The 71,339-nt window shown below is 49.3% G+C and overlaps 1 protein-coding gene and 1 long non-coding RNA gene across 2 annotated transcripts; one reads left to right on the forward strand and one right to left on the reverse strand.

Annotated features, from left to right (window-relative positions):
- Positions 1-22,672: 22,672 nt before the first annotated feature.
- LOC122153059 (mucin-1-like) lies at positions 22,673-28,550 on the reverse strand. Its single transcript, XM_042789176.1, has 4 exons — positions 28,154-28,550; positions 27,118-27,822; positions 24,960-26,277; positions 22,673-22,705 (listed from the first exon to the last, which is right to left on the reverse strand). The coding sequence occupies exons 1-4, from the start codon at positions 28,511-28,513 to the stop codon at positions 22,686-22,688; spliced, it is 2,403 nt and encodes an 800-aa protein (XP_042645110.1). The 5' UTR covers positions 28,514-28,550; the 3' UTR covers positions 22,673-22,685.
- Positions 28,551-56,317: 27,767 nt separating this feature from the next.
- Positions 56,318-58,869, forward strand: LOC122153155. The gene is made up of 3 exons (XR_006164990.1): positions 56,318-56,377; positions 57,854-57,886; positions 58,635-58,869. It is a non-coding gene; the product is annotated as an uncharacterized LOC122153155 (long non-coding RNA).
- The last annotated feature ends 12,470 nt before the right edge of the window (positions 58,870-71,339 follow it).

Consider the following 71,339-nt stretch of genomic DNA (forward strand, 5'->3'; position numbering starts at 1 on the left):
CCCCTCTGGGTCCAGACCCACGGCTTTATCAGTATGAGACCCCCAAGAAGCCACAGTTCCTCCAGGAGGGGTATTGGCAGTGCCCTGCAACTCCTCGTACTGTTCTCTTGTGAGAGACGCCCCAGTCAAGATGAACCAGCTGCATGCAAGCATTAAAAGCAATATGTGGTGCAAGCCATGCAGGCGGGTTTGGAGCATTGGAACATCTGCCTGATAAGGGTGACTGAGAAACCTGTGAGGTGAAGTGCCCTGTGGGACTTCATCTTTACAAAGAAGAGCTGGCCAGGGATGTAACAGTCAGGGATGAGAAGGTAAAGTTGAGGCTCCTGGAAAAAGGGAACCCTTAGATTTTTCCTCTTGTTTCCTCTCCTGTTTTGCTTTTTAATTCTTATTTTTCCCTCTGACAGCGAGAATGTTTTATCAAAGTGGTTTTCAGCAACGAAGCTGTCACTGACTGAGGAGGAATCTGTTTATAATTTTTCTGTTCTACCTGGCAAAGGTCAACCGTGGATGGAAAGACAGTCTTAAAAAACAGAACACTTTTAAACAGCATGTTTTTCTTTTCTCTGTTGGGCTTTGGTTTTCCTTGAAAACCAAACCCTTCCAGGAAAAAACTTCCCTCTTCTCTAACTCTCCTGCTTGCCTTTACTTCCCACACACCTCTGCGTTTGTCACCATCTTCATGCCGCCTTCTCCCTGTTTCTGACCTAATCAAAAAGCTAAAGCCACTTCGCTGACGTGTTTTCCCTTTCACTACAATACATTTTTGATCAGCCTAAAATACATGTTTAAATAAACTACAGTAAAAACAAGTGAGAAATCCCTATTTTTTCTGCATTGACTGTGAAGTGACTCTTGGGGAAAGAGCTCAAATACAGGATCTTACATACAGTTTACAGTGGATTCCTACTCTAACCCCCATACTAAGTTTGCTCTTAGTGCATAAAATGATGCCTTCTTGCGCTAGGCTAATTCTCCTCTTTCTTTTGTTCTCCTTTCAATCTCTGTATGAATGTCTTATCCTTCTACACTCTTTTGCTCTGTCTCATCTTCTTTTAACCTCCTGAATCTGTTTCCCACAGTGACCATCTGCCCTCACTCATTGCAGCTCGGATGCTGAGATGTTGAACCATGCGACCATCACAGAGTTCCTTCTCTTTGGCTACTCCTCCCTCTACCATCAGGAACACCTAATGGCAATTACTCTCCTGGCTTTGTGCCTGGTGATCTTAGGGGGAAACTTGCTGATTGTTCCCCTCGTCCTCGCTGAAAGAGACCTCTACGGGCCCAGGTACCTTTTCCTCTGTAACCTCTCCTGTCTGAAGATCTTCATCACGACATCCATCGTATCCAAAGCCAGAGGAAACTTGCTGATGGGCAGCAAAGCCACTTCCTACTGAAACAGAAAAGGCCCAAACAATCGGCCTCAAACCAAAGTTGACTTCTGAGTGAATTCCCTGACCAGCAATCAGCATCTTATCAGCAGAATGAAGCAATCAGCATCTTATCAGCAGACTGAAGCAACCAACATCTTATCAGCATGAAAATGCAACCCTGGGAACAATCCCTGGGAACTATAAGTAAACAATAGGAAGTAACTATAAATCCCAAATGTAGAGAAAAACAGAAATTCCTCAGACATGCCCGGATCCTGGCCAGATCCGGACATGCCTGAGTGAGGCATGTCAATCTACCAGATATCTCCTGTGCGTTTTGTATAGACTTGTTTGTTAAACTGTATAAAACCCGGGCCCTCTCACAGCACAGACGCAGACCTCCCCTACGAGCGGACGCCCTGCGTGGGACTTCCCAGCTGCCGGGAAAGGCTCTGCGACCCTTCGCTGGGACGGGGCTCCCCAGCTGATGCACGGGTCGGGGTGATGGTAAAGTAGGAGGGCAATTGGTGATGGATCTTTCTTAATCACTATAGCTAGCTTTATGTAGTAATGACTAGGTGCATTACCTTGCTTATTCTTTCTGCTGCTTTAAACGAAAGTAAAATGGGCCTATTTCTTTAGCTTGGTGTCTGTGTCCTTTGTGTTAACCCCGTCAATTGGCAAAACAAATTTGGCGTCACGGACAGGATAAGAACAAAATGTAATTTTTTTAATCTAAATGTAATGAATCAGCTCCATCTGAAATTCCTGGATGGGATGACCTTCCCTATAGTTCACTGGCACTTGAGTGGGCTAAGGTCGGAGGACCATGTGAACAGTGGGAAAGTCGGCTAAAAGAAGCTGAACCACTGGACGTATTAAAATATATCCAAAAATTATCTATCGAAAAAGGAAAAGAAATTGTGTGTTCAGGAAGACGGGGATGGGTTTTGTTAACAGCATATCGGAAACAGCACCGACAGAAAGAAAAACTGCTGTTAGAGCGCTCCCACATGGAGCGACAGATGTGTGATTGGCAGAATCAAATTGTAATGGTACAGTGTCAAAACAAGGTGCTTGCCGGTAGTTGGATCCTTATCAGACTGTAGCTGAAAGAGCTGCAGTAAGGGTTGCACAATATAAGAAAAGAAGGGGATGAGTAAATCATAGGAACGTGCATGCTGTGATTGCAGAAGCAGGGGTACAGTGGGATCCTGACAGATGGGATGGAGATATTTGGGATTCTACGGTTTCTGATGAGGCTGGTTCCTCAGATGTACCTGTGGATGTAAAACCAGTGTGGAGATGGAAAATAGAATTGGATACTAATGGGCAACAAGTAAGGAAGGATGTGATTGAAGATTCTATTCAGCATGAAATAAATGATATAATTGAAAGATTTAAGCAGAGACTGGGGGAACCCCTGCTCTCTTGGATGGTGCCTTTGCATGATCAGGGAGCAGCAGGGGTAACCCTAGATCCAGGGGATTCTAGGAAGTTTTTAGTTTTGAGTTCTGACTCCTTTGTGCAAGAAGCATTCTGAAATAATGCTCAGGATACAAATTTGTTAACCTTGGCCGCCCGGGGATGTACTAATAAATACCCCACGGAGAATGATTGGCCAGGTGGGGAACTTCCCTGGTGTACTTTGCGAGATTGTATACAGCGGGTGGAGGAGGAAGGGATGAAATTGGCAATCTTTATAGGAGACCCTGACAGGATGGTGCAAGCTGCCTGGTCAGTCACTCATATGAATCGATTGTTTAAAACTGCCCCGCCAGCATATAAAAATGTAACAATGACTCTCTTAATTAATGAGACAGGAAATCCCATTGATGAGATAATTGAAAAAACACAGCAGCTAGGTGATCTTGGAGAATGGGGCCCCCGAGGAAGTGCAGGAAACCGAGATACTCGGGACAGCCCTAAAGGAAGTGAGAACAGAGTTTCTCGGAAGGAAATATTTACAGCTTTATTGAAGGATGGCCTATCTCGTGAAAAGATTGATGGTGTTCCAACTAACAAGCTGTGGTGAATATACAAACAAAGAGGGCTGAATAAGGAGATTCAAAGTTAGTCCCTTCAAAATGTCTATTCCGATTATGTATTCAGGAATGGGGACAATCATGACTGAATACAGTCATTTTGGGAGGCTTCCTATTTTCATTTCAATTTCAGTTTGTACAGCTTTACTTTGTTTCCCTCCCAGACCTGTAATAGTTACAGATTGTCCTTTAAATTTCTTTGGATTCCCATATATCAAGGAGCCTCCGCTCCTGTGTCAATTAAGGCTTTTACTGTTTGTGAGGACTGGTTTTTCCAAAATACTTGGAGCTCCGCATGGGGCCGTCGGTCCTTCCGTGCCCATTGCACTGGATCTTGGCCATAATTTCATTCCTGTTTACTACGCTGGACAATTTCCCTAGTCTCCTTCCATGGGTATAAATCAGAATACGGCTCCCAATCCCCCCTTTCCCCGGAACAACTGATCTGCCCGCGGAGGGCCCACTGTGCAGATGGGAAGTCCTGTTGAAGCTCAGGAGGAGGTGCTGTAGGCTGAGTTACCCCTGGATTCTTAGTTTCAGAACTCCACTCTCCTGCTAGGCTAAACTGTCCACCCAACCCTTCCAAAATGGGGGTTTGGAGGGGATCAGGGATCAGCCAAAATATAATTGGGGGTGGTTGGCAGGAAACACTGTAGCACCCCACAAATGGGGGCTTGTGGTTCAAAAAACACAAAACCCCCCTCAAATTATTTGGGGGGCAGTGTCAGGGGACCCTGTGGCCCCTCCCAAAATGAGGATTCAGGGGTCTCAGGGCCCCCCAGATTGCTCATCCATGTCAAAGAGCTTCCTCTCCTCTGCCACTGTGGGATCATTTTTGGAGGACAACGGCCACATTGGACAGGAGCAAGACTTTGGCTACATCACAAAAGGGACGTGAAAAGAGGAAGGAGAACTGAGAGAGCTCTACAGCTGGTGAATGATGAGAACATCTTGACCTTCATCAGCCAGAAGCCTTGGGAGTAATGAACAGGCATGTAGAAAAACAAGATAAGGATGCTGAGCTTTTTCTGAAGAAAACATGCCAGGCTATGTTTGATGGGAAACCTCTGGTCATTTCTTAAACAGTGGAAAGTTTTCTACCTTGCGCTAAAAGTGTATAGAACATTGTGTTTGTGCTTGTAAGATTAATTAACCAATAGGCTTTAGGATACCAGTAACTAACTTGTAACCAATGAATTGTCTGGTGTATAATGGACAGAGGGTAGTGACCAATCAAACGTTAGTCTTGGGCGTGTGAACAGTGTGTGAGGAATGCATGTAACCAATCCAGCCTTCTGTTTATGTGTGATCAGTTGCTAGGCAGACATATAAGCGCACATGTATCAGCAATAAACGATTTTGATTTCTGACTGTTATAGAGTTGCCGGAGTCTGTGATTCTCCTCATGCCACCATGCCTGGGAGGTGGGGTCATGAGTGACATCATAAGGCAGGGGAGCCACCCCCTCAGGGATGTCATAACCCACCAGTGACATCACAACCCAGGGTTGGGGAATCCCCATCAGAACTAAGTGAGACTCTGATACTACAATTCCATTGTGGATCCCCACCTCAACCCCATGAGCTCCCCTGTGATGTCATAAGACCACTCCCACCACACAGGGGTCCACTATGATGTCACAACACTGGTAGGGAGCCCCAAGAGCTTGCTATGACATCACAATCCTGATGCAGAACACAAAGGTCCTTTATGATGTCACAGCCCTGGTGGGGAACCCCAAGGGTCCTCTATGATGTCACAATTGTGGCTGGAAACACCAGAGGGTCCTCTGTGACATCACAAACATGGTAGGGGAACCCCAAAGGTACACTATGATATCAGAACTCCGGTGAGCAAACCCAATGAGTTTTCTGTGACATCACAACCATCAGAGAAAACCCCACCCCACGTGGCTGCCTGATGACATCACAACCCAGCAGGGCACCCCCACCCTACGTGGGTTTCCTGTGATGCCAGCACCCTGGTGGGGACAGCACCACACCCCACGTGGTCCTCAGTGATGTCACAGCCCCACAGGGAACCCCCATCTCACAGAGTTGCCCGTGATGTCACTGCCCAGGCAGGGACCCCCCCACTCCAGTGATGTCACAAACCAACGGGGAACCACTCCCACCTTGAAGGATTCGCTATGTGAGAAGTAACGGTAGAATTTTGCTTTCGCTAACAATAATGAAATAATTACTTTTATTGAGTTAGGCTAAAACTGTCATTAAATTAGTGTTGCTAAAAATTATACCAGTTGAGCACGCCTTTTTTGATCACAGGTCAGGCATAGGGTTGGGCATTGTGGGGAGTTGGGCAAGCAGGAGGATGGGGGGGTGTCTGTGGTTAGGTATCATGTAAAGAGGAATGGAAGCCAGCAGAAAAGGGTTAAGCGAAGAACTCCTGATGAAGAGGAACCTGGACTTCACCCCCTCCACCAACCCCCCCCACTCAGAGGACCACCGAGACCAACTGGAAATGCCAAAGAAGAGGCTGGGGGGGGTGGGAGGGTGGGAAGGAAAGCGAGTGGACTTGTTGCTTGGCTTGGTTGTATTGCATTGTTCTTTGTTTGATTTCATGTTTAAACTGAATGGTTACATATAACACTGTGGATGCCTCCCCCGCTCAGCAGCTGCCCGTTTTGTGATAAGAAGTACTGAAGCAGTGGAAAAGTACAGAGAGAGAGAGACAGCCTCGGAGAAACCAAGGAAAAGGAACTGCGCGGGTGCAAAAAGGAGGACTGGAACTATAAAAAGAAGCCCTGCTGGGGCAGGTTGCGCCATTGCGCCCAGCGCTGTGTTCTTTGCTCCACTGACTCTGTCCCCAATAAAACATATTTTGAAATATACGTAGGCTTGTTTCTCACAACTGGGGGCTCACCCGGGATACAGAATTCATCACCCCCAGCCTCTCTCACTGGCCACTTCCAGCACTGGCTTCTCACCCAGGTTTATGGGTGAATGTTGCTGCTAAACCATCTCCATCCTCCTGCAGTTCTCAGTGCCTGTATGGGGGGACCAGCCAGCCCTGCCCAGCCTCTCTCCTGGTGCAGACCCTGGCAGACTGAAGAGAAGGGCGGTCTGTGAATCCCCCACATAGGACACAGCTGGGGTATGGAAAGGGTTGGATAATGGGGAGTCTGCAAAATGTACGTTATGAGGTTATGTCCTGCCAGGGCTATGGGGGGGACGATGAACTGATTGATCTCACTGGCAACGTAATAGGGGGAACTTCAGAAACACCTGAATACACCAACAAGCCCATGACTCTTTCATTCCCTCTTCAAAAATATAGACTTATACATCCATTTCTAAAACACATTTCCTATTTATATTTTGAATGGAGAAATTGTTTCCAAGACATATTTCTATTAAGACATTTAATGTCTCCATTGCATCTAAACAGAGCTGAGAGCAATGGAGGTTGAAGAGGTTACATAGAGCCCACTAGTGTTTCCTTGCTATCAAACAAAGGAAGCATTTGTAGCATTTCCCTCATATGTCCCTGGGGTTTGAGCTGGCCAAATCTGTATGGGGTGGACAATGAGTTCAATGTACTCAGGGTTGTCAGGAAAGGCAGGCCTTGCCACAACAGTGGTCAAACTTTCCAGCAGTTCAGAAGTTGCAGCCTGATTTGAGAACTAGTTTAGCAATGCTTCCTCCCTGCAGTGCCTGGGGAGAGCTGAGCTGTGCCTGGATCCTTGAAGGAACTGTTGGTGCTATAATCTCCATGTCACAGTGCAGAGCAGGGAGAATTTTTTTTTTCTTTTTTCCTGCTGATGCATCACTGAATCAGCAAAGGGCAAGGGCAGAGCAGGGCATTAGATCTGAGTCAGGATTTGCAGAGAGATCACAGAAGGGAAGATGTGGTGGGGTAGAGGCAGAGAGTAACACCCCAGGTCTTTGTTCCCAGGCACCATCAGCACAGAGGTCAACCCTTCATGCTGAGCATTGCAGGTGGGTGCTGGATGTCCCGAGTCAGGGAACTGCTGATTTTGCTGTGGGTATTTGTGCAGCGAAAGTGTGTGAGTGAGAGCTGAGTCTCAGCCCTGTCTTGTGCTGCACATGTCCCCAGCCCAGCTCCCTCCTTCCCCAGATCCCCTGAGACCCAGTAACTTCCAGCAGAGATGCTGGGGAGGGGCTGGTGGTGCTGAGTTCCAGCTGGGCTGGGCTGTGTTGGAGCCAGCCCTGGCACTCACCCACCTCAGCTGGGATGGGGGAAAAGTCAGTGCAGGGTCTTTGGGTCGAGATCACCTGAGCCCTTCTCCTCCCACAAGGCTCTGTCCTTTCTCAGCTTTCTCCTTTTTCTCTCCCTTCCTCACCATTCCACAAGCTCAGACCCTCAGCTTTCTGACATGGACTCTCACTCATCCAGTGGGGAGGGCTGGGGGCTTTACTCATCCTCGTCAGCTCTGCTAAAGATGTTTGTCTCCTCTCTTCTAGAAGCCAAACATTCTCTGCTGGGAGTTGGGTTTGACAACACTGAGAGCACCATGTATTTCAAGGAGCACAGCTGGTGAGGCTGCTTCTCAGGCAGGCACTTTCCCTGGCTGTGCCCTCAGGCATGTCCCAGGCATCGCCCATGGCCCTGAGCCTGCTACTCTCCCACCTCAGCCCCAGGCACCCCCGGGACACCCCTCCCAGTGCCCAGCAGTGCTGAGCAGGGAGCCCTGCGAGCACAGCTGGCTGTGCCAGGTCCTGCTGCTGGGCTGGATGTGCAGGGGGGCAGCCCCAAAGCCCTGGGGACCCTGTGCCGAGGAGGTGAGCATGGGGAGTGAGTGGTCCTCACTGGCATTTTCCTTCCTCCTGCACAAAGTCTCTCATGAGACTTCTGGTTGATACACAGTTATAATTTTCTTTAATTTCCTTTTTTCTCTTTGTTTCTCACCTTTTCTTTTACTGTCTCACACACAGTGTGGGCTCAAGCATCCTCTGTCATGATCTCATTGAACACTCCCTTTGTCTGAGCTGGAAGCTCCTGGCCTTCTCCTGGTCAATGCAAGAAATTGGCCTGCTCAGGGCAGGAATGCTCTCCTCAGAAGGGCAGCATTTCTGAGAGCTGAGACCACTCACCCAGAGCTGTGTTCAGCCTTCTCCCAGTTGGAGAAAAGACATCTGCCTTGATCTTTTCACAGAAACAATTTATTTCAAAACATGGCACTGGTTTTCCTTGGAAGAGCACAGAGGATCTCAGTTCTAAACAGCTATTCTGGTCATGTTGAGAAACCCTTGAGCACAGGAAAGCAGGATGTCAAAATGTGAGCAAATGCACATGATGTTTGCAATCCATCGTGAGGAAGAGGCAGCTCCATGGGGCAAGTCAGCCCTGTGGTCAGAGGGAGTGCTCTTGGGACAAGTGGGTCTGTTGTCTTGAAGAACCCAGGTCCCTTAAATTAGTTTAAGGAGAGAGAAAAATAGACTATGAACAAAGGAAAATAGTTGAGATTTTTTTTTTTTTTTTTTTTTTTTTGGTAACCTTTTTAATCAGTAATGTCCATCACAGTTCTTCTACTTAGTGTGGAAATGCAGGTGTTTTGTCACAGGCCTCCTTCCTGGCAAGTGGGGGAAGAAAGAGAATCAAAGCTGTATGGAAAATGGGAAGAGGAGAATCAGATATCACCCACGAAGTTCCTGCTGAGGGCAATGGGGAATGTGCCCTCACTGCAGACTCCCTCTTCCTCTATCACCCATCATGACTTGATTGGGCACATCCTCATCGTTGTTTTGGTGCTGTCAGAGCAGCATGTGCACACCCCCACGTACTTCTTCTGGGGCAATCTGCCCTCTTGGAGACCTGCTACAGCTCCACCCTCCTGCCCCGGCTGCTGGCCAGCTTGCTGAATGGGGACGGGACCATTTCTGCTCACAGCTGTATGGCTCAGCTCCACTGCTCTGGCTGCTTTGCAACTGCCGAGTGTTACCTGCGGGCCATGATGGCCTATGATTGGGATCTGGGCACGTGCCAGCCCCTGCTCTATGCAGGCTTCATGACCTGGAAGGTCTGCCTTCAGCTGGTGGTTGCACCTTGGCTATGTTGGTGTGTGCAACAGTCCCAGTCTTCTTATCCCAGCTGAAGTTCTGTGGCCTCAGGGCAACTGGCCACTTGTTCTGTGACCTCTCTGCTGGAGATTGCCTGCAGTGGCACCAGCATGTTCACACTCACATCCTTCATCCTGTCTTTCCTGAGCGTTGTCTTCCCCTTCCTGTTTGCTTTTGTGACCCATGTGTGCATCATAGCTGCCATCCTGAGGATGCCATCCAGCATGGCCAGCAGAAGGCCTTCTCCTCCTGCTCCTCTCCCCTCATTGTCATCTCTCTTCTCTCCTGCACCCTCCTCACTGTCTACCTGCTGCCCAGAACAGCCCCGCTGAGGCAGCTCAACAAAGTGCTCTCCCTCTTCTGCCACTGTCCTCACGCCCCTGGTCAATCCCCTTGTCTACAGCCTGTGGAACAGGGAGGTCAGGGAGGACCTGAGGAAAGCTCTCAGGAAAGACAAGGCCTGCACCCAGGGTGCACAATAATGTTCCACCTGCAGGGATGAATGCTTTGTGCTTCTGTTTTATCTCAGTAGGGAGGCCTTGGGCAGGCCTATGGTGTCCAATGCCGCAAACATTGTTTTAGGAGGGCGTGATATTGAGCACGTCTGTGGGATGGGAAAGGTCGAGACATTTCCTTTTAGAGAGTTCATAGAATCAGAATCAGAATGGTTTGGGTTCGAGGGGACCTTTAGAAGTCACCTGGTCCAATCCCCTGCAATAAGCAGGGACATCGTCAGCTAGAGCTGGTTAATCAGAGCCCTGTCCAACCTGACCTCGAATTATTCCAGGCATGGGGCATCTATCATCATTCTGGACAATGTGTTCCAGGGTTTCACCAATCTCATTGTAAAAACTTTCTTCCTTATATCTAGTCTGAATCTACTCTCTTTTAGTTCAATACACCTACACACAGGGCTGTTCAGAGACACGAGTCCTTCCCTTGCACACGCAGAGGCAGTGCACTGCAGGAGCCATAGTGTCTCTCTGAACTCCTGCTGCCACCCCCAGAGGCTGGGAGGCACCTGAGCCCTGCGGTGCTCACCCTGCTCTGCACCCGTGGGAGATGCCCCGAGGCATGAGGAATGGACACAGGCACCATGGTTCAGGGAAGCACAACCCAGTCCTGCACTCAGGGGGTTCCCCAGGGGATGTGACTCTCTACATGAAGTGACCTCAAGACACAGTCAGTGTCACAGGCCTTCATGGCACCCCCAGGAATAGCTGATGGATTTTCTGCTCACTCAGATTTATTTCAACACACACACATGATGTGCAGGTTTATGGTTTGTAAAATGCAAAGTTGAACTTCTGACATAACCATTTGGTGTCACTCTGTAGAAGGATAAACAGCCTCTCTGTGCTGCAGTGAGAGGCCTGTGCTGTAAATGGTGGTTGTTATTGTATGGTCTGTGACAATTGCCATGGGGCAGCTTCCCGGGGTGCCCAGCGCACATGGGCACAGGTTAGTCCCCACTTTGCTGTTCCTTCAGGTCTCTCACAGGAGCCTGGCTGTACGAGGACACTGCTGTTTGCCCCCACCCTGCACACACAGACACACGCTTCCACTCCTCAGTGGTGGTTTCTCTCCTGGGATATTTCCTGGGCATGGTCTTGAAAGCAACTCTGGAAGAAGACCTAAGCCTTCATGCACTGCCCAGAGAAGATCCCCCTGTCTGACGGAAACACTGTCATAAAGGCCATCTCTGTCACAGAAGTGCTCAATGCTTGTCTCTACCTGCAGTTAAAGGACTGCCACACCGTGGGACGCTGACCACAGCACAAAACCACTCACATCTTAGACCAATACAAGGGATGATCTGGCAGGTCCAGAGAATGACTTGGAGGAAGGATCTCAAAGCATGTCTCTACAGTGTCCTTTATTTTGTTTAACCACAAAGAGAGCATGGATCCTCATTTACACAGACTCTGGGTCACACAAAAGATTGATAGATACTTAATGATAACAGGGAAAAATAATGACACACTTTTTAGCAGAGAACATAATGTAGAGTAAAACAAAGAAAACAAAAAAAATCAATCCCAAAAGACCCAACTAGAAACTACAGACTGAGATCCTGTATGCAATCAGTTACATTTAGAGTTATTTACAGAAGACACATATTTTATTGTTTCTGAAATTCATCCTGTTACCAGTTTCCTCAGGGCATCCTTGATTTCCTGGTTCCTCATGCTGTAGATGAGGGGGTTCATTGCTGGAGACACCACCGAGTACAGAAACGACACCACCAGGTCCAGGGATGGGGAAGAGATGGAGAGGGGCTTCAGGTAGGCAAAAAATGAAGTGCTGATAAAGAGGGAGAGCACGGCCAGGTGAGGAAGGCACGTGGAAAAGGCTTTGTGCCATCTCTGCTCAGAGGGGATCCTCAGCACGGCCCTGAAGATCTGCACATAGGAGAAAAGAATGAAAACAAAACACCCAAAAGCTAAACAGACACTAAGCACAATAGTCACAACTTCCCTGAGGTGGGAATCTGAGCAGGAGAGCTTGAGGATCTGGGGGATTTCACAGAAGAACTGGTCCACCACATTTCCATGGCAGAGTGGTAGGGAAAATGTGTTGGCAGTGTGCAGGAAAGAATAGAGCAGCCCAGTGCCCCAGGCAGCTGCTGCCATGTGGACACAAGCTCGGCTGCCCAGGAGGGTCCCGTAGTGCAGGGGTTGGCAGATGGCAACGTAGCGGTCATAAGCCATGATAGTGAGAAGATAAAACTCTGTTGTTATCAAGAAGACAAAGAAAAAGAGCTGTGCACCACATCCCAAGTAAGAGATGTCACTAGTGTCCCAGAGGTAATTGGCCATGGCTTTGGGGAGAGTGGTGGAGATGGAGCCCAGGTCAAGGAGGGAGAGGTTGAGGAGGAAGAAGTACATGGGGGTGTGGAGGTGGTGGTCGCAGGATGGCGGTGATGATGAGGCCGTTGCCCAGGAGGGCAGCCAGGTAGATGCCCAGGAAAGCCAGAAGTGCAGGAGCTGCAGTTCCCGTCTGTCTGCAAATGCCAGGAGGAGGAACTGGGTGATGGAGCTACTGTTGAAAAATTGCTTCCACTGGTCATTGGGCACTGTCCATGGAGGAAAAGACATTGAAATGTTAGTGTAGACTTGTCTGAGATAAAACCTACTTCATATCTCTCAGTGACTGCCTCTCTCTTTTAACCAAGTCCTCCGGCTCTGCTGTGAGCTCTGGACGAGTCAGTCCTGCCAGACAGCCATAGATAAATCAGAGCATGGGTGATCACAGATTAAATCCACTTATGTTCAGCATTTTTGCTCCCAATTCACCTTACTGCAAGACATAGCTGTGGGGATATTTGGTTTTTTAAACTGTTTTCGTTGCACCACAACACGAGGAGTGGTTTTAAGGCAGAAATTGATGACATTTCTGCTGAAGTCCTAGTGAAACATTGTGTTTCTTGAGAGACCAAGGGGCTGTCCTGAAATTCAGAGTGAGGAGAGTTGCTCTGTCCATCAGCCCTGGTCTCATCTGCCCTGTGCTGACACTGCTTTGAGCTGGATGATGGAAACAGGGCACTGCTGGGACTAGAGGAATCCAGTCTCCAAGCACAGCTCTCCAAAGCCCTCAGCCCCTCTCCACACCTGAGGAGGATCTCAGCTCTCCCTTCCCAGCCAGGGACACAGAGGGCTCATTGCAGCTGCCTGTGTGCAGACGCCCAGCAGCATTTCCATGGCCTTAACACTGAGGTGTTTCCTCCCTGGGGCTGCTGGATAACACAGAGATGTCCTGGGAAAGCTCTGCCCACCTGGAGAGAAACCTGCAGCCCAGCACGAGCCCCTCAGAGCAAGAGTTGAGTGTCCTAAAATGGAGGTGTCCTGAAGAGAGAATTGGGTCCTTTGTTTTGCCCTGAGCACACAGATTATGAGGAGACTTTATTCCCATGGACACATCTGCACAGCAGGACCCACAGGGTTGAGCACAAAACTGCTGCTTAACCCCACCACCCCCCATCCCAGCAAGTCCAGGGATGACAGTAAGGGGAGCAGATACAGGAGGGGGAAAATGGAGAAATACCACACTGCTCGTGTTCTTGGAGGCAGAAAGGGACAGGCAGTTGGGTATTGGGTAGTTTCCTCCTCTTCAAGGGTGAGGCCGCTGGGAAGGTGCCCCATGACCTTGAGGGCAGAGGCTGTGTTGGACAGCGGGGAGATCAGGGGGTTGCTCCATGGAAGGCATCTGCACTGCAGGGAATGGCAGGGAGGTGCCCGAATCCCCCCTCCCACAGCGTTCCTGGCAGCAACTCCCTCTCCCTTCATGTCCATAACTCTGGTGCCTGGAGCTGTCCCTGCCTGGAGTCGCTTCTCTGTCCCCTTATCTCCTCCCTGTCAGTGCTGCCAGCCCCCATCCCAGCCACCCTGTGCTCAGCTCTGCCCTGCAGACCCCTCCTGGTAGCAGGACACGGCCCAGGGACAGCTCTCTAGGTGAAGGGGCTCAGGAGCGACTGAGAGTGCTAAAGACAACTGAGATCTGAGTTATTCCACTAGAGTGGAGAAAAAAATTTAGCAATGCCCACCCGGACAACCAAGAAATCTCAAAGAAAAGTTCCTTCCATTTCAAGTAAAAGCAGCCTTGATATCCTTCTTCAGAAGGAACCTCTGCAAAAGACCTCAGAGTGAACTGGAGCTGTGAGCATCCCTGATCCAGGCAGCAGCCTCTGGAGAGCAGAAGGAGCCTGCCCTGGCGGGGGTCTCTCCTTCCCCCCAGCTTCTCCCCACATTGCCGTGGGGAGCTCCCCGGGCAGGCTGAGTGCTGACCCTGGCAGGCGGCAGAGTCCCTGCCCCAGCACACAGCCCCCTGGGGTGCAGGGACCCTGCTGGGAAGGACAGCCCTGGGCACCCCTGCCTGCACACCCGGCTGCACACCCCTGCAGCCGGCCCCGCCAGAAGGCAGCCCTCATGCCCTGGCCCTCGCAGGGGGCACCAGGGAAGCCCTGCTCGGGAGTCCCTCCTCCTCCTCCTCCTCCTCCTCTAGGCAGGAGGCAGATTCCTGGCGGCTCTGCCGCCTTCCCCAGATCCCTCCCCGAGCTGCAGCTGCATTGCCCTGCACCCCCAGACTTACTGTGGCCAGGGCCCTGACGCTTTCTCCTCCTCGGAGCTCTCAGCAGCCTCCCAGCCCAGGCTGCCTTGAAGCTGTGTGTGCCTCGCTGCTCTGCCCTGGGTGCCTGCAGGCAGTGCCCTCAGCCCTGCTGCGCTTTGCAGAGGAGCTGCTCCTGGGCAGAGCTGTCTCTCTGCAGCGCTGCCCACTTGCCAGGAGCTCCCTCCAACCCAGGAGCCCGCCCAGCTCAGCACCACAGCAACAGACCAAGGCACTTTAATGACCCCTCAGGAGGGTTTGGTGCCAACTCCATGAACATCAAACACAGAGAAGCTGAAGAAACCTCTGAAGAATTCAAAGTTTTATTCAAACTCTAAAGTTTCTTGTGGCTTTAATTGTATCCACTGAGGACACTATTGACAAAGCCTCCCCAGTGTCCTGTTAGAGCAGAAATCTGAAGGCAGTTATGAGAAGTCGGAAACAAAAAGGGAAAGTTGTCTCTGATGCTGAGTAATCCTCAATTTGTTGCATTAAGCCAAAGTTCCAAGTCCTAAGCCCATTAAACAAATGGCCAAGCCACGACCCCCAGCCCCTGGGAAGGGAGATCCTCTCCCTCCCACATTCCTCAGTGCTCTTCCTGGGGTAGGGGGTATGGAGATGTGCACCTCCCAGGCTCCTGAGGATCCACAAGGAGGCCATGAGGACCCTGTGCTGCAAGGGACTGTGCCTCCTCACAGGCATCAGTGTCAGGGACAGCATCCATAGCCAAAATCGTGATGGGGTTGACTTTACTGGAGGCTTTCAGCTTTCCCACAGCCCTCTGTCATCTCCACCACAGGCTGTCCTCTGGGGTTGCATCCCCTGCGCCTCTTTCCCTGCAGGCTGTCCTCATCCCCCCAGCTCTCTCACCTTGCTCCTCCCGAGCATCTTCATTTCTTTCCTGACATTTCACCATGCTCTCTGGCTCTTCCTGGAAAAACAAAGCCTTGTTCTGATCCATACTCCTCCTGGGTCATGTGTTGCACCACAGCATTTATCCTGTTGTCCAGTCTGGACTTCCCCAGCTGCACAGTATGACATTATTTCTTTCTCATGCTGTTTTCCACTATGAAGAAAAAGTCCACCGTCTCTCAAACCACCCTTCAAGGGTTCTTGGGCTACTCCTAGACTGTCCCAAGTCTCCACAACACTTAGCTCAGAATGTTTATATCTAAGCATATTGGACATGTGCTTGAGTCCTCTAAACCCTATCTTGGGGTGATGCCTGGGCACTCTCAAAGGTGTTTGGAGATGAAAACATAGTGGTTACAGGTCAAGAAAGATGGAGTGATACTTTTCACCAGGATCTGTATTAGAAGGATAAGCGGCAATGGTGTTAAAATGAAAGAGGGTAGATTTAGATTTGAAATAAGGAAGAAATTTTTTCCGATGAGGATACTGAGATATTGGAACAGGTTGCCTAGAGAAGTTCGAGGGAGAGGAAATTCACCACTTCTCTGGGCAACCTCTTCCAGTGTTTAACTACCCTCATAGTAAAGAATTTCCTCCTTTTATTTAATCTAAATCTACCCTCTTTCAGTTTAAACCCATTACCCTTTGTCCTATTCCTGCAATCCCTGATAAATAGTCCTTCCCCATCTTTCCTGTAGCCCTGTTTAAGTCCTGGAAGGCCACTAGAATTTCTCCCTTGGAGCCTTTTCTTCAGTCTGAACAAAACAAACTCTCTCAGCCTGTCCTCACAAGGGAGGTGCTCTCACCCCCCCATCATATTCACGGCCTCCTCTGGACCTGCTTGAGCATGTCCATGCCCTTTTTATGTTTGGATCATGAGAGCTGGAAACCAGACTACAGGGCCGGTCTCATGAGAGCAGAGCAGAATGGGAGAATCCCCCACCTTGACCTGCTGGCCACACTTCTCTTGATGCAGCCCAGGACACGGTTGGTTTTCTGGCCTGCGAGTGCACATTGCTGGATCACAATCAGTTTTCCATGAACTACCACCCCCAAGTCCTTCTCCACAGAGCTGCTCTCAATCCACTCCTTGCCCAGCATCTATTTGTATGTGAGGTTGTCCCAAGCCATGGGTAGGACCTTGAACTTGGCCTTGTTGAACTTCATGAGGTTTGTATGGGCCCACTTCTCCAGCCTGTCCAGGTTCCTCTGGATGGCATCCTTTCCCTCCAGCATGTCACCACACCACACAGTTTGGTGTCATCTGTGAACTTGCTGAGGATGCACTCGATCCTTCTGTCCATGACGGCAACAAAGATGTCAATCAATACCAGACCCAACTCCAACCCCTGAGGGATGACACTCATCTCTGTTCTCCAATTGGATGTTGAGCCTGTGACCTCAGCACTTTGAGTTCGACCCCCCAACCAATTCTTTATCCACCGAGTGGTCTATCTGCCAAATCACCGTCTCTCCAACTCTAGACGAGAATGTCATGCGGGACCGTGTCAAGTGCTTTGCACAAGTCCACGTAGATGACATCAGTTGCTCTTCCAACTGTTCTTTGGTGAGGCCGGCAACAGGCAAGACCAGTGTGTGTGCATGTCATGTTGGTGTGTGTGTCGTGGGTGTAACTCATGGTCTGAGCCTGTCGGCAGCCAAACACCACACAGCTCCCACCTGGGAATGGGGAAGGAAGCAGAGGGGCAAAGGGAGACTCACGGGTTGAGATAGAAACAGTTGAATAATGGTGATAAAATAATACGGTGGCAGTATGAACGGGTAATGTAAAATGCAATTTCTCACTAACCGCCGACTGACACCCAGCCGGCTCCTGGCCAGCGATCCTGAAACACAAGATGCCGCGACCACAATCCCAAAAGTGAGAGCGTGCCCCTTCCCGCCCACCCCTCCTTTATAAGGTGAGCGTAACTTCACATGACATGCAATATTGGCCAATCCAGGCCCGGTGCTCCAGCTGTGTTCCCTCTCTGCTTCTTGTGAGCCTGTGCACAGGCAGGACACGGGGAGCTGGAGAGTCCCTGAAATCTCCGTGTGCATCAGCATCCTACAGCTACCAAAAAGGAACAGGAACTCTATTCCAGTCTGAACCAGGACCGTGTCCACCCCTTATTCCATATCCTTTGCATTATCCTCAGGTTCCATATTTCCTAATACAGTCTAATAAATTACTGTCCTCTTCCTGGTCTTAGGCATGTGCACACAGATATAATTCCCTTAGCCCATGGGCCATCTTAAGCCCATACGTGGAATTACCTTTGCCCAAGGACCTGGGTGCACTTGGTCCTTGCAGTCTATATACTGCAGAATGTATTGTGAGTTCATTTGGTCCATAGCTTCAGGTTCCATCTGTCCTAACAGTCTCTTAAGGCAGGAGGAGGGATTCTCAGTTGGTAGGGCACAGGTGTCCTTGGGCCTGGCAGGAGGATGGCATGCAGTCTCTTGCAGCTGGAGCTGGTGGCTGATGCATCTGACGCTGTCTATATTCAGTCTGCAGCAGGCGCTGGGTATCAGTTGCTGAAACCAATCGTGACTTTATTGAAGCTCGTGTTTTTCTTCATGAATATGATGCCATTAGCATAATATGTGTCAACCATAGCAATGCATTTATAGGGTTGTTTGGTGATTAATGTAATACAGTTTATTGGCTATTTTCACCTAACATTAAGTCCCCTTGAGGCACACATCGGACATCCTCGTCCTTCTGCATTGCCCACCAAGTGCACCCAGGTCCTTGGGCAAAGGAAATCCCACATATGGGCTTACCTTTACCTGAAGTAGGAGAACCCAAATAGTCTTCCACAGCATGTGCTTAAGGTGCACTACTGGGACTCTATCTCCATCTGCAGTATGTAGAATTTTGACTGGCAGGGCCATCCTGGTTGGTAGATGCTCTAGTTTTGACTAACCAGGTGGGCTTTGCTAAATGTCTGTCCCAGTGTTTAAAAGTTCCTCTTCTCATTGCTCTCAGCGTGGTCTTTAGTAGCCCATTGTACCACTCAATTTTCCCAGAGGCTGGTGCATGGTAGGGGATGTGATATACCCCTCAATGCCATGTTCTTTTGTCCAGGTGTTTATGAGATTATTTAAAAAATGAGTGCCATTATCTGACTCAATTCTTTCTGGGGTATCATGTTGCCACAGGACTTGTTTTTCAAGGCCCAGAATAGTGTTCTGAGCAGTGGCATGGGGCACGGCCTATGTCTCCACCCACCCGCTAGTTGCTTCCACCATTGAGCACATAAAGTTTGCCATGTCAAGTATTGTGGAAGTGTGATGTAATCACTCTGCCAGGCCTCCCCATATCTATATTTTAACCATAGCCCTCGATACCAAAGAGGTTTTAACCTCGGCTTGCCTGATTGCAGCATGTGTATCACATTCACGGATAACCTGTGTGACAGTTGTCATGGTTTGGGCCTGGTCAGCAGATAAACGCCATGCAGCTGCTCACCACCCTCCCCCCCACTTGGGAATGGGGAGGGAATCGGAGGGGCAAAGGGAGACTCACGGGTTGAGATAAAAACAGTTTAATAACAGTAACAGAATAATATGGTGACATGATGAATGGGTAACGTACAATACAGCTGCTCACCTCATAACATACTATTTGCAGGCTCCCTCAGTATCCAACACTCTCCCAGCCCCAGCTGTGTCCCATGTGGGCATTCACAGACCTCCCTTCTCTTCAGTCTGCCAGGGTCTGCACAGGAGAGAGGCCGAGCAGGGCTGGCTGGTCCCCCCATACAGGCACTGAGACCAGCAGGAGGATGGAGATGGTTTAGCAGCAACGCTCACCCATAAACCTGGGTGAGCAGCCAGTGCTGTAAATGACCAGCTAGATAGGCTGGGGGTCATGAATGTCCTGGGCCACCTTTCCAGTCTGGCCATGCCACCAAGAGCACAAAGTGGCACCCTCTCTCCTCTGCCTTCATATCTTTGATCCCTGTCATGAGCCCTGGCTCCGCACCACAAATCCCCTGGTGTGAGTGCTCACCTGCATCTTCACACAGTATAAGATGTACACTGGTGTTTTTCTCTCCAAGGCACTTTCCACACCAGCCCAGCACCTCCCCAGCACTCCCCATGCCCACCACACTCTCCCCAGACCATCCCAGCCCAGTACAACATCCCAGTCTTGGCTGGCCCCAGGGCATTGCCCAGCGCAGGGTGCTGCAGAGCTCTGGGCACTCACCCCACAGCCCCAGCCCCTCGGAAGGTCACAGCAGCTCCTAGGGCACAGAGGGCTCAGCCTCCCCATCAGCCCCAGGGCTGGGGCCAGCCATGCCATGAGCAGACGCAGGCCAGCGTCTCCCTCTCTCTGCTACTCTTCTCTCCAAGAGATCCTGATTGCCCAGTGCTGGCAGCCCCTCTGTGCCCGTCCTCTCCCAGCACAAGACTCCTGCACTGGGGCTCCCCAGGCAGCTCCTGCTGTGCCAGCGAGAGAAAAGCTGCCCAAACTGGTGCCTCCAGAAATAGGTCTGCTCTTGTCGCGGGATGTCACCTCAGGCACGGCCCTGAGCTGGCGTTGCTGCTCTGCAGGGCAGTGGTGGCTGAAAGCCACAGGGAGATGGTCCAGGGAGATCCCCATGGATCAGCCATCATTGCCATTGCACTGGGCACCCCCACGTGAAGGGGCAGCACAGGCCTATTCCCTAACACATCCCCCCATGCCCTCCTGCCCTGAACCCCTGGAGAACCCCAGCACAGCAGCACGCTCAGAGGGGCAATTCCTTCAGCCTGTTCCTGACCTCAGCTTGGGAGGAAGAGACCAACCTCCAGATATTGGCAAGGCTTTTTTGGTCACAAGTTAGGCATGTGGTTGGGCACGGTGGGGAGTTGGGCAAGAGGAGGATGGGGAGTGGTCTGTGGTTAGGTGTCATGTAAAGGGGAACTTGGGTGGGGGGGCTGGGGAGGAATGGAAGCCAGCAGAAAAGGGTTAAGCGAAGAACTCCTGATGGAGAGAGACCTGGACTTCGCCCCCCCCCCCCCCCCCCGAGAGGGCAGTGGAAAAGTACTGAGAGAGACAGCCTGGGAGAAACAAAGAAAAAGGAGCTCTGCAGGTGTGAAGAGGTGAAAACCCGCCGTTTTCGCTCAACTAATGATATCTCCTGGTTGCTCTATGAAAATAATCCCCTGTTGGGGCAGGGGTGCCCCATTGCCCCCAGCGCTGTGTTCTTTGCTCCGCTGACTCTGTCCCCAAAAAACATTTTTGCTAGACGTGAGCTTGTTTCTCACAGGTAAACGTAGCAGACCGGCGGAGAGGTGGAGGCTTCTCGGAAAAGCCGGGACTATTCCTGCCTTGCAGGCACCCAGAGCCCGGGCTTCTGTCCCGGGGCATGCCCGCGGGGCGCAGGGACCCCCCCCCCGCGCTGGGGCACAGAGAATGCCTGCCTCTGGGGGCTCCCCTGGGCTCAGGGGGTTCATTCCCGGTTTGGGGGACAGCGGGAGGAGCCCGGCCCGGCTGCGCCCGGCAGCCAGCGAGGGCGGGCGAAGGCAAACGGCCCCGGCCCGCTCTGGCCAGGCCCGGCCCGACCCAGCGCTCCCCTGGGGCCCACGGGGAGCGGCTGGGGAGGGCGGCCCCGCCCCCGCGCTGCTCCTCAGGCCCCGCCCCCGGCCGGCCGGGACTGCCGGGCCGCCTCCGGCCCCGCCCATTGGCTCAGCCGTGGCCAATGGCGTGGCTGTTGCCGGGCAGGGCAGCCCGGGCCCCTCCTCCCAGCGCCGCCCCGCGCCCCCTCCCCAGCGCGCGGGGCCTGAGCGGGCCGGGCTCGGGGCGGTTTGTCCGTCCCTCAGAAAGGGAGCGGGAACAAACCCCGCCGGCAGCCGCTTCCCCAGCGCCGCTGTGCCCGGGCTCAGCCGCGCTCCTCCCTGCCCGGCTCCTCGGCCGCCTCTCCCCCTCGAGCGAGCGCCGCAGCGGGACGGGGCACGGGGCTGCGGGCGCCTCGTCTCTGCCGCCCCTTCCTCCTCAGGCCGTTTCCCTGCTCCCGCCTGGGCCCCGCAGGCCCCAGCTGCGGCCAGAGAACCTGCTGCTGCCTGGGCTCCTCTCCAGGGGCCGCAGCTCCTGCCAGGGTCCCGCTCGGGCCTGGGCTCTCCGCGGGCTGCAGCTTCCTGCTGGCGCTGGCCGCCCGAGGGGGACGGCGTTGGTGGCTGCGTCCTCTTCTCGGCAGCCATTTCCCAGCAGCGCAGGCTCCGTGAGGCTGGCCGGGAGAGCCCCCGGGGGGGGCACTCACCCGGGCCGAGCCCTGCTCCAGCCCGCCACCCGGCCCATGAATTAAGGAAGGTGGCAAAGAGTCCTGGGCCCAGCCCTGACCGCTGGATGCCACCGCTGGTTCCTGGCCTCCAACTACGCCCGGTGCCACTGAGCAGCACCCTCGGCCCGGCCGTCCAGCCTGTTGCAGTCCCGCTCGGTGCTGGCTCATGCAGCCCATTGCCGTTCCAGTGACTAGAACTCGAACTTTAAGAGAATGCAAGGTGGGCACATGCAAGCCCACAGCTTTCAAAACCCCATACCAAAAACTTGTAGTACTGGCTATTTCCACCAACTGCCTCAAATCCTACAGAGAAGGAAGGAAACACCCCGTAAATTACACATGCAAGGCAACAAGTTTTTTTAACTCTGGCTTTGGCTTTTCTGACTGCTCGTTCCCAATGAGTGCTGGTTTTGCAAGGTGATCCCAAAAGCGGAACACGGGTTAAAACTCTTTCTCGAGGGACCTTTGGGCAGGGGGGCCAGCCAGCAGAGCTGCCCGAGTCTCTGGAAAGTCTCTCTGAGCTCCTCCTGGGCAGAGGCAGCACTGGGAGGAAGCCCCAGGAGCTGTGGGAGGGAACAGCCAAGGGCCTCCCAAAGGCTCTCCTGGAGGGCTGCAAAGGCAGAAGGGCCAAAGGTGGAGAAAATGGACAGATCTAAGTGGGGTGCTTGGAGAGGGAGCGGTGCTGCAACTGCGAAGAAAGCTGCAGCTTGTGGGAGGGAAAAGAGATCCCAGAAATAAGTCCACTATCCATCTGGTGCCCTGGCCACCTCCCCGGAGCTGCCTTGGTCAGGCAAGGCAGACCCTGTGGTCCCACAGAACCCACCTGCTCGCTGCCGGCCGCCCACTGACTGAGGAAGGAACGGGCGTAGGACAGTGCCGGTGGGGAATAAGCCCTTTCTCCAGGCTGCAAATCCGAACACCTCCTCTGGGGTTCAGTCATTTTCTTGGAGCCGTTTCTACAACAGACAGAAGACATAACCAAGATGACAATGGGAAACTTGACTGGTGTCAAAACAAGACCTTGTCTTTATGCCCCTGACATCCTCCATTTCAGAGAAACATAGAATCATAAAATGGTTGGAAGGGAAATTAAAGACTGTCTAGTTCCAACCCCCTCCCATGGGCAGGGGCATCTTCCATCAGACCAGGTTGCTCAAGGCCCTGTCCAACCTGGCTTTGAACACTTCCAGGGAGGGGGCAGCCACAACTTCACTGGGCAACCTCTTCCAGTGAAGGGGTAAATGTTGGAGAATGGCTCAGAGACAAGGGTCCTGAGCCCACCGAGCAATTGTATGATCAGAGCCTGCTCTAGCTGCTGATGCTGGGCCTCACTAGGGTTTGCCTGCAGCTGCTCGCAGCTGCTGATACATGAGGAATGTCAAGGACGCTTCGGCCTTGTGTACCGTGGTGTGTCGAAAACAGGCTAAGGGGAATTGGGAATAGTGGTCTGAGAAACCTAGTGTTATGATAACGGTGGTCTGAGAAACATTGTGTTACGGTACTGTTGTGTATCGAAAACAAGTCAAGAGGAATTAGAAATAGTGGCATGAGAAACTTAGTGTTCTGAGAAGCTTGTGCTGTAAGCTAAATGCAAGTAGGTGGACCATGCGAATACGACCCTTAGAGCTTAAGCCAATCAGCTAGTGACTAGTAGGCATAATTAGTAGAAGAATTATAAAGGCTGTAACGAAAATCAATAAACTGAACCATGCTTTATCACTCATATTGAGTCGGCTGCGTTCTTCCTCCTTTAGCCTGGGTCCTCGGCATGTTGGGCTTGCCTTGCCTGACAAAGAGCCAGAATTGCCCTGAAGGAAGATGAATCTCTTTCCACAAAGAAATACTTTTGGCTGTTGCTAATGAATGTTTTTTATTTAAGAAGAATGTAACCAATATATTTCTATATAAATACATACTGCTTATGCTGTGTCCATTTTGTCATTTGATTAAAAATCCTTCAGTATGCTTTCCTGTTGCTATTTTGGTTCACAAAGTAGATTCATTCCCTTTACCTGTTAAAACTGTAATAAATCTGCCACTGGGCCACTTGATTTTTTTTTCCACTTGCAGTTAATTTTTAACAAATACTTGGAACAACAGCCTGGGTTTTGTGGTCTCCCAGAAAGCAGATTGAATCGATGAATAGTCTTGAGTTCAGGCATACCGCATCTGCCCAGCTGTGACCTGGAAGAGAATGACCCAGTGCATCTGGAACATCGACTTGAATTCATATGTTTTTCTTCCACGTGTCTGTGAGCCAGGTGCCTGGTTGCACTACAGCGTTCCTCATCAGGGAAGAAACTTTCTCCACACCGCCGCTGGTCTCATTGCTCTGTCTCCATCCAAAGCCCCTTGCCTTTCTCATGTCTATGTCTACCAGTTGGATGCAACGGACCATGGGCTGCAGGGGGCCAGCCCGCCCTCTCGCCGCAGGCTGCAGGGGAGTCTCTGCTCCGGCAGCCCCCTCCCCTGCTCCCCAAATCCCTGCCACACACACAAGCCCAACAGGCCAACCAATGCCAGGACAGCCCGAGGACAGAGATGGGCTGAAAACACGGGCACCGCGAAGCGAGGCCAGCTCAGGCCTCAGCTGGGCGGCAGCAGGAGCGCCGGAGGCCCGGGCAGAGGCCGAGGGCGCAGGCCCTGCCCAGCCTGGGGGGAGCACTGGGGCTCTCCAGCTCTGCCTGCCGGCATGGGCCTTGCCTGCACCCGCCCTTCTCCCGAGAGGGACCAGGCGCAGACGAGCACTGGGGGAAAATGATCATCTTTTATTGGCCTCAGAAAGCACCCACGGCCGAGCGGTGGCCGGCAGCACGATGTTCTCGGGGCAGCTGAATGCCTGGGGCGCCGTCCATGCACCCATCCCTCGCGTGCTGCTCCCTCTGGGGCCTGCGCAGGCTCAGGGCCCACGGCCATCTCCGGGGACCCGCCGGGCGCTGGCAGCGGGGCGCTACTGCTCCTGCTGTCCCGCGATGCAGGAGCAGCAGAACGCCCCGCGCAGAGCCCTGAGCGCCCTCCTGAGGAGGGAGGGCCGTCGGCGCTGAGCCGGGGCGTGCGAGAGAGCAGCGATGCCTGCGGGGGAAGGAGAGTTGTAGGTGAGGGGCTGGGCGGGTGACGGGCAAGCTCCTGCCTGCCCCCCGCCACCAAGGGCTGTCCCCAGGGAGTGGGGGCCGCGGCACGGCCAGCCCCCGTGCGCGCAGTGCTGCCCACCTGGCTCCAGAGGCAGGGGAGATGCTGCTGCGTCTCCTCTGTCATCTGCCGGGTGGGATGTGGCAGTGTCTGTCGGAGGGTTCTGAGGGAATGAAGAAGCCACTTCATCCTCGTGCACCGCCAGGGAGTCAAGGGCTGCGCTGGCCTCTCCTTGCTGGGCTCCAGACATGGGAGACAGGTTTGGATTGTCCTCCTCTTCCTCGGGCGCTCTGGCCAGGGCAGAAGCTGCCGGCTGAGGGTCCATGGGACCCGCTGGGGCAGGAGATGCGTCCTGCAGGTTGCCAGCTGCCTCTCCTGCTGCCTCTGGGCCCATGATGCTGGTCCTGCCAGGCCCCTCCTGGGGACAAGTTGGGAGGGGGACGAGCTCCAGGATAAAAGGGTTGATACAGATGCTGCGGATGGTAATGGAGGACGACTCTTGGTACATCTCTTCGTTGCCGAGATCTTCCTTCTTAGCCAAGGCCCCTTGCTTGTCCTCTGGCACTTGCAGAGTGGGTTTCCTGAGCTGAGCTAGGCTGTTCTCATTGCAGCCTGGGCCACTCCTCTCCAGCTCCTCCAGAGGGTCCGTCCTGACGGAAGGGATGGCCAGATAGACCGCAAAAACCCTGTCCTGCATGGGCAGCAACCTACTACTGATGTAGCACTTGATACGCGTCACCGGCATTGCCAGATCATGCTCTGATGCTTGACCCAGGCACCTTGGCACGACGTCCCTGCATGGAGAAGCTGGCACAAGGGATCTGTCAGATGCATCGGTGCCCCCACCTCCATGAGGACCAGGCGTGGGCTGAGCTGCGGGGTTCTTGACGCTGTTGGCTCCCTTGTCCTCAGCTGTTCTTGCTGCTGCTGCCTCCCCCATGACTTGTGCATGGTCCCGCTGTGCCACCGGCTGCTGGCTGGGTCCCTGGATCGCATAGAGAGCCTTGTTCAGGACCTCAGTTACAACACACCGTGCTGCTTCCATCAGAGCTGTGACATGGGCAGCGGGCCTGCTTGGGGCAAGCCCCCAGCTCTCCACGCTCCAGGCTGTTCCCTGATCATGGCAGATGCCCCAAGAAGATGGGACCAGCTGTTGGTGGCCACTGGCTGTGGTGCCACTGGTGGTTTCCCTGATGCTGGCAGAAGATGTGGAGGGTGCTGCTGGCAAAGGAGGCAGCGTGGGGCAGGTGCTGGCAGCTCCATCTGGATGAGCTGCAGTGGGCGCATGCCCAGGTGCCGCTGCCTTCCTGGAAACAGGCAGCAAGATTTCAAGATGGTCTGTCTGCTTCCTTGTTACCCTGCTGTGAGGCAGGGTCACCCTGAATGCCAGGCTGTCCATCTGCAAGAGAAGCCAAGGAGAGAGGCTGCGTGAGTGCGGCCCTTGCCCCTGTGCCCCCCATGTCCCCACTGGAAGAGCTCCTGCAGCTGGGCTCCCCTGCCAGCCCCCGGGCAGTGCTCGGAGAGTTCTCTCTGCTGGGAGACCCTGGAAGTAGGGCTGCTCCCTGCTTTGCTGGCACAAGTTTGTTAGCTTGGCAGCAGAGAGATGGAAGGAGAGGGAAAGAAAGACCGGGGCCAGCCCCATGAAGCCACACGCTGGCAATCTTTCACGGGAGCTCTGGCCAGGGCAGAAAAAGCTTTGTGCAGAGCCCCAGACACTGTCTGAGGAGGGATGGTCGTTGCTGGCCAGCTGGGGCATGTGAGAAGGCAGCAGGTGCCTATGGGACAAGTAGAGCTGGAGCCAAGGCACTGGGTGGGTGAAGCTGCCCAGCTCAGTGTCCGTGGGACCCTCTGGGGCAGGGGACATGCTCTGCAGGTCACCAGCTGCCTCTGTGCCTGTGCTGCTGCTGGGCCAGCATGGGGGTCCTGGAAGAGCTCTGGGACCAAGGGGTTGATGCAGGTTACCATGTCGTCCCCTTGGGACAAGCTCTTTGTTGCTGACATCTATCTCCCAGCTTGTCCTCCTCAGTGGCCCCCCAACCTTGGGCCTTGCTGCCCTTGGCTGCCCAGACTTCCATTGTTCTTGCTGCCCAGCTTGCCTCAACCATGCAAAATGGCCATGCCCTTGCTCAGCCGGCTGCTGGCCGGGTCCCTGCTTGGCAGTTGCAACCTTGCCCACAACCTCCCTCACGAGGTGCTGGACTGTGTCCTGCAGAGCCATGGCACAGACCTTGGCACTCACCTGCCTGGATCTGATACTGAGGAGCCATCCTGGTGCCGACTGGGGGAAACACCGCTCCTCGCCTTCCTGCTGCTGCTGGAGCTGCCCTGGCCTTGCGTTCCTGGCCAGGGAAGCTGGCGCAGGGGCCCTGCCTGCAGCACCAGTGTCCCCATGTGCAAGGGGACCAGGCACGGGCAAAGCTGAGGGGGCCTTGCCACCGCTGGCCGCCCAGACCTCGGCTGCTCTTGGTGGTGCCGCCTCAGTCGCGCTGTGTGCCCAGTTCCACTGGGCTGCCGGCTGCTGGCTGGGTCCCCGGCTCCCCAGGAAGACCTTGTCCAGGACCTCAGTCACAAGGCCCTGGGCTATCCCCTTCGCAGCTGCAGCACGGCCAGCGGAGCTGTGTGGGGCAGGCCTCCAGCTCTCCACACTTGCGGCTGTGCCCTGGCCATGGCGGATGCCCCAAGAAGATGGGATGAGCTGTCGCCGGCCACTGGCTGCGGTGCCGCTGGTGGTTTCCCTGCTGCTGACAGGAGATGTGGAGGGTGCTGCTGGCAGAGGAGGCAGCCTGGGGCAGGTGCTGACAGCTCCTGCTGGCTGAGCTGCGGTGGGTGCGTGCCCGGGTGCCGCTGCCTTCCTGGGGACAGGTGGCAAGCTTGGACAACGAGCTGTCTCCTCCTGCACCACCTTGTTGCGGGGCAGGGTCACCCTGTGTGCCAGAACATCCATCTGCAAGAGAAGCCGAGGAGAGAAGGCTGTGTGAGCACGGCCCTTGCCCCTGCGCCCCCACGTACTCCCACCACTGAAAAGCTCCTGCGGCTCTGCTTCCCTGCCAGCCCCTGGGCAGTGCTCAGCCCCGCAGGCGGCTGCCGCCCTGCTCCCAGAGCCGGCTGGGGTGAGGGCTGGTCCCCCCGCAGCCCATGGTGACTCCCGGGAGCAGCGCACAGGGCGCTCAGCTTGCTATGGGTCTGGGCCCACCGGTCCCCTCCTGCACACCCCACCTGCTCATCGGCAGCTCCTGGGGTCGGGAAGGCGTTCGGCCCCGTCTCCATCTCCCTACCTGTGCACGGTGCCTTGCGGTGTCCTGCGAGCTCTCTGGGCAGGAGAGCAGTGGCAGCCTGTCCCCATGGAGGGACAAGGCCTGGCTCTGGCTGCCCTGCGGCACTGCCTGTGGCTGCCTGAGGCCCACCTGTGACCAGGAGGAGGAGGAGGAGGAGGCATGGGATGGAGGCGGCTGCCTTGGCACAGCGGCCCCCACAGCGCCGGCAAGGCTGGCCCTGGCACCAAGGCAGCTCTGTGCGGCCCCGTCCCACCCCCGGCCTCTCCCTCCTGCCCCGTCCCTCACCTGGCGCCTCTCCTGCAGGCTCGGCAGCCCCTTGGCGGGCCGGGAGCGGGCGTTCGCCTCCTCACCCGTGGGCATCTTTGGCGACCTTAGCCAAAGACCTTACACGAGCACCCAGGGGAGACGCTACCTCCTGAGGGAGCTGCTCTCCTGGGGGAGGGCACCCCAGGGCTCTCGCTCCTTAAATACCCTCATGGTCACCCTGCGGGGGGGTGGGGGTGGCCCATGTCACAGTGGCCTCTGGGGGTGATGCGGCCCCCGCCTCACAAAGCCCTGGCGGTGCCCATGGAGACGCCCACGCCGGGGACCGGCTGGGACGGGCTGTGCCCGGCGCGGGGCAGCCCCGGCTCTCCCCTCACCGAGCCCCCGGCCGGCCTGGGCCAGCGCCTCCCACGTGCGCCCGGTGCCAGCGGGCTCTGCAGAGCTGGGTCCTGTGTGCAGTCGGCAGCTCTGGGCGCCAGCGCCCTGGGCCGCGTCCCCAGGCGCTGCTCCCACACAGGGCCCCCGGGCCTGGGGACGCTCCGGTGGGCGCCCGCGTAGAGAAAGGCAGGGGAGGCTCGCAGACCCGGTCGCGGGTGTGGACCTCCCCACAGCGACCTCCAGGGATTTGTGATGGGCTGGTGGCATCGTGCCCAGAGGCCATTGGGCATCCTCGGGGTGCTCCCGGGAGACGCCCTGGGTAAGAGCGCTGCCACCAGGCTCTTCTGAGGGAAAGCTAAAACTTTTTCTCTTGTTTGGAGCAAAGAGCTTGTTTATAGTAGCATCCTAGTTGGTCAGCATTTTCTACTCGTATTATTCTCTTCATTTCACTCACATAGTTTAGTCAACTGCTAGGCAGAATTAATAACAAGGTGTTTTGAAATATGCAACTTCTCCCTGAGAAAAAATTGAAGTAGACCTTGAGACGGTTCATTAAGCTTCCTGAGTACCCCTGATAACAAGGGCCCAAGACGACAGTGTCAAGATTAGCACTGGCAAATTAGTTAAAACTGACCATCTTGGAGCATCCCAGGGCCAAAGAACAGATGAGCTAACTCCACAATTGTATTTGGGCATAGGAAAACCAAAGTTCAATCACTGGACAGGGCAAGGAAGACCATGAACCACCACCAGAGGGGGAAAAGCCCCTAACCCTAATTTTATCACGTGTGCTCGGACAGTGTAGATAAATTCTAGGAAATCTTCTGTGTGTGCAGATTAGTTCCCAGAAATCCGCTGAATACGTATAACCTCACAGCGTAGGTTCTCTGTGATTGCACCTTTCCGTTGGAGCCCTTGTGGTGGAGCGAGCCCCAGTGCTGCCCAGCGCTGCAGATAAAGAATACCTGCTTAACAGTTTTACTGGATTCCAACTGTTGAGTGAATTTTTGTGTTTCAGTCTGGCGACCCAGGTGGGACCCTCTCCACCCGACTGCAGGACCTGTTGAGATTGGGACTCTCTTGGGTAACCCCGGTGATTTTTTTCCCGAGAGACTCCTGTCCTTGATCGGATCGCTGTGGGGATGGACAAGGACCATCTAAAATAAAGGCATTCTTTTTGGAACTGTGTTTGGGGACCGGTCCATTTGGGAGCTACCCGTAAGTCGTTTTGTGTAGTGCAGGGTGAGCATATATCGGGTTGCTAGCACCTTAAAGTTATATCTGGAATTCTGTGTGCCTGCAATTGCCTGCAAGGTTCTGGTTGTTTAGGAGTTTGGGGGACAGGCTTTTGCAAGAAACCCGTGAAGAATTTGCAAGCAAAAAACCCATGAATTTATGTGGCTCTGCCTGTAACTTTGGGCATATTACTGCAGTAGTTGTTGCAGTTCTTTCAGGCACTGTCTAGTAATTCTGGACGCCACAACGTTGTGCTTATAAACACAGCCTTGTTTTGGGGGTTAATTTAAATATGCATGCTTAGTGCTATCTTGACAGTGCATCCTCCTCCATTTCTGGTCGGATGGCAGCCTCTTCTGGTGGTGTAACGCTGCCCTAAAATGAGAGGATAGATGCTGCTAGCATCAAAGATCAAATCAATACCAGTATGTGGGTATAAAGAAAGAATGGCCCTGCTGTTCTACCATAGAAAATTAACCAGGCCAATTAGCATTCTGTTCCTTCAGGCTGGAAACATTGCAGAAAGAACTGGTAGAGTGGTGAATGTTTGGGAATGATGAATGTGTGCAGGGATGGTGGAGAGTCCTTCAAAAACGCGTTACTTGCCTTGTAGTATGTTCTTCAAGGTAAATGGATGAAGAAACCATTGTGTGGTAATCTGGAGTATCTCCTCGTACTTCCTCATCTTCAGGAAGGTACGTGCCTGTGCTTGCAAGGCTGGTGGTGCTCTAGTGTTGGGGGAGACAAAATGGAAATGCAGGCTAGGCCTTGGAGCAGGCACCTCAGCCTGAACACAAGTACTGAGAGGCTCCTGCTAAGTCGACCCTGGGAAAAGTAGAGTTAATGTTTCTCTTTGGTAATTAGAAGAGTGCTGTGTTATGAGAAAAATGCTGATGAGCACACTGATGTTTTCGGCTGCTGCTGTGAAAGAAGCAAGCAGGAAGACTGCCAGGACTGCGTAATTAGCGCGTAACCACCTGACGTTGTTAAGCTGGTAGGAAAATACTGTAACTTGATGGAAAATCGCTGTAACTTACGAAAGGTATATAAGCAGCCTGAAATAAAGCATCTCAGCATCACCCATGATCTGAGCCCGTGCCTCAATACGCCACAAATGGTGCCCGAACAGGGACCGACCGGCTCCTGGGCCTGAACTTGACTCCAGTGGCGTAGCCTGACTGAACGCAAGGATCCGGTGGGGAGCACCGCAGAAGTCCGTACGGCATAATCGCCTGAACTGACAGGTGAGCAGTCAGGAACTAGGGGGAACCAACCATCTCAGGCTGAAGAGGCGGTGTTAGAGACTTAAGCAGCTTTTGAAAAAGCATGACTGTAAATACAAAGAATTTGATTTAAGGCTAATGCTTAAATGGATGAAAACCACTAGCCCCGATATAACTAGCACATTGGGTTTTGACTGGGATATCTGGGATCAAGCTGGGGTTAAACCATGGGACTCAGCTACTCAGAATAATGCTCTTGCTAAAGATCTGTTATCCATCTGGTGAACATCTTTGAGATACTTAAAAAGCACACAGGTTCTAAAGCCGTATCAGCGCCCACAGCACCTGCGCTGTCAACTGAGAAGAACACGAATGATGATGATCCATTAGATCCCCGTCCAGTAGAACCTGAGCAGGAGCCTGATCTTTATCCTCCAGACCAGCCTCTGGCTGCAGCAGCCACTGGCAGTTTTGATCTTAGACGTCATTGGGAAAAAATCCATAGGGAGGCTGCAGAGGCTGGAGACTCTGATATTGCAGGAGCATGAAGTGTCTCAGAACCGGGAAGAGATTTTGGGACTCGGACTGGGTAAAAATGGTATCATGAGAAGCGAGGGTGGGGGATGCCCACCACCAAGACACCGAGAATCAAGAGGACCAACGGGACACCGCTGCATCCATCAGGAGGTTTACATTCTGGGATTTTGAAACCCCTGTGCTTGCACGTGCCCCTCTTGCTTGCCAAGCTGCGGCACGGGCTGCCCAGGGAGCGTGTGGGGTCTCCCCCCTTGGAGATGCTCACCAGCCCTCTCTGCGCATGGTGAAATGGGATATTAACCAAATTTGGTATTATGCTTGCACGAGACAAGATACATTGCTTGTATTGCTCTGCCTCTATTTCCTGTTCAAAACAGGGCCCCCTTTCCTTTCCTTAAGTAAGTGTGTATCAGCAAAAGATCACCTCACAACCAGCACAAACCCGCTCTGCGGTTTAGCCCGGGTCCAGGAGGCGACAGAGACTGCGCAGGTATTCAGGATGAAAAGTTCAGCACTGAGGAAGAGGAGATACTTCCTCCCACGACCACTGCCCAGCACTTCACGACCCCTGCCCAGGACCAAAGGAACTCACTGTGCAGCCGCAAGGAGGAGGAGACCTAATTATAATAAGAAGGGAGGGTAGGCGGGGATAGGTTGTGAATATGTATAGACACCTCATGAATATGCAACACTTCGTAACATAAGCAAGGCGGGAGGGGCGGGGGGGGGGGGGCACAGGCTTGTTGTGGCGGAGCGATCCCCCATGTGCCCGGCGCTGAATAAACATACCTGCTTTACAACCCTCAGTTGTGAAGTCTTTCATCCGTAAATCAGTTTGGCGACCCAGATGGGACCTTCTCTGCTCGGCTGCCGGGACTGCTGAAGGGTGGACGTCCTAGGTGCACCCCGAGCCTTTTCTCGGAGGATCTCCACTCCCAGCTGTCCACTACAGGAGCAGACAAGGACCGCCTGGACTATGGAAAGTTATGTTTAAAAATTGTATATGAGTTGTTGGTAAGACGCGCAGGGACGCCTGGCGCACAACTTAAAACTCAAGTAAGGAACTGGATTAATTGAGGTAGTGCGCACAGGGAACGGAATTAATTAAAAGGGGTAATAAGACCTGGGGTTCATGGGAGTGTCGGAGACCACCTCAGCAAACTGGATGAGTGGTTGTTGGGGTTCATGGGAGTGTCACCGACCACCTTGGGTTTGTTGAAATTGTAGTCTTTTTTCTTCCTCTTTTGTTCTCTTCTTTCTTTTGTTCTCCTTTTGAATTCTGTTTGAAAACTTTGGAGTTTGTCTAATTAATGAACTGTATTTAGGTATTTGTATATATTGTAAAAAGCATTGATCTTTGTATAAATCGGAGACAGAGGAGTGAATCCCTTCTCCGTTAGTTTGGATTAGAACCCAGTGATTATTTGTGTGAAAGGAATGAGTGGTTGGAGCGCGGAAATAGTTTATATTTGTTAAAAACTGTATGTAACCCCCTCAGACAGCCAGCTGCACTAGATTGGGAGCAGCCAGCTGATCCTGTCCTATTTCCTTTGCGCCTCTGTTCCCAGTAATTTCTTTACAGGGAAAAACTTTTGTCAGACGTGGGTATAGTAAAATGTGTATGTTGTGGGTATAGGTGGCATTGTGCATCTAATAAGAGAAAGTCGAAGGGTTTAAAGTGTCCAGGAGAGGGCTTATAAGGACACGCAATACTCAGAAGACGAGAGGCGATAATTATTAGGTCTGTGTATTTGTATGTTTGGAATTAAAGGAGGATTGGGAGACAGTGTGAAAGTCGTTGTAAGTGGAAGGGAAGGATTTTGGAAAGGGAAACAATATTGGGATTTGTGGATGTGCCGCTCACTAATGTAGAAGTGAGGGCGTATAAGAATGAATTTAGGAAGTTATTAGAGGACCCTGTGGGGCTGTCGGAGATGGGAATCTTTTTTTCTCCTGAAGAAAGACAAATGATCAGAACGTCTGGAATGTGGATATGGGAGAGAGAAAATCAGCAGGGGATACCCGGGGAAAAGAAACTCCCTGTAACCCCTCTGCAGTGGAATCAGACTGAACAAGAGAGGAGGAGAGATATGAGTGACTCTAGGTCATTATAATAAGAGTCTGGATGAACCCCTGAGAGAAGCACAGAAAGTAGATATTAGAAAGGATGAAGAAAAGGCTAAAACTAAAGCTAAAATTATGATAACTGCACAAGAAGCTGTTAGAAATAAACACAGGGAATCTCAGAAGGGAAATCACAAATTTGAAACAAGCAAGGGAATGAAAGGGAAGGTGGAACCAAGAGGTACCACTGGCTAGGGAAATCACAAGGGGATGTTTTTATTGTGGGAAGGGGGGGGGGGGGGCATTGTAAACAAGAATGCCACCCGAAAATATGGGACCTGTTGGTGTTTGAAGTAACCCAACAGGATGAGGGTGGTAATCACTAGGGGTGTCAGGGGCTCTACCTCCTGGGGGGGGTATACCAACAGAAGAGCCCTTGATAAATTTGAAATTAAGACCGCAGGAGGAAGATTATGTAAAAGAAACAACTTGGGCTGTAGGGGCTAAAGGTGAAGGGGTTTTCAGTCCCAGTTATAAAGAATGGGTTAATACAAGGGGAATATCAATATGCTGTTAATGATCTGTTGTTAATGCCAGGGGTAGGATGTAATTTGCTAGGTAGGGATTTACAAGTGCAATAAGGAATAGATGTGGTGCTGGATGAAGGAAAACTAGTGGTTAAATTACTAGAATTATGGGAGGAGAATCGGGGAGGATATTCAGGAATGAGAGCATCACTGTTTGGATTTTATAAATTATCAAACGAAAATAAGAGAAGATCTGTTAGATGAACCTTTGCCCTATAGAGAAAAACTATTTATTGATGGGTCCTCTCGATGCCTAGAAGGGAAAAGAATATTGGGTTATGCAATTGTCGAGGGGCAGAAGATGGAAGTGTTTGAAAAGGGGAAATTACCTGCTGGGTGGCCAGCACAAGCCTGTGAACTCTATGCCCTAAAACAGACATTGGTATATTTGAGAGATAAGGAAGGGACAGTGTACACAGACTCGAAGTATGCATTTGGAGTGGTCCACACATTTGGAAAAATATGGGAAGGAAGAGGGCTTATAAATACAAAAGGGAAGGAGCTAGTACACGAGCGGCTGATCAGAGAAGTTTTAGAATCCCTGAAGCTCCCTACAGAAATTGCAGTTGTGCATGCGAAAGGACATCAGAGGGGAGCATCGATGGAAATAAGGGGGAATAATTTAGCAGATTAAGTAGCCAGAGAAGCAGCTACAGAATTATCATCAGTAGTTTTACTGGTAATAACAACGGGGGATTATGAGAATTTAGCCCCAAATTTCACAGAACAAGAGAAGGTTATACTTAAAAATAAGGGGGGGGGGGAAAGATCCAGAAGGAAAATGGACTTTACCAGATGGAAGGTAGATGTTAAATAAAACATGATCATGAGAAATTCTGTCATTAATACATCAGAAAATACATTGGGGAACGCAATCACTTTGTGATCATTTTCTTAGACAATATGGGTGTATAGGAATATATACGGAGGCTAAACAACTAGTTGATCGATGTCTGATTTGTCAAAAAGTGAACAAAAAGGTAATGAGAAAAAGGTGGCTGGGGAACAGGAGCTAGCAGTACAAAGCCTCCAGGTAGACTTAACAGAGCTACCTCGAATACAAGGGTGGAAGTATTTGTTGGTATTAGTGGCTCACTTAACTCACAGGGTGGAAGCAATCCCCCACACCAAGGGCAATGGCAACCATGTGTTATAAATTGAGACCACAATGGATCATAATCCAATTATAATTTTATTAATTATAGCAAGTAGAATATGAGCAAAGACAGCGCTGGACGGCAGGGGAGTCTGCGCTCCGCCAACTGCCGTACTGATCAGTTCAAACAGTTCCTTTTTATACATTTTTACATTCGTGGTTGTCTTTGATCAGTACCCCTTCTGCTTGCACAAGCGGTATCTATCTGGTTTGTGTAAGCAATTGCGGTTATCTTGTCTCACAGGTTATCTTGTCTCACACAAGCGGTGTCTGGCAGCTATTTGCATAAGCAGTTTTTCTGTCTTTTGCCGCCTAACCTTTACATTGAGCTTAACATAAATTTCAATAAACAATACCCTTAGTTCATAGTTTCTTACAATCCCCCCTTTTTCTTTTATCCTATTATTGTTTATTAGATGCTACTTTCATTTTCGTCACTGCAAACAAACCTTTTTCCACAATTCCAACATTTATCATAACACTCTCAAGATAATACCTTACAATTACAATCATAGTTTTCACGTGGCATAACGCATTCACAACAATCTTTTCCACCAGGAAGCTCCTAATAGATCATCCCACCATTCTGAGTCTAACATTGAGGGTGTTTTCAGAGCACCATAGGTAAAACAGCTCTTATTCTATCTGCTATGTGCAGTTGTCGCCTTAATGTTTTTGCCGTGTGTTATTTATTCCTTGCTTTGTTCAGTTAATCCAACAAGTTGTGACCAACATGCAATTTGCTACTACTGTTTCACCTGTTGGTGTTAAGCAAATTCGAGCTGTGTGCCGAACTGCACAGTCAACCGTACTATCAGACACTCTGTAAACAATAATCAACAATTTATTAGCAAACAAGAACCTGAAATAATTAACTGTATAACAATCCAGCAAAGTCCCACGCGACACAATCAGAAAGAGAAAAAGTAAGAACCAAAGATATCAGCACTGTCCTTTGGATGTTGTCCTTCGATGTCTTGTTACCCTTACTCACGGGGCGATAGCGATAGAAAGACAGAAAGAGTCCAAGAACAACAGTCCAGTCACACGCCGCGCGGTAACTCCTCTGATCAACAACATTTTCTTCTTTGAACTATAAGTCTGTTTCCATCACCTCATCAAGGTTTCGAGGGCGTCTTAGTTGTCTTCGTGATCTTGGAGGATTGGGGGGAGGAGGTGATCTTCTCCAACACCAGCCACGAGACATTCCCTCGCATACCGCGATGGCAACGACAGTCACCACCAATATAATGAAAAATCCCAACAGCAGGCCGGCGCACACGGGATCGTCCCCTACTCCCATCTTCCCAAGATTGCAATCCAGCGGGATCAGTAAGATTAGTGGGATAGTCCAGCCCCAGGCTAGCGGCTTGACCGAGGAAGGTCCAAGTGCGCAATGAGCGGAAGTTTCTCTTCCACCCAGAATGCCTGTGCTGCCTAGATCTGGGCGGGCCTGGCAGTTGTTTTTGCCATCCGGGTATAGCCGAACTTTCGAGACCCTCCAGCAACACATGCGCTTTGGACTGGGGGCGTGGAAATCCATTTTCCTGCTGCGTATGTGGACCCTGACTCCTGATCCCTACAGACCAGGCAGGTTCGCCACTCGCGCTCTCACTCTTGTACCTCCGATACCGCGAAAACAATGGAGCGTGCTTATGCATGGGCAGCAATTTATTGTGCAGCCTTGATGTTGGTAGCCCTCACTTTGTTTGCCTTTTTACTACATATCTTTTGCCCTTGTAAATGTTCCTCTTTCAAGTACCCATGTAGTTGTATCTGCTTATGTAAACCACCATCTCCTTTGGTTAACCATGTTCGAAAATTCTGTTATAGGTCTTTTCGGCGGTTTTGGTACTGGCTGTTTTACTTCTGTCACATCTTTTACTTGGATTCTCTTCTTCCCACTAAAATATCTCCATCCACCCTTCTGTCTTTGGGAAAGCAAAGCCACTCTGATGTTGGACATAACAGTAAAGCACTTGCTGCACAAATTTGCCACTATTAAAGCAAACCATACCAGGATGATTAGCAGAGGTCCGGTATAACATATACTCCCACCTCTCATGCCTATGGGGTTGCAGCCCACAGCTGAGATAAAAGGTCTTCTTGGTGGCGAGCACAGAGGTTAACCCGGTCTTGCCCTCTACTGTTTAACAAATCCGTGTGTTAAGAGTTAGTCAATTCAAGTGCAGCTCCTTTGTAGCCACTTCCTTTGTTTCTAAGCAAAGCAAAATTTTGGCACTTTCCTGATAGTGTCCTCCCATCAACTCTCAGGGACATCACAAATTCTGGGGACTAACCTCTTTTTCCCCGTAAATCAAGGTTACAGTTCATGCCCCTTCCCTATACAGTTATAAGACAATTTTCTCCATCTGCAAGAAATACCACATCCGGTAACACATTCACATTCACACAAAACCCACGCTTCATGACATCCATACATACACTCGAGACAAGGTATTACCCTATTAGGTTGATTTTCTAGCAATGCCTAATTGACTCCAAAATGCTCATAATCTCACATGTCTGTCAGTTAATGCTCGGTAAACGCCAGCTTTTCCCTGACAGTTTTTTTTTGTTTGGTTTTGTCTGTTTTTTGTTTTTGTTTCCTTATACAGCAAGTAAGTAAATGAATAAGTAAATTTTCACAGTGTTACCTTCTGAACCCAGTCAAAAACCCAGTCAAACCACTGGTTAAGAGTCATTCAATCCCCTCCTGATGAATTTACTTAGTCCTTTGAGGGTGACTTGTAGTTGGTCAGTTGATGGTACCACAGTCCACTCCTGAGGCTTTTCCACCGGTCCTTTTCCTCAGGGAGGCAAGGAGTCCACCCCTTTTCTTTTGTTCGGATCGCTGTCTCGGTGGTCAGCAGCACCTGAAATGGACCTTCCCACTCGGGAGTTAATGATTAATCTTTCCACACTTTTATCAATACCCAATCACCTGGTTTTACATTGTGGATATTAAAAGCCAATGGTGGTATTTGAGGCAGAAGTCCTTTCTTTCTTAGTTTCATTAAAGTGTTACCAATTCTTATTACATACTTTCTTACATACTGATCTCCTACTTCAGGGATGACAATATCCCTGTCAGTTACTCATACATGGTAATCCAAACATCATTTCATAGGGAGAAATTCCCAGGTCTGTTCGTGGCTGAGTATTGATCCTTAATAAGGCCAACGGCAGGCATTTAATCCAAGACATCTGAGTCTCAATCATTAACTTAGTCAAGGTTTGTTTTGAAGTTTGATTCATTCTTTCTCCTCTTCCAGAACTCCGAGGATGCCATGGGGTGTGCCATGCCCATTCGATCCCTAAGGCTTCAGATAGCTGTTGTATAATTTTTAAAATTAAATGTGTTCCTCCGCCCAAGTCTATTCTTTCTATTAATCCATATCTGGGGATAATGTTTTCCAGTAACACCTTGGATACCATGGTTGCCATTGCCCTTGGTGTGGGGGATTGCTTCCACCCAATGAGTTAAGTGAGCCACTAATACCAACAAATACTTTCACCCTTGTATTTGAGGTAGCTCTGTTAAGTCTACCTGGAGGCTTTGTATGGCTAGCTCCTGTTCCCCAGCCACCTTTTTTTTTTTTTTTTTTTTTTTTTCCTGTTACCTTTTTGTTCACTTTTTAACAAATTAAACATCGATCAACTAGTTGTTTAGCTACCGTATATATTCCTATACACCCATATTGTCTAAGAAAATGATCACAAAGTGATTGCGTTCCCCAATGTATTTTCTAATGTATTAATGACAGAATTTCTCATGATCTTGTTTTAGTTTAACATCTGCCTTCCATCTGCTAAAGTCCATTTTCCTTCTGAATCTTTTCCCCCCCTTATTTTTAAGTATATCCTTTTCTTGTTCTGTGAAATTTGGGGCTAAATTCTCATAATCCCCTGGTATTATTACCAATAAAACTACCAATGATGATTCTGTAGCTGCTTCTCTGGCTACTTAATCTGCTAAATTATTCCCCCTTATTTCCATTGATGCTCCCCTCTGATGTCCTTTCACATGCACAATTGCAATTTCTGTGGGGAGCTTCAGGGCTTCTAAAACTTCTCTGATCAGCCGCTCGTGTACTAGCTCCTTCCCTTTTGTATTTATAAGCCCTCTTTCTTCCCATATTTTTCCAAATGTGTGGACCACTCCAAATGCATACTTTGAGTCTGTGTACACTGTCCCTTCCTTATCTCTCAAATATACCAATGTCTGTTTTAGGGCATAGAGTTCACAGACTTGTGCTGACCACCCAGCAGGTAATTTCCCCTTTTCAAACACTTCCATCTTCTGCCTCTCGATAATTACATAACCCAATATTTTTCCTTCTAGGCATCGAGAGGACCCATCAATAAATAGTTTTTCTCTATAGGGCAAAGGTTTATTTAACAGATCTTCTCTTATTTTCATTTGATAATTTATAAAATCCAAACAGTTACTGCTCTGGTTCCTAAATATCCTCCCCGATTCTCCTCCCATAATTCTAGTAATTTAACCACTAGTTTTCCTTCACCCAGCACCACACCTATTCCTAATTGCACTTGTAAATCTCTACCTAGCAAATTACATCCTACCCCTGGCATTAACAACAAATCATTAACAGCATATTGATCTTCCCCTTGTATTAACACATTCTTTATAACTGGGACCAAAAACCCCTTCACCTTTAGCCCCTACAGCCCAAGTTGTATCTTTTACATAATCTTCCTCCTGGGGTCTTAATTTCAAATTTATCAAGGGCTCTTCTGTTGGTATATCCCCCAGGAGGTAGAGTCCCTGACACCCCTAGTGATTACCACCCTCATCCTGTTGGGTTACTTCAAACACCAACAGGTCCCGTATTCTCTGGGGGCATTCTTGTTTATAATGCCCCCCCTTCCCACAATGAAAACATTCCCTTGTGATTTCCCTAGCCAGTGGTGCCTCTTGGTTCCACCTTCCCTTTCATTCCCTTGCCTGTTTCAAATTTGTGATTTACCGTCTGAGATTCCTTGTGTTTGTTTCTAACAGCTTCTTGTGCAGTTATGTAAGAAACTATGAACTAAGGGTATTGTTTATTGAAATTTATGTTAAGCTCAATGTAAAGGTTAGGCGGCAAAAGACAGAAAAACTGCTTATGCAAACAGCTGCCAGACACCGCTTGTGTGAGACAAGATAACCTGTGAGACAAGATAACCTGTGAGACAAGATAACCGCAATTGCTTACACAAACCAGATACTTGTGCAAGCAGAAGGGGTACTGATCAAAGACAACCACGGATGTAAAAATGTATAAAAAGGAACTGTTTGAACTGATCAGTACGGCAGTTGGCGGAGCGCAGACTCCCCTGCCGTCCAGCGCTGTCTTTGCTCATATTCTACTTGCTATAATTAATAAAATTATAATTGGATTATGATCCATTGTGGTCTCAATTTATAACAATTTCATGGTGCCGTGACTCGGATAAGGAACGGTGGGCTTCTGTCCTCCGGGGAGGCGCCCCGCGGCAATCCGCGGCCCCGCGACTGATAGCCCACCCCATCCTTACCGACGAACCTAAATTCTAGAATAATGAGCAAAGGAGAAACCGGTAAAATCCCATAAAAATTCTGTGCACGGGAGTCCGGACGAAGACGCAGGACGCGTAAGTATATTGCGAATTTGTTCGCGGGTTTACCGTTCGGGCGGGATTGGGTTTCCTGGATTATAACGAATGAGAGGTTCGATATACTGAACCAAGCGAGTGCGGACCCTTAAGTACTGCGTTTTCCATCTCCCGCGAGGGACTGGGCCAGGAACAAGGGGAGCGAGTGAGTGTGTGTTTGTGGATAATCCAGAAGATGGGGGCGAAGGGCAGCAAGCCTTCGACTCCCATGGGAAGGGTACCCACTGTACCTAAGAATACCCCTCTGGCATATGTCTTAGACAATTGGAGATATTTCCCTGGAACACTAGGGAAAGATAAGCAGAAAATGATAGAATATTGTACTAAGATATGGGGAGGGAAGAAGATTTCTAAAAATGTCTTTTGGCCAGTCTGCGGGTCAGAAGAAGATTGGATAAGGCAACAATTAAATCTCTGGGTTAATAATAAAAAACCCCTTAACCCAGAAGAAAGTCAGTATGCGGAAGTGTGGCTAAAAAGACCGGGAGCTAGACTTTACCCTGCTGAATGAAATAAAAACTAAACAAAAGAAAAAGAAGGAAGAGTTAGACGAAACCCTTCTAACCCCCCCTCCTTACATTTCCCCTCCTGCTCCCACAGCCCCTCCAGAGGTCCCCAGAGCGCCCACTCCCCCACCGGAGTCGGAACAAGAGTCTCCCCCTCCTCCTAGACGTGTAACTAGAAGCCAAAAAGGTGCAGCTCAGATGTACCCCCTAAGGGAAATACCCATGGGGGGACCTCAACCCGTGATCGGATATATTTCCGTACCCTAAACTCGGCTGACCTACGAGATTTTAAAAGAACCGAGATGGGAAACTTAATTGAGGACCCACTCGGAGTGGCAGAAAGATTAAATCAATTTTTGGGACCAAACCTTTATACCTGGGATGAGATGCAATCTATCCTTGGTCAATTATTTACTACCGAGGAAAGAGATATGATTAGACGAGCAGGAATGAGACTGTGGGATGCTCAACATGCCCAGGGACCTCAAGCAGGATATTAAATGGCCACTCCAAAGACCTAATTGGGATAATCAGGATCCGGTGCATAGAACTCATATGCAGGACCTGAGAACTATAGTAATTCAGGGAATTAGAGAAGCAGTACCCTGTGGCCAGAATATTAATAAAGCATTTAATGAAATGCAAAAGAAAGATGAGAGCCCTACTGAGTGGCTGAAACGACTGAGGAAAGCCCTTCAGCTGTATTCTGGGGTAAATCCAGATGACCCTTTAGGGCAAGCACTCCTCAAAACTCAGTTTGTGGCAAAATCATGGGAAGATATCAGAAAGAAGATTGAAAAGTTAGAAGACTGGCAGAATAGAGGGTTGGATGAATTATTGAGAGAAGCTCAGAAAGTCTATGTAAGGCGAGAGGAAGAGAGCAGCAAGCGACAAGTAAAAATGATGGTAGCAGCGGTCAGAGAGGATCGTAAAGGACGAACTGGTGAACACAGATCTGCTGGAACGAAACAAGGGAACGTAGTAGTAAAGAAGGAACAGAGATGTTGTTTTTACTGTGGAAAGAAGGGACATATAAAGAAGAATTGCAGAGAAAGGATCAGGGATGAGGAAATATTGAAAACGGAATAGGAGAGCCAGGGGCTCTATATCTTAGGGGACCGGAGTCATCATGAGCCCTTGATAAAATTAAAAATAGGTCCCCATAAACAAGAGTTCACCTTTTTAGTAGACACTGGGGCTGAAAAATCGACTATTAAACAAATACCTAAGGGATGTAAAATTTCCCCGGAAAAAGTACAAGTAATTGGGGCAAAAGGAGAACCATTTAAAGTAAACAAAATCAAAAATGTGGTATTCGAAACTGAAAATAAATTTGGAATGGGTGAACTCTTGCTCGTCCCTGAAGCAGAATTTAATCTGCTAGGACGAGATTTAATTGTTGAATTACAATTAGAAATTAAAGTGAAAAATCAAGAGCTAACAGTGTCTACTTATCCTTTGACCATGGATGAGCAAAAACAAATTAACCCCGATGTCTGGTACTCTCCGGACACAATTAGTAGACTGGAAATCCCACCGATTAAAATCCAAAGTTTCTGAACCCCACATACCTGTGAGGGTAAAGCAATATCCCATTTCCCTAGACGGACGGAGAGGATTAAAACCAGAAATTGATCGATTATTAGCACAAGGAATCTTAGAGCCTTGTATGTCACCCTTTAACACCCCCATTCTGCCTATAAAGAAACCAAATGGGAAATATCGGCTCGTACATGATTTAAGGGAAATAAACAAAAGAACTATCACCCGGTTCCCTGGAGTAGCAAATCCATATACACTGCTAAGCAAGCTAGGACCCCATAACTCCTGGTATAGTGTGGTTGATTTAAAGGATGCCTTTTGGGCCTGTCCACTGGCAGAAGAATGCCGTGATTATTTTGCCTTTGAATGGGAAGACATAGAAACAGGCCGTAGACAGCAATTGAGATGGACCGTGCTACCCCAAGGGTTCACTGAGTCCCCTAATCTGTTTGGACAGGCCCTGGAAGAGCTCTTAAAAGAATACCAGGTACAAACGGGAAACGTGCTGTTACAATATGTAGATGATCTGCTCATAGCAGGGAATAATAAGGAAGATGTAAGAAAAGAAAGCATTCGACTCCTAAACTTTCTTGCACAAAAGGGACTACGGGTATCATAAGAAAAGTTACAATTTGTGGAGGAAAAAGTGAAATATTTAGGACATTATTTGTTTAATGGAAAAAGATATTGGATCCAGAGCGCATTAAAGGAATTCTGGAATTACCTATGCCTGTCACTAAGAGGCAAATTCGGCAGGCATTAGGGCTATTTGGGTATTGTAGGCAATGGATAGAGAACTATAGCTTTAAAGTTAAATTCTTATATGAACAACTGTCTAAAGACAAAACACCCAAGTGGACCCCTCAGGATCAAGAGCAGTTTGCCAGTCTCAAAAGGGAGCTAAATCAAGCACTGGTTTTAAGCCTACCAGATTTAAAGCAGCCATTCCATTTATTTGTTAACATACATGAAGGAACGGCATTCGGAGTATTAACTCAGGAATGGGCTGGACAAAAGAAACCGGTGGCATACCTATCAAAGCTGTTAGACCCTGTGAGCAGGGGTTGGCCGAGCTGCTTACAAATCATTGTTGCTGCTGCCTTATTACTTGAAGAAACAAATCGCATTACCTTTAATGGAGAAGTTGTCTTATATGCGCCTCATAACATCAGGGGAGTGTTACAACAAAAAGCAGAAAAATGGCTTACAGATAGCCGATTATTAAAGTATGAGGGAATACTTATAGAATCCCCTAAACTATCTTTGAAAACTATTGGAGCAAATAACCCCACTGAATTTTTGTACCCAGGAGAAGGTAATGAACTATTGCACAATTGTTTTCAAACAATTGAACAGCAGACACGCATTAGGCCAGACTTAGAAGAAGAAGAACTACAATATGGAGAAGTATTATTTATAGATGGGTCATCACGAATAGTGGAAGGTAAACGATTGTCCGGATATGCCATCGTTAAGTTGGAAAAAGGAGAATTTAAGACAATAGAATCAGGCCCCCTGAGTGTCAGCTGGTCGGCTCAAGCCTGTGAGCTGTATGCATTGTGGAAAGCATTAGAGTCACTGAAGGGAAAGGATGGAACTATATATACAGACTCACGCTATGCATTCGGAGTAGTACACACTTTTGGAAAAATATGGGAGGAAAGAGGATTTGTTAACTCACAGGGAAAAGAACTGATACACCCGGAATTGATTCGGCGAGTTCTGGGAGCATTGAAAATGCCGAATAAAATAGCAGTTGTACATATAAAGGGACACCAGCGAGGTACAAGTTATCAAGTTAGGGGAAATAATGCAGCTGATACAGAAGCAAAACGAGTGGCAGGCAATTATAATACGATTTTGACTATGCAACAAGTACCTGTTAGTAAAAATTTGAGTTTTGAGCCTGTAGAAAAGGAAAAACTAGAACAAATGGGAGTTAAGGAACAGGATGGTAAGTATATATTGCCAGATGGGAGAGAAGTCTTGCCGAAGGGCATAGCACTCGAAATATTTTCAAAAATACACAGTAAAACACACTGGGGAACCCAGGCGTTAGTTGATCATTTCAATCGACAGTTTGCCTGTATAGGCATATATAACATAGCAAAGACAGTCACGGCAGCCTGCGAGACCTGTCAAAAGGTCAATCGAAACAACATGAGACAAAAACCTCTTGGAGGACGTTCCCCAGCATACAGACCCTTCTCACACATACAAGTGGATTTTACTGAACTACCTAGGGTAGGGAGTTACAAATATTTATTAGTAATGGTGGATCATTTAACACATTATGTTGAGGCTTTTCCTACCTCCAAGGCAACTGCTAACCAAGTTACTAAGATATTACTTGAACACATTATACCTCGATATGGAGTACCTGATGTAATCGACTCGGACAGAGGAACACACTTTGTGTCAAAAATTGCTAGAGATCTAACAGAAAACTTGGGTATTAAGTGGGAACACCATACGCCATGGCATCCACAAAGTTCGGGAAAGGTTGAAAGGATGAATGGAGAAATCAAAACTACTTTGACTAAATTAATGATAGAAACCAAATTATCATGGATTAAGTGCCTACCCATGGCACTATTAATTCTCAGAACCAGGCCCCGAGCAGATGTGGGAATATCAGCGTTTGAAATGGTGTATGGAATGTCCTATAGAATTGAAAGTCCACAAACAAATGTTTTAATTCGAGATCGTGTGATTAATGAATATGTTTCGCAATTAGCAGAACATCGTAACAAGCTTTGGGAACATGGACTGATTGTGCAACGACCCCCGTTGGACTTAAAAATTCACAATGTTAAACCTGGGGATTGGATATTGATTAAAGTGTGGGAGGAAGAAACCCTAAAACCCAATTGGGAGGGATCTTATCTTGTTTTGCTTACAACAGAAACAGCTGTCCGGACTGCTGAGCGTGGATGGACTCATGCCAGTCGCATTAAAGGCCCAGTGACGAGACCCCACTGGAAAGTAATCAGTACTCCAGGTGACACCAAGATAACCCTGAAAAGATAACGTAATGATAGAGACTTTATTTGATTATTTTGCTGCGTTACCTTTTGGTATAAAGTGTGTATTGTTGTTTATATTCGCAATAATTATTTCTTTGTTTATCTATTACATATGGAAGCGTACAAAGTGTGTTGAAGGAAATTGCTAAACTTATGTAACCACACAATATTGAATATAGAAGATATGCTGATGTAAATAATATATGCACTCTAGATATACGAATTAGGTGTAATGATTTGAACTGCAATTGTTATCCATTTGCTTGTTTTAGGTGTAAGGTATGCCAGGATAAATGGTGGACACACTGTGAATGTGGATACCCTCCAATAGGAGTTTGCACACAGTGTTGGAGAATCCAAAGAACTCTCACTGAGTGGAAATTAAACAATTAGAGTCTAAACACCAAAGGAATAAACCCTCAATATTATTGTTACCATTCCAACGAACCAGTCCCCTTTGTAGCTGAAATCCTGGTTATAAAAGTGCAGAAGGGAAGTGCTAACTGTGTCTTGCTTTGTCCCATTAGTTAAAGCTACAAAGTGGGAAGCCTATGTAAACAGGCAGAAAGCCCGGAGCAGCTGTTCTCCTGAAGAATTCCCTTGCTGCCGAGAAGATGGTACACCCCGTGGCTCGAAGCAACCGAGTCGACGGGCGAGGCAGAGGAGGAATAAACTGTGGAGAAAAGAACCAGAACAATGGGACGCAAAAGCAGCAATGGCCGAACTTCCCCAGGACTGGTAAAAATATACTTAAATTGGCAAAATTGACAGACACCCTTTTTCCTGGTATACCGTTAATTTTGTTATTGATAATAACCCAAGCAAATGGAAACCCTCATGAACCTATGAACTGGACAATAACGAACATAAAATATCCAAATAATCCAATCCAAGCACGAACTACACCGGGCACAGTTAGTTTCAATGTAAGTTTGCATGATCTAATTACTGAAGAAGATCGTAGAGATGTAGCGGATATATGCAAACCAATTTATGTATGTCCAGCATCAAACCCTGGTAAAGGATACTGTAATTCTCCAGGTCATTATTATTGTGCATATTGGGGGTGCGAAACATGGGCCTCTGAGTGGTCCGCGCCTGGAGACCAATATCTAGAAATAAAGTGGTCACCAGAAGGATGTAAGAGACTTAAATTAAACGGAGATCGATGGGGTCATTGCTTAAGTCAACCGATTCCTTGTGTGGGCATCAATATAACTATAAAAAATCCTGCTCAGGACTTTTGGCTAGCAGGGAAATATTGGGGAATTAGATATTGGGAAACAGGTGCAGACAGAGGAGGAATTTTTCAAATAATGAAGAAACCGATGCCCCACGATCCCTTACCGGTAGGACCAAACCTGGTCCTGAATCCACCCACTCTTTCTAAAGAAAAGGTTGCCCCCGTAATTGTTGTAACCCCTTCTCCAGACTCCCTTTCGGAAACAACTAATGACATTGTGACTAAATTTTCCTTATCCAGGGAACTAGAGTTGCCAGAATCCAAAGACCCTTTATGGAACCTAATGCAAGCCTCTTATCGTGCCCTTAATGAAAGCAAACCAAATTTAACTGAAGAATGTTGGTTATGTTATAATGTTAGACCACCATATTTTGAGGCAATTGGAAAACCAGGTAGGATTCGATGGTCTAATGGTTCAAATCCACGAAAATGTCCATGGGATGACCAGAGAAACCATACGCAAGGAATTACTATTCAATTAATAACAGGTCAAGGAAAATGTATAGGTACAGTGCCCGAAAAGTATCAGTCTTTATGCAACCGAACAGTCACTAACACCAATACAGAGAAACACAAGAATCAAAATGACAAATGGGCTATCCCGACATCAGGAGCTAAGTGGGTTTGTTCAGACATCGGAGTAACGCCTTGCCTATCCCTAAATGTGTTTAATCAATCTCAATTTTGCGTACAGGTGATTATTGTTCCTCGTCTGATCTATCACACCTCTGAGGAGGTGCTACGCCACTTTGAAGGAGACCTGAATAGACAAAAACGAGAGCCAATTACAGTAGTAACCCTAGCTACACTGCTGATAGCGGGCGGAGTTGGAGCAGGTACAGGCATAGCCTCCCTAGTAAAAGGTCAGGAATTACAAAGTTTGCAGATGGCTGTAGATGAAGATTTAGCAAAAATAGAACAATCTATTCAAAGTTTAGCCACTTCAGTAAAGTCTTTATCAGAAGTAGTGTTGCAAAATAGAAGAGGATTAGACCTATTGTTCTTGAAGGAAGGAGGGTTATGTGTAGCTCTCAATGAAGAATGTTGTTCTTTTGCTGACCATACGGGAGTAGTCCAAGACACCATGTCTGAACTTCGGAAAAGGTTAGATCAATGTAAAAAAGGTCGTGAGGTGGGCAGATCATGGTATGAAAACTGGTTTAACGTTTCACCTTGGCTAACCACTTTGTTGTCTGCTTTAGCAGGACCGCTTATTATGTTGATTCTGGGGCTTATATTTGGACCATGCATATTACGCTATATTTTACATTTTATTAAGGAGCGGTTTGACATAGCTAAACTGCTTATTCTAACTACGAGGTCTGAGACAGATTATAAAAGTGTATCTACTAATGAAGATGAAGATGATGAAGATTGTTGTGAATGTGTTATGCCACGTGAAAACTATGATTGTAATTGTAAGGTATTATCTTGTGAGTGTTATGATAAATGTTGGAATTGTGGAAAAAGGTTTGCTTGCAGTGCCGAAAATGAAAGTAGCATCTAATAAACAATAATAGGATAAAAGAAAAAGGGGGGATTGTAAGAAACTATGAACTAGGGTATTGTTTATTGAAATTTATGTTAAGCTCAATGTAAAGGTTAGGCAGCAAAAGACAGGAAACCGCTTATGCAAACAGCTGCCAGACACCGCTTGTGTGAGACAAGATAACCGCAATTGCTTACACAAACCAGATACCGCTTGTGCAAGCAGAAGAGGTACTGCTCAGAGATAACCACGGATGTAAAGATGTATAAAAAGGGACTGTTTGAACTGATCAGTAGCGGCAGTTGGCGGAGCGCAGACTCCCCTGCCGTCCAGCGCTGTCTTTGCTCATATTCTACTTGCTATAATTAATAAAATTATAATTGGATTATGATCCATTGTGGTCTCAATTTATAACAATAGTAAGTCTGAAAAACCTGTAAGATTGTTTGTCTCTATATTTTCAATGTTTGCTTCGTCTCTGAAGCTAGGTGCATCCCAAAGTGTTTTCAAAGCCAGAACTCAGGCTTCACTTATGCTTATCATGGAGTTACTGATTTGAAAGGTTAAAAAAAGTAACCATGGACAAGTGCACAGCAAATCAGTGATTTCTTTGCTGCGTATTTATCAGGTAGTGGAAGAAAGTAGCTGAGCAAAATCTTTGTAAATGATACAGATTAAAAAAAAAAAAAAAAAAAAAAAGCAACAAAAAAAACAACCAACCAAAAAAAACCCAAAAACCAAACTACCAGCTAGTACACGAAAAAAGGAAGGAATACAAAAGTTTAGAGGAGAATTGTGTCAAAAAGCAATGAATTAAAAAAAAAAAAAAAGAGAAACTCTGGGTATGAACTGATAAAACATGCAATGATTTAAAATGTCATAAATGCTAGGCAGAAAAACAACTAAATCAAACCCCTCCACTAGATGAGGTAATTCCATTCTGGGGTATGCTTCCAAAGGATACTTCTACCTCTCACAGAAGTACATGTGTTTCCTCCCAGTCCCAGTGCAGAATAAACTAGAAGCAAACTGGCCTTTGATAATGTACCATTTAACATATCCCAAAGTCTCCGAAGCTGTTCATAGGTCAAAATATTCTTTTTTAAGACACTGAAAAAGCCTGTTTAAACACAACCGTGTAAAAAGACCATTGCATTCTTTGCCTTTGAGGCAATCTTAATTCCAGAATCCTACTTGTGGTTTCATTTTTTAAACAAAGAAGTAAATTGTTTGCAGAAACAGACTGTTTACCTAAGTAAATTTATACTTTTAGGAATAGGCCCCCTGTTCAAAATTCAGGATGAGCAGCAACATGTGACAGCAAGAGTCACAGCCTCAGTACTAACAAGCAAAGCACCCAGACTGCTTGTAGAGAGCGGGTCAACACTGTGATAACCAGCATCCCAAATACGGCAAACCCCCACGATAGAATTGACTGAAGGCCAATTTCATAATAAGCATGCAATTTCATTTGGGTTCAGTCAATTTAGGGTGAGGAGCAATAAGCAAAGCAGCACGGGGAGTCTCAGCTCTGCCACACGCACCCCGAGTTCTAACAGCAGTGGCTTTTGTACTCCTGTACCTGCGTCTTGACCAATCCCCCGTTACCAGACAGTCGTCCTGCTCCTCCTCCATGGGACCATTTGAGTTGCTGGGGTGCACGGCCGTCCCTTCTTGGGTCCTTTGAAAGTCTGGAGGCCTCTGCCTCTCGGCCCGCTGTTCTCCTCTTGGATCTTTTGAAAGTGGCGGGGTTTTGTCTTTCGGGGGGCTGTTCTCAGCAGAGGTTGCATCAGCTCAAGGCGGAGTTTCTCTCCTCTTGGATCTTTTGAAAGTGGCGGGGTTTCTAAAAAGCGGTTCCGTTGTTCCCAGCAAGAAGCACGCTCGTCTATATTTTATGCTTGCATATTCTCAATTTGATCCCAACATTCATCCCAATTATTATACAGCTTATAGTGATCACACATCATTTCAGATCCACACAGGGTACAACAACTACACTTATCACACCATATCCTATTTTGACACCAATCATGCCTATGTTTTCCACACCCACAAATATCCCTGCCCAGTATGGAAAACTGAAGCATGTTACTTGAGATTACATCTGAAACATTCACTGAGACAGCACAGTGCTCTTCCTTTGACAGCAGTTAAGAACTGACCACTGCTATTAACACAGTGGTGCTGCCATCACCATCTTATCCTCTTGTAGCATAAGGAGGACTGTCCCTTTGCAAAGGGCTTAGAAATTATACCCTAAAGAACCTCTTTGGCCATTTAATAATTTACTCATTCACACAGGACATATATTTTCCTAATTCAGTACCCCAAGTGACAACTTCCACAAATATTTTTTTGAAAAACTGTTTTGACAGAGAATACTTCTATTTTAAAGCCATACAAACTAGCAAAGTTCATGGAGGTGAACAACTTCCTTAATAAAAACATGAGCTCTAATGTTAGATGAAAACTCTCACAGACTGTTTTGAGTTGTCACAGTTACTTGTACAAACTTCTTTGTATCCTGAAAGCTCCATCCACAGTGCTATACATGAAGGTTTTGGTTATCTATAATCCAGTTTAAAACTAGTGATTGAAAACCTAGGGAAATCCTTCAAGCTCCACAACTAAATTGTAAAATGGCAATTCCTACCTCGTACTCAACCACAATTTAGTAAACAGAACCCATACATGTAAAGAGTTATGACTAGTGTGGTACTGAAAATCTGTTTTCTGAAATGGCCTATTCCTAGTCCAGTTCCTGAACCTTCTTCTACAAGCACTGGGAAACAAAAACAGACTTCCCACCCCATCCCCAGTCTTACTTTGTGGAAGTCTCATAAGAATTAAAGTCCTAGTCAATAGAGCAGAGAGAGACAATTTTCAGGACTAGCTGTTTCCTAAATTAAATTAAATTGTAAATTAGGACAGATAGCTTCAAGTCAAAACCAAAAAAGTCAGCTGATTAGTTTACCCATTGCTGCATTATAGCAAAGTGCTGACTTTTGACATGATGAGATAAACTGCAGTACATAATCAGACATTCAAAATGACATACATAAAGCTTCACAGAAGACTGAAGCACCAAAGCCCTGTTACAGCAGCTTGCCAACTAGGTCATGCAGTGGACTACCACCAGTCCACTTCACTGTAAAAACAAAGTCTGATACACGTAGCAAAAAAAAAAGCTATAAATATCTAAACAGTGATTTCCTTTAAATGTTTGTTTTTCTACCTCTTAAAAACAAAAAATCAGGAAAAGAGCAAATTAAGAAAATGGTATTTCATTCCTTGCCTGGAAAGAAGCTCCTAGAAAGTTACTGGCATGGCAAGCAGAAGGTTACTCCTGAAGACATGACAAACTTGCCATCCCCAGGCTTACAGAGCATCACATTCACAGCCGGCATGACTTAAATTGACAGAAATACTGCAAAAGTCAGCTACTTCCTGCCCAGCTGGTATAACCCGTTTATCAGGTAGAAGGTGAATGGCACAGGGAGGGAGAGGGGGTGGCAATAAAAATAGCCAGAAGGAAAAGGACCATGATAGCAGAAACCAAGCATTTCCTTACACCAAAGACTGAAGAAGATCTGGCGACCCAATAACTTTCCCCAGCTCTTGGAAATGCTTCATTGATTCAGTGCTAAATGTCAGAGGTGCTTTCCAGCACCTAACCCAGGGACTGCTCCCTTGGCTCACACTGTCTTGATGGCTAAGGTCAGTCTGTAAAGAAGTCAACCAAACATTTAAACTTGCTAGTTCACCAGCTGAGTTTAAGCATACCCTCAAGCCTGGTTTTAATCTAGGAAAAAAAAAAAAAAAAAAAAAAAAAAAAGTCTGTGGCTCCCTGTTGCTCATTTCTCTACTTAAATATACTTCCAGCCCTTCAACCTCATTCATACACAGAAACACAATCATCTCACAAGCCATAAAACCCTCAGCAGCCATTCTTACCATCAAAACCTTGATTTGTACCATTCTAGCTTATGAATTATACTTGAAGCAATTAAAACAGTATTACCTACCTCCAGTACACAAAACCCCGGACACCCTGCTTTTCACGAACTGTAAGATTTTTCAAAGATGTAGTAAAAACTTATATGTGCCTTTTAATACGCTCAGCTTTTAGGATGACAGTTTCAGGACTGTCACTTCTGCAGCTGTTGCAAAACAAAGGATGTTTGGGTGCTCCCCTCCTCCCCACACCCCCTTCCAGTCTTTATATGTTGAACTGTTACAAAACTCTATTTCCAAATGTGACCACGCTGAATCGCCTATGTATCCAGGACACAGGCTGAACAGTTCATAACCTTCTCGATGCTTAGCACAGGATATAAGGGACAGTTAAGCTGTGGGTAGTGGCAGGGCTTGAAAACATCGCCGGAGATACACTGTCATTCTAAATCCCTCCTAAGCACTCAACACAGGCAGCTGCCTTGTTCAGCACTCACACTCACTCCAAGAAACCTGACTTCCCCTCTCAGTTGTTTAAGGAGTTCAAACGCTTCAATTACTGCAGTTACACTCCAGGGCCAGGGTGACTCGAGCAGCATTCAGTTCTTTTGGACATTAGCAATTCCTATCACAGGAGCAACCTCTTAAGAGCAAGAAGCTTGCAGACACTGGAATTCAAGGAGAAGTTTCAAGTAACATACTGAGAGCCAAAAAACAGGTGGTGAAATAGCAAGCTCCTTCTGTATACCAAGAGGACTTCAGAAAGCCTTCTCCCAGGTTTCCCCCTCTCTAATTGTACCTTCTCACACATAATTTCAGGGAAGTTGCTCCCAGCAACAGCAAACTAGCTCATATACATCAGCTGATTATGCATTACCATCCAGTACATAATTATTTAACCCAACAGGATGAGGGTGGTAATCATTAGGGGTGTCAGGAGCTCTACCTCCTGGGGGGTATACTAACAGAAGAGCCCTTGATAAATTTGAAATTAAGTCCCCAGGAGGAAGATTATGTAAAAGATACAGCCTGGGCTGTATGGGCCAAAGGCAAAGGGTTTTCGGTCCCAGTTATAAAGAATGTGTTAATACAAGGGGAAGATCAATATGCTGTTAATGATCTGTTGTTAATGCCAGGGGTAGGATGTAATTTGCTAGGTAGAGATTTACAAGTGCAATTAGGAATAGGTGTGGTGCTGGATGAAGGAAAACTGGTGGTTAAATTACTAGAATTATGGGAGGAGAATCAGGGAGGATATTCAGGAACCAGAGCATAACTGTTTGGATTTTATAAGTTATCAAATGAAAATAAGAGAAGATCTGTTAGATGAACCTTTGCCCTATAGGGAAAAACTATTTATTGATGGGTCCTCTCGATGCCTAGGAAAGGAAAAGAATATTGGGTTATGCAATTATCGAGGGGCAGAAGATGGAAGTGTTTGAAAAGGGGAAATTACCTGCTGGGTGGTCAGCACAAGCCTGTGAACTCTATGCCCTTAAACAGGCATTGGTATATTTGAGAGATAAGGAAGGGACAGTGTACACAGACTCAAAGTATGCATTTGGAGTGGTCCACACATTTGGTAAAATATGGGAAGGAAGAGGGCTTATAAATACAAAAGGGAAGGAGCTAGTACACAAGCAGCTGATCAGAAGTTTTAGAAGCCCTGAAGCTCCCTACAGAAATTGCAATTGTGCATGTGAAAGGACATCAGAGGGGAGCATCGATGGAAATAAGGGGGAATAATTTAGCAGATTAAGTAGCCAGAGAAGCAGCTACAGAATTATCATCAGTAGTTTTACTGGTAATAACAACAGGGGATTATGAGAATTTAGCCCCAAATTTCACAGAACAAGAGAAGGTTATATTTAAAAAGAGTGGGGAAAAAGATCCAGAAGGAAAATGGACTTTACCAGATGGAAGGTAGATGTTAAACAAAACATTATCATGAGAAATTCTGTCATTAATACATCAGAAAATACATTGGGGAACACAATCACTTTGTGATCATTTTCTTAGACAATATGGGTGTATAGGAATATATACGGAGGCTAAACAACTAGTTGATTGATGTCTGATTTGTTAAAAAGTGAACAAAAAGGTAATGAGAAAAAGGTGGCTGGGGAACAGGAGCTAGCCGTACAAAGCCTCCAGGTAGACTTAACAGAGCTACCTCAAATACAAGGGTGGAAGTATTTGTTGGTATTAGTGGCTCACTTAACTCACAGGGTGGAAGCAATCCCCCACACCAAGGGCAATGGCAACCATGGTATCCAAGGTGTTATTGGAAAACATTATCCCAGATATGGATTCATAGAAAGAACAGACTTGGGCAGAGGAACACATTTCATTTCAAAAATTATGCAACAACTACCTGAAGCCTTACGGATCGCCTGGCCGTGGCACCCTCGGAGCTCTGGGAGAGTTCTGCCCTGTGTCCCAGCAGGGGGAGAGCGCAGGGCGAGCTGCCTCCCGGGGCATGCCGGGAGCTGTAGTCTGCCGGCACTGGACGGCAGGCGCCATGCTGTGCTTGCCCCAGGGCATGCCGGGAGCTGTAGTCTGCCGGCACTGGACGGCGGACGCCATGCTGTGCCTGCCCCAGGGCATGCCGGGAGCTGCAGTCTGCCGGCACTGGACGGCGGGCGCCATGCTGTGCTTGCCCCAGGGCATGCCGGGAGCTGTAGTCTGCCGGCACTGGACGGCGGGCGCCATGCTGTGCTTGCCCCAGGGCATGCCGGGAGCTGTAGTCTGCCGGCACTGGACGGCGGGCGCCATGCTGTGCTTGCCCCAGGGCATGCCGGGAGCTGCAGTCTGCCGGCACTGGACGGCGGGCGCCATGCTGTGCTTGCCCCAGGGCATGCCGGGAGCTGTAGTCTGCCGGCACTGGACGGCAGGTAGCCATGCTGTGCTTGCCCCAGGGCATGCCGGGAGCCGCAGTCTGCCGGCTCTGGACGGCGGGCGCCATGCTGTGCTTGCCCCAGGGCATGCCGGGAGCTGCAGTCTGCCGGCACTGGACGGCGGGCGCCATGCTGTGCTTGCCCCAGGGCATGCCGGGAGCTGTAGTTTTCGCGGGCCCGGCCGCCGCACAGCTGCGCTGCTCTCTGCGGTGCGTGGCCCGGCGCAGCCCTCTCTACCGCCGCGGCCCCCGCAGCGCGGCTCGAGGTGCAGTTTCGGTGCCGGTTTTGTGTGTTTTCCTGCGGGCTCCCGGCTGCTCCCCGAAAATGCGGTCCTGCAGCCCCGGGGCCGCGCAGGCGCGGTGGGGGCGCCCTCTGCCGCGATCGCTGCTGCCCTCCGCGGTTACCGGCACCGTGACGCGGCGGTGCTTGCGGAGCGGCGCCGCCTCGCCCGTCGCTTCCTCCCGGTCAGGAGCCGCCGCCCCCCCCCCCCGTGCGCGGTGCCGCCGGGCGCTCTGCGCGCCGATCGCGGTCCTGCAGCCCGGCGGTCGCGCGCCGGCTCTGGCCCCTCCGGCGCAGGCGCGGTGCGCGGGAGAGAGAGGGGCGGGGCGGGGCGGGGCGGGGCGGGGCGGGGCGGGGCGGGGCGGGGCGGGTGGTGGTGAGGGGAGCGAGCCCCTTGGGCGGGGGGGGGGGTGTCTCCTGGGGGCGGGGGGGGCGGGAAGCGGCAAATTGGGCTGTTAGCGGGAACATTTTTGTTTCACTTTGGATGATAGTGCTAGATGAGTAGTTCTTTTTTTCGTTTATGCTCTTTGAATTGTTTTTTTGCCAGTTTCTTTTATGATATATTAAAATTGCTAAGTGTTTCTAAAAGCTGTGGGACTTTCAGATAATTATTTTCTGGTGGCTTTATCTGTGCAGGGCTTTTTTTACTTTATTCTTTTTTTCTTGTGTCAACTTTTCTGTTCTTCTGGTGGATGTGCATACTGTTTTCAGCTCCACTGGATTTCAGAAAAGGGAGGGAGCAGGGGAAAGCCAATGCATGATGTAGTGTGGACGTTTGCCCCGGCTCTTTGTGACTTTCTTTACCGATGTGTCTTCCTTCACCTTCCTTCCTCCCGTGTACTACTTTTCTAGGATATTGCTTTGATATGTCTCAATGTTTTTTGAGAAACAATGATGACCATCATAAACTAAAGATCTTGGCACTCTTGGCTTGCCCAAAGGCTTTCTTATACTCTGAATTGCAATGGCATAGCTATCATAAAGAACAAACATTGCAGGAGTTGCTAGTGGGACTGTGAACAGTAAATGGGACAGACCCGTGACACTAGCAGTGTGCTGCAGCTGGATTAGGCTTCATACCTCACCAGCACTGAAGGAACCAGGCCTGTGTGAACTCAAACCGTGAAAGGAGATGGCCAGATACAATTTCCAAGTGGGTGCAAAATGCTGATCACATACATACACTCTGAAACACTGTAAATATTATCTGACAAGGAAATTGTGACAAATTCACATTTCTACTGACTCACACTGCTACTGTAATGCTTTAATAACAAAAGACTACAGCGCCCACAGTTTCCTTCCCACTGGAAATGGAATAGACTGCAGCATATGCTTTCACTGATAGAAATTAAAAGTATTCTGACATTAATTATTAACATTTAAATCACATTTCAAATATTAAATGCAAGAGAAGTCATTTTATTTCCCTGGGAAAGCTAACTGCTTTCAGGGTCTAATGACAGTGAAATGAGCCTTCAGTGCTGCCAGCCTTTCCGGCTTCTTGCCCTCCCAGGGCCGCAGAGGCCCTCAGTAGATGGTAAGGTGTCCTGCCTGCAGTGGCACTGAATGTGTTTGAGCCATTCAAACATGTTCATGTCACCTAAAACATTCTACCGGTGGTGATTAGGCAACGGATACAAAATGTTCTCCTTTTTCAGAAAGTCGGTATTCAAGATACTCCTGTGGGATATGTCAGTATTTTTTGGTGAGTGTGCTCTCCCACCGTGTGTTCTGTGGGTCTGCGTGTGCCTTTCATCACACAAGTGAAAAGGCTGCTGAGTAAAGGGCTGCAGGGTGGGGAACATCGACAGTATTTGGTTTACACAGCTTTTTGTTGAATTGTTTTGCTTAGTTTCAATTTTTTTTAGCAGTGAAATGAGAACACAAGCTGAACCCATACCGTTTCTTTCAAGATAACTAGAATTCAGTAATTCAGTTACTGTGGAGGAACGCCTAGTGATTCCTTGTACAAGTAAAAGTCATTAGGCTAAACATCTGGCATTTTAGTGCACCAAAATCAGAGGCATTAGGTGAACAGGATTTCAGATACTAGAGAATCTGCCAACCAGGATGGCCCTGCCCAGTCAAACCTTCTACATACTGTAGATGGAGATAAAGTCCCCATAGGGCACATTAAAATTATGCTGGGGGAGACAGTCTGGGTTATTCCTGCCTCTGGTAAAGGTAAACTCATGCGTGGGATTATTTTTGCCCAAGGACCCGGGTGCAGTTGGTGGGTAATGCAGAAGGACGGGGAATTCAAATGTGTGCCTCAAGGGGATTTGGTTTTGGGTAAAAATAGCTGATGAATTGAACTGTATGATGTTAATTGCTAAATAACCCTGTTATTGAAGATGGTCATCACTACGGTTGGTACATATTATACTAACGACATCAGATTAAGGATCACCCAGGTTAATGAGAAATGAACTTTGATAGATTCAGGACTGAATTGGTGCCCAGCAACTTCCTTGAGATCAACATCTTCAGCCCGCAATCTGTGAGCATGGACCACACCAGATACAGCTGCTAGGAGCTCCAGATGTAGCAGAGGCTACGTGCCCTCCTCCTGCTGTGCCCAAGACCACCCGCTCCACCCACCGAACCAACAGCACATCACCCCGCCTGACTTAAAAGACTGTCATGACAGTGGACCCCAAACTTATGGACTATATGAACTCACTATACATGTTAGAGGGATGGCCTAGAGCCTAAGGGAATGATATCTGTGTGTATACCTCAAAAACCAGGAAATGGGATGGTGATTCCTTAGAACGTACTGGGAAACATGGAACCTGAGCATAACATAAATGGGATGGAATAAGGGGTGGATACTGTCCTGGTTTTGGCTGGGATAGAGTTCATTTTCCTTCTTAGCAGCTGGAGTAGTGCTGTGCTTTGGATTCAGTAATGGGTGTGGTAGGAGAAGAATCTTGCTAATACACTGATGTTTTCAGTTGTTGCTGAGAGCTCTAAGACTCTCCAACTCCCCATGTCCTGCCTGTGCGTGGGTGCACAAGAAGCTGGGAGGGAGCAGAGCAAGAGCACCGGACACAAATTAGCCAGTGAAATAATCCCCATCATGTAATGTCGTGCTTGGTGTATAGAGGAGGGGTGGTCGGGAAGGGAGGGCTCTCGCTTCTGGGATTGCAGTTTTGGGATCTTCACTTCTCTGGGATCACTGGCTGGGAATGGGCTGGGCATCAGTGGGCAGGTGGTGAGCAATCACATTGTGCATTACCCCTTTGTATTTTACTGAAAAAAAAAAAAAAAATTACACTGTTTTTATCTCAACCTACGAGTCTCTTTAGCTTTACCCTGCCATTTCTCTCCCTCACCCCCGAGGGAGGGGAGGGTGAGTGAGCAGCTGTGTGGTGCTTGGCTGCCGGCCAGGTTTAAACTACATCAATCACTATCTCAAAAATCATTATTGGATTAATTAAGATACGCCCACTCACAACTTGAAAAGCAGTCAGAAAAAAGGAAAAAAAATAATAATCTTGGTTCTGCAGTTACCATAAGGCAGTATATTTAGACATCTGTAAGGTTCCAGTTTCCAACAATGCTGGCTGCCTTTTGATTTTTTGAGATAAGTACTGTTAGCAGTAAAATCAAATGTTTCTATTGGAGTTGTGTTCAGGGCAAGCATTCAGTATTCAAGTAGTTTGTATTTACTGTAACAAGACATTCACTCATTCATTCATTTAGGTAAGGGCTTTGCTATTCTCTATATATTATGAACTGCCTTGGCTTTCTTTCCAGTTTTATAAAGGACTCTTGTGAGAGGTTTCAGTGATAGCAGATACCACAGCCTGCAAGGGAGCCGTTCCTTGTGTTGCCCTCACTGCAGATGAAAGCCCTTCGTAACAGAGAAGGACAGAAGCAGGTAAAGTACGGAGCCGTGGACGAACGACACGCTGAGACGGGTTCAATGTGGGTGATAGAGCATCAATCTACATGTGTGTGTTTATTGGTCAGGGTACATATATTTATACAGACAACACTATTATGCCTACTAGTCACTAGCTGATTGGCTTAAGCTCTAAGGTTGTATTCGCACGGTCCACCTACTTGCAGTCAGCAAACAGCACAAGCTGCTCATAACACTAAGTTTCTCATGCCACTATTTCTAATTCCTCTTGACTTGTTTTCGATACACAACAGTACCGTAACAAAATGTTTCTCAGACCACCGTTACCATAACACTGGGTTTCTCAGACCATCGTTACCATAACACTAGGTTTCTCAGACCACTATTTCTAATTCCTCTTAACCTGTTTTCGACACACCACGGTACACAAGGCCGAAGCGTCCTTGACATTCCTCATGTATCGGCAGCTGCGGGCAAACCCTAGTGAGGCCCAGCATCAGCGAGGCAGCATCAGCCCTTAGAACAGGCTCTGATCGTACAACTGCTCGGTGGGCTCAGGACCCTTGTCTCTGAGCCATTCTCCAACAATTCCCCCTTTTTCTTTTTGTATGAGCAGAGCCTGCCCCAACGTATGTTCAAAGATTTTCTTAATACATGAGAAGGCACAACTTAAGCATGCAGGCTTACAATCTATTGGCTAAAGGCACTTATCACGCACCCAGAAGTGCTGTGATAGGTCTGCACCGTTAGCACGCGTGAACAAACTAAATCTACTTTGTGGTTAGTGCATCCAGGCATTCAAACAGGGAGGAAGCACTCGCTTGACTTCCTCCTTCTTGCCCTTCCAGGTGACCTCAAGGGCAGGATTACCACGGGGCAGTTTTCTGCTCAGAGACCCAGCCTGGATTGTCCAAACCCTGTAGGATCAGTGCATGACCCTGATACCCCCAAAAAAATTCCTACCAGCTTTTCCCCCTTTTTCTTTTTTGGACAATCCAGACTCCTTTTCATGTTTGAATCATAGCATTCATAAAGCATTTCCACACAGACCCCAATACCATCATGACAATCATAATGACAATCAGCATTACCAGTCCATGCATCAACAAAGCTTTCAGACAGCCAGTAATTTCCAAGTTTTGTAGATTTTCAACCATCATCCGTCCATTTTCCAAATTCCCAAGTCTCGTAACCAGTCTGTCAGTCCATGTTCCAATCTTATGCAGTCTTATGTAGCAGGAAAACCACCCTTACAGTTCAAAAAGTGTCAGCAATTGTAACCACAGAGTATGCAATACAGAATTTCGTACAGGTTTCACCATGCTATGTTCTAAACATTGCACTGAACCCAAAACATACAATTAATCTGATACTACATGAACAAGTTCTTGATACCAGTGTTGATGTTGAAACACCCAGATGGCAGTTCAGAGTTCTAAAGTTTGTAAGGAGTCTCCAGACCCCCCGAGGAGAATCTTGTGGGGTTGTGTTCCCGGGTGTCCCCCATCCGTTGTCACTACCGGGCAGGCCAACGCCCCAGCAGCATGCCAGTCCCCTTCTAACAAGGCACCACGGATCACCCCACTCCATCGGGGCTGAGCTAAAAGCGGAGCTGGTTCTGGTGAGGGTGACGGGAGTGGGTGTGGGGGGGCTGCCGGCAGCGCTTCCTCTTCTTGTCATTGTAAATGCAGAGTTCTGCTCTGTAGCTCAACTTCTGTAATTTTCTGTCAAGCTCCGGACTCTGTCCCTGTCCCTTACGGTGTGTGACCCTGCTGCTTTAATTCGGACACAGCCGCCGTTTTTCTCTCCGACTCAGACGCTGACGCGCCGTCAGGGGCGGAACCATCCGAAGGGGGGGGGGGGGGGGGCAGAGGTTCGGGCGGCAGCCGCTCCCCCCTGTCCCCCCGCGCCGCCTGATTTCTCTGCCGCTTCTTGCGCGGTGGAGCAAACAGGAACACTTGGTGCCGTGCCCTTAATAGAGCGGAGCTGCTGATTAACCCCGAAGAAGGTGGCTGATCGGGACGGGCGGTTGGTTTCGGCAGGGACCGGCGGGGATGGTACAGCGCCGACAGCCGCCATAGCAGCAGCAGCTACTTTCTGTTCTGCTGGCATCTCCCCCAGGGCTTTTACGGGCGTTCGCCAGACCAGCCCTTGCTGTCGTGCTTCACTGCCTTTATTGCCTCCAGTGATGGTCTCATCCCACAATAAATCACCTACTTCGTGCCACTCCTGTTGGCTAAATATTAGCGAGGGGCCATCGTCCCTCTGCTCCTTGCCTCTGAGGTGGGGGGGTGGGGGGGCATGACTGTAAGGGCACTGGGGGGGGCTGGCCTCCGGACTGCCCCTACTTGTGTTAACTGAAACCGGCACTGCTGTGGATGGTACAGGAATACGATCACTGTCAAAGGGCATAGGTCCGGATGCATCACTTTCTGGGGCAACAGTGGAACTTTCTCCCCCCAACTTTGTGGTTACCACAGCTGCAAGGTTCTTTTCAAGCTGATACCGCTTAATATTATTCACCACGTCCTGCCACGGTTTCATCATTTTCCTTGTAGCTTTATCCTCGTCAATTACCATATCCCATAAAATATCACCTAATCGTCTCCACTCCTCGACATCAAAAAGAGAATTAGGATCTTGAAAACATTCTTTGACCCGTCCTAATGTTACTAAACCCACGAGTCATTTTATACAATCCACTCCCCGCTTTTCTAAAAAGTGCTGTAATAAAGCCAGGGCTACCTCCTGTTCCATCTCGTCAACCTGGTGCTCCTTGGTTAAGGCACCTCCGGTCCTGTGCTCCTTGGATAAGGCACAGTACCGTTACTGCCGACCCACCCCTGATTAAGGCACCATCGGCCCTTTGCTCCTTGACTAAGGCACAAAAATACTCCCACCAGCCTGTGCCCCTTGTTTAAGGCACAAAAATACTCCCGCCAGTCTGTGCTCCTTGACTAAGGCACAAAAATACTCCTGCCGGCCTGTGCTCCTTGTTTAAGGCACAGAAATACTCCCGCCGGCCTGTGCTCCCTGATTAAGGCACAAAAATACTCCCGCCGGCCTGTGCTCCTTGATTAAGGCACAAAAATACCCCCTTACTTTGATATCTTGCTGATGCTCTGTGATTAAGGCACCAGTTGCAGCTCTTGCCAGCAGCCCTTGCGGAGAGCGACCCTCTATCTCGGTTCAGATCCTTGGAACGACCCGTCGGAGGCCCACTGTCTGATCGTTCTTGATCGGCTAGGCGCTGCTGTCTCTGATGTTTCCCCGCGTTCGTTTCTGCTGCTGCTGTATGCTGCGCCTTTCCGCGTCATCTTCCAGCGCCCCTCTGTGTCAGTTTCGGCACCTCCCCGCTTCCGCTTCAGGGGGCCACTCTGCGTTCGCTTCGCGTCCGCCCCTGGGGCTGCCGCAGTCGGCTCCTTACCGCTTCAGTTCCGGTGCCGCTCCGCGCCCGCTCTCGGGGCCGCTCCGTGCCTGCTTCCGGACCACTCTGCTTCCGCTCTCGGGGCCGCTCTGTGCCCACTCTCGGGGCCGCTCCGCCTCCGCTCTCGGGGCTGCTCCGCTGGCTCTCGGGGCCGCTCCAGCCGGTTTCTCTCCGCGTACTCTCCTGGGGCTGCCGGGGCCGGCGCCTCTCCGTCTCAGCTCGTGGACCCCGGACACTGCTGTATTTGGTGTTTCTCTGGGTCCGTTCTCGAATTCCTCAGTGTTTGCTGTTTTCTCTGGGTCCGCCGCTCCGTCCGTGTTATTCTTCTATGCAGGTCCCTGTTCAGGCGCCAGCTTGCGGAGCCGCGGACGAACGACACGCCGAGACGGGTTCAGTGTGGGAGATAGAGCATCAATCTACATGTGTCTTTATTGGTCCAGGGTACATATATTTATACAGACAATGATAATTATTATGCCTACTAGTCACTAGCTGATTGACTTAAGCTCTAAAGGTCATATTCACACGGTCCACCTACTTGCAGTTAGCTTACAGCACAAGCTTCTCATAACACTAAGTTTCTCATGTTACTATTTCTAATTCCTCTTGACTTGTTTTCGACACACAACAGTACCATAACACAATGTTTCTCAGACCACCGTTACCATAACACTGGGTTTCTCAGACCACTATTCCCAATTCCTCTCAACCTGTTTTCGACACACCACGGTACACAAGGCCGAAGCGTCCTTGACATTCTTCATGTATCAGCAGCTGCGAGCAGCTGCGGGCAAACCCTAGTGAGGCCCAGCATCAGCGAGGCAGCATCAGCCCCTAGAACAGGCTCTGATCGTACAACTGCTCGGTGGGCTCAGGACCCTTGTCTCTGAGCCATTCTCCAACAGATGTCCACATCTGAGCTGGCCTCATGTGCTCTTCATGCCCACAGGGGTGTTCAGAGGCACGAGTCCTTCCCTTGCACTCGCAGAGGCAGTGCACTCTCACAACTGTAGTGTCTCTCTGGCCTCCAGTTGCCGCTCCCAGAGGTTGGCAGGCACCTCAGCCTCGCAGTGTACCACCCTGCTCTGCACTCCTCTGAGGTGCCCCGAGGCATGAGGAATGGACATGGGGACCTCAGCTCAAGGAAGCACATCCCAGTGCTGCATTCTGGTGGGTTCTCAGGGGACAGTACGCTCAAAGTGAAGTGACTGTGAGACACTGTCTGTCCCACAGACGTTCATGGATACCCAGGAATAGCTGAGGGCATCTGTGCTCATTCAGGTTCATCTCCCCACGTGCACACAATTTGCATACTCACGACTCATCTGTACAATGCAAACATGGACTCCTGACCTGGTCACTCAGTGTCCCTCCATGGAGGGATAAACAACCTCTCTGAGCTGGGGTGAGAGGCCCATGCTGGAAATGGTGGTTGTTACTGGCTGGTATGTGATGATTGCCCTGGGGCAGCTTCCCCCGGGTGTCCAGCACACACCAGCAGAGAGCAGGTCCTGCTCTGATGGTCCTTAATGTGTCTCCCAGGAGAGGCCTGGCTGTGGGAGGACACAGCTGTGTGCTCTGACCTTGCACACTCACACATGTTAGGGGTACAGCAGTGTTTTACTTTGCCCAGCACTTCCAAGCCCAGACATCCCAGCCTTTCCAGCTCTCCCCACTCCCCAGCCTTCTCCCCAGCCGAGCAGAGCAGCCCAGTCTGGTCTGGCCCCACAGCAAGGAGGAGATGGAGGTCAGTGGCAGTGTCTCTCCTGCTGTCGTGGACTGGAGATCCCCTCCCAGGAGCCTGCAGCCCCCGGGCCAGCCCCACTCCCCAGGACAGCGCAGAGTCCTTGCCCTGGGATTCCTCAGGTAGCTCCCACTGCCCCAGCCACAGGGCACCCTGCCCTCAGCTGGCACCCACAGCAAAGAATTTCTCTTTCCACGTCTCCCCTCCATGCACACGGTTTCCTGCTCTTCTCCCAGGACATTCCGCCTCTCCACAGGACCTTTCCTCAAGGTGGGCACATCTGTGCTGGCCTGGACAGCCAGTTCTGCACCCGCTTTCCATGCTCTCCACAGCCCCTGAGCTGCTGGTGCTGCTCTGCAGAGCAAGTGGGCTTGCCTGGGGTCACAGGGTGACTTTGTAGGGCTATTCTGGTCATGCTGGGAGGCAGACCCAGCTCAGGGACATCACTGCCACCGACTGCCTCCCACAGAAGCTCTTATGTGGCCATGGAGGGTGCTCAGAGGTACCCTGCCTTATTGCCAACACCACAAGATGTATTTGGGTGCTGCACTGGATTCAGGCTACAAGAGTCCACTGATGGTGGAACAAATCACTCACCAGGCTCCTTTCCCTGTGCCTGCTGTGTCCCTTGGGGGTGCAGAGCCCTCATTCAGCACTTCACCCTAGATTTAGCACTTTAGTCCTGGGCCCCCCCACCTTGAACACGTTTATGCTCAGTCACTGCTGACCTCCTGGCACATGCTGATCCTGCAGGTCCCCTGCACTCTACTGGCAGCTCCTGATTCCTTCCAGAAAAAAAACCCTCATCTGCCATCAGCCCTATTACATGCTGTAAAGCCCCAGGCAAGTTAACTGGAGATTGTTCATCATCTATGTGGGTACTGTCCACCAACAGGTAGCACCTGAGCAAAGAAACAGTCTATTCCTTGGGCATGTTCTTCAGAACAACTTTGGAAGAAGACTCATAATCATAGCTCTCAGCATCCTCCTACTCCACGCTGCCTGGAACCTCTCCCTGCCTTGCTGCTCTGCCCTGGGTGCCTGCAGGCAGTGCCCCCAGCCCTGCTGCGCTTTGCAGAGGAGCTGCTCCTGGGCAGAGCTGTCTCTCTGCAGCGCTGCCCACTTGCCAGGAGCTCCCTCCAGCCCAGGAGCCCGGCCCAGCTCAGCAGCAGGGGACCAGCCCAAGGTGGCACTTTCTCTGTCCCCTCTGGGTTCCCTCCGGGTGTCCCTGGGGCTCCAGGGGAATCTACTTTGAAGCAGACTGAAGTAAACTCTGATGTTCCCCTTAGATGGGGAGAGAAACTTATTTTCAGCGGTGTCATTTCTTTTATCAGGAAAAGACTTAAGTATAAAAACCATCTTTTATTGTCTTAGTAACAGACAGGGCTTCCAGACAGTGACAGGGAGGGATATCTTTTACCTGTGTTGAGGAAGTTATTGAAGGCTCAGAGCTCTTCTCAGGGCAGTGTTTTGTGGGGATGTGCAATGCCAAGGGCAGGATTATGGTTGTATACCTGCCAGGCTCTTGGGTGGAGACAAGGGGGCCATGAGGCCCCAGTGCTGTAAGGATTAGGTGTCTCCTGGTAGGCCTTGGTGACACAGCCAACAGCCAGAGCCAACAGGAGGAAGAGCTCAGCTCTTCTGGGGGCTTTCAACCTTGTCAGCTCCCTTGGCCATCTCCACCACAGGCTCTCCTATGGTGGCCTACGCCTGCACTTGTTTTCTTGAAGTCTGGGGACATCCACCATGCTTACCAGCCTTGCTCTCACTTGACCATCTTCCTACCCTTACTGATATCTCTCCATCCTCACGGGCTGTTGGTTGGAATGCAAAGCTTTGGCTAATCCAGACTCTTTCTGGGTGGCCTATTGTACTGCACTTGGAGAGACTCTTGATGTAACTCAACATAACACAAAATCCTCACGTCCAGTCTCAACTTCCAAAGCTTCACTTTGTGCCATTCTTCCTTTCTCATGTTGTTTCTCAATTTTGGGAAAAACCTCCACCATCTCTGAAACCACACTTCATCCAGTCTCAGGATAGTCTGGGTGGCCATGCTCATCCTGGTGCAGACCTGTATGCAGGTGGCCTTGTTTGTGGCCAGCATGCACTGCTATCTTGTATGGTGTCCTCGTAGTGCCCAGGCTCTTCTCCTCAGGGTCCCTGCTCAGCTACTCAGGTACAAGCCTGCCCTGAGAAATGAGGAGATTATTCTTCCTCCTAATGCAGGACTGGACACTTCTCCTTGTAAACTTCAAGAGGTTTCTGTTGGCCAGAATCCCAGAGTTTCTCAGGTTTCCCTGGGCTGAAGCTCCATTTGGTCAGCTGTTAGTGCCTCTGTGCAGATAGCTCACCTTGATGGTGGTGGTGTCTCTCATGTAATAACAGCCTGAGGAGTTGCAGTTGTATAGAGATTGAAACAATAAGGATCTCTCCAGAAGCTGGTTTTAGGTTCTCCAGCTGTCTGGGACCTGGATCCCCCCAGTTCCTCCACGCACAGACAAGCACGTGCACACGCAAATGTCTCTCTCCAGCACAACATCACAGAACCGCTGAGCCTGAAATGCAGTCAGCTTCCACCTCCTCTGTCCTTCTTCTTCATGCTTGGTTTCTGTTAGGAGCTCCTTTTTCATCCATGCCATCCTCCTGACACCTTTTCTTGACTTCCAGCATGTCTGTGTGGACTGTTCTGGAGTGCAAAGAGGAGATCATTAACCATCAAACAGTTCTCTGCGCCCTTTCCTCTTCAGAGCTGTATCCCATGGGATTCTTCCAAGCAGGTCCTTCAGCAGGTCAAAGCCTGCTCTCCTGACGTCCTGCCCCTTGCTTTCTTCCCTTCTCTCAGCATCCTACGCTCCACTTTCTCACCCTTGATTGTTACAGCCCTGAGAAGCTCTTCCTTGTTTGCAAGTATCAAGTCCTGCTGCAGGGCACCTCACCTCACTGGCTCCTCAGTCACCCTTGTCAGGAAGATGTCACCAGTGAGATCCAAAATCCTCCTGGGTGGCTTGCACTTCTTTAGCAGAGGCAGTTGGGACAGTTTCAGTCTGCCATGAGGTCCAGGGCCTGCAGACATGAAGCTCCTTCCAATTGTCTGAAGAAGGCCTCATCTACCTGATCAAGAGGTCTGGAGCAGAAATCCACCCATCCTCCCACAATGCTGCCCATGTTGTTCTGCCCTCTGATCCTGGCCTATCAGCTCTCATCTAACTCACTGTTAGTCCCCAGGAAGAGCTCCATGCATTCCTGCTGCTCTCTCACACCAAGGGCAACCTCCCCTCCAGTCCAGACCTGTGGCCTTATCAGTACCTGACTGCAAGACCCCACATTTTCTCCAGGTGCTGCTTTGGGCCACTTTCTCCCTTGAGCAACCAACTCACAGATCCTCTGGGCTCACCAGGGTCTAGTCCAGACATAGGGTCTCAAAATACCTGGCTCCCAGGACTCTCCTACTTGCTGGTTAAGCTGGTTTGATGTACACTAGTGGTTCCACCCACTGACATACCCACCAACATGACACATGCACACAGCCTGATCTCTCCAGTTGCTGGCCCTGAAGGTGCCTGAGCCCCTTTGACTCGTGCTTCCCACTCCAGGGATGGGCCCTTGGACCTCTATCTGTACCAAGAGCAGACATCTCCTCACCCCAGAAAGTTGTGGTGGATGGAATTTCATAAGAAGACAGGACAGACTGGAGTCATCAGTTCCATGGTACGCCTAAACCAGTATACTGACCAGCCACATGTGACCAGCTCCTTTCATCTCCATTTCCCCCTGTTTTCCGATGCTTCTTTCTCCCCAAACCACCTTGGTCCTTCCCTTTCCCTGCCTTTGGTTCTTTCCTAGGCATGCCACAGCAAGCCTGGCACAATCCCCAGTGCTCTCTCTGGCATCCCATAAAGACTCTCAGACCCCCAGAGGCAGAAACCCCCACCCTCAGTCGGCAAGGTCACCCTGGGAGGCTCCTCCGATTGACCCACTTGTTAAATGTCACACCCAGATATTTTGGACCTCTCTGTGAACAAGTATTTTTCACTTTGGGTTTTAAATTGTTTCTCTGAAAACAGGGTGATTCTGGTCCTAAGAAATGGAAATTATTTTCGTTTGTGGAATTGTTGGAGATTAGGTCAGATAAACATGTCCATGTGGGGTATATGTGAAAAGGAGCACAGTTTGTCTGACCATGACCCAGTCCTGATGACATCAACTCCACGAGGCATTTACTGGCACTGATGACACATGATAAGGACCGTAACACGCATCTACCCTGATCACCTGGTAAGTCCTCTTCCATCCCGTCCACCTCCGTTTCTGTTATCCCTTCCTCAAAGGCTGTGTCACGTACACAAGACCTAATGAAAAAGATTTTAAAGAGTCGGAAGTGCAAGCCAGGCCGACAATAACCATTTTTCAGTGGTTAAAACACACTCAATATGTCAAGCAGCAGTCATACCCTGAGATTAAAGACACCCTGGAGTATTTGAGGGCACATCATAGGAAGGATGACCAGGCACCTGTATTTGGTTTACATGGCAAGGTTTTTTGTTAGCAGCAGGGAGAGGGGCATGCAGGGGTGACTTCTGTGAGAAGATGCCAGAAGCTGCCCCATCCTGTCAGATGTGGGGTGCATGGGGTGAGCTGAGTCCTGCTTGAGCCCAAGGGCTTCCAGCTCTGGATGAGATGCCCACATTGCCTCAACCAAATTCCTGCCCTGCACAGGGGAAACAAATTCCTTCTTTATCCCTCCCTATGCATCCTTTTTTTGGTTTCGGACAGGAAAATTCCATTTTCCAGACAGACGCATTGACAGCTTTATCAGGCCAGACCATGTTGGAATCAGTCTCTCTCCACTGTTGGGAGAGGTACATTGGTGATTACTTCAGCTGACTTCAGAGAACATTCCCCAGGGGTAGCCCCGCTGCCTTTCGGGAGCTGTCAGCCCTCGAGCACCAGGGATCTTGCGAGGGACAGCAGCGGGGTAGAGAAAGTGGTGCCTTGGGCTGGGCCGGGCTCCAGGGGCAGGAGGAGCTGATGGCAAGCGGGAAGCACTGGAGAGAGACAGCTCTGCCCGGGAGCAGCATCTCTGCAGAGCACGGCAGGGCTGAGGGCACTGCCCACGGGTGACAAGGGGAGAGGAGAGAAGTGAGAGGGATGTAAGACAGTGTGGAGTGGGAGGATACTGAGAGTTCACTGGGGGACAAATCATCACAGCTCCTAACACGGTAAGTCTCTGGCTGCAGGTGGGTACTGGTAGAGTCTCTGGGAGGGTCCTTCTAGAGCTGGCACATGCCAGGGCTGATGCTCTCTGGAGCAGTGATTATCTGCCGAATGGTCGGGGGGACGGGGCATGTCATCTCCCTTTTCCTGGGGACGGCTGCAGGAGCGTGAAGCTGGGTGTGCAGCCAGGGGCACCCCGGGCTGTCCTTCATCACAATCACCCCTGGTAGGGCAGGGTCATTGTGCTGTTGAGGAGGTGAGGTGTGGGTCAGGGCTGCCCACAGCTCCTGCTGACAGCCTGGACAGCTCTTGGGGGGAAACTTGCAAGAGAGAAAAAAGGGAGGCTTCAGCTGCAAGGGAAGGAGCCTGTGCTTTCAGTTTTCTACTCTGGGTTGCCTGGGTGAGCAGTGAGAGATGGGAATGACTCTCACTGGTTTGGAGAAGGTACTGACAATGCAGATCTGTTTCACTGAGAGGTGAATGAGTCTGGGAGCATCAGAGCAATCTCCCACAGCTTACAGATCACCAGCATCACCAGCAGCAGGCTTGGCAGGTTTTTCTCTGCCATTCCTACCTGAATTTTGAAGCAGAGAGAAGGTCCTGGGCAGTGCCCTGCCCCATTAGGTGTCTGCAGGGCAGGGCAGAGCTGAGCACGCAGCAGCTGGGATGGGGTCTGTGCGTGCAGGAGATGGGAACCAAGAAACCAGGCTGCCAGCAGGCACAGCTCCAGGCAGCAGAGACGTGGGCAGGGAGTGAGATTTTTATCAGAAATCCCGTTTCAGGGGATCTACTAGCACCTCCTGCCATGCCCTGCAGTGCAGGTCCCTTGCCCTGATGTTTGAAAATGGGTGAAAAAAACCCCAATTGTTTAGGGTAGCATAAGAA

Source organism: Tyto alba, unplaced genomic scaffold (genome assembly GCF_018691265.1).
Source record: "Tyto alba isolate M040663 unplaced genomic scaffold, T.alba_DEE_v4.0 Super-Scaffold_15, whole genome shotgun sequence".
Taxonomy (NCBI): Eukaryota; Metazoa; Chordata; class Aves; order Strigiformes; family Tytonidae; genus Tyto; species Tyto alba.

Coding starts and splice junctions, on each gene's coding strand:
- LOC122153059 (XM_042789176.1), bottom strand. CDS start 28,513: ATGCCCACGGGTGAGGAGGCGAACGCCCGCTCCCGGCCCGCCAAGGGG. Junction 26,278..27,117: donor TCAGTATCAGATCCAGGCAG/GTGAGTGCCAAG, acceptor CTTCTCTTGCAG/ATGGACAGCCTGGCATTCAG. Junction 22,706..24,959: donor TCCCCTGCCTCTGGAGCCAG/GTGGGCAGCACT, acceptor TGTCTGTTGTAG/AAACGGCTCCAAGAAAATGA.